Genomic DNA, 72,089 nt, shown 5'->3' with positions numbered 1-72,089 from the left:
TCTATTTCCATTTCCATTCAAAATACTTTGTTCTAGAGACTTTAGCCAGTATAATAGGATAAGACAAGGAACAGGCAAGATTGGAGTAGAAGAAATAAAATTTCATTATTATATATATGATTATGTCTGTAGAAAATTCAAAGTGATTACAACTATTCATAGATGATTCAAAATTGTATGGATATTAATTATATCTTTGATCTCTATATTCAATGCTAACCCAATCAAAATTCAAAGACCATTGTAAAATTTTCTAAGATTATTCTAAAATGTATATAGAATACCAAGTACCATTAATTCTGAGACACTCTTGAAGAAAAAATTGTCAACAAAAAAGAGTCAAACTCCATAAAATATTTAAAGGGTTTTATTCTGAGCCAGATGTGAGTAATCAAGGGCCTGAGGCACAGGCTCAAGACATCCTGAGAATAAGTGCTCAAGGTGATTGAGTTACAACTTGGTTTTACACATTTTAGGAGCACATAAAAAAATCAATCAGTACATTTGGGGTCTATGTTGGTTCAGTCAGGAAAGGTGGAACAACTCAAAGTGGGGCCTTCCAGGTCAAAGGTAGATTCAAAGATTTTCTTACTGGCAATGGTTGAAAAAGTTATTACTATTTAAATACCTAGAATCAATAGAAAGGAGTGTCTGGATTAAAATAAGGGATTACAGAGAACAAGGTTCTTATTATGTAGATGAAGTCTCATAGGTGGTCACCCTTACAAGCAATAGGTGGGAAGTGTATTGTATTCAGACCTTTAAAAGGTACTGGACTCTCAGCTAAACTCTTCAGGATCAGAAAAAGACCTGGAAAGGAAAGGCAATTCTCTACAGAATGTAAATTTCCCCCACAAGAAGCAGTTTTGCAGGGACATACTCTCCTCCCTTTGGAATTCAGGTACAACTTGCCAGCATTATTAACTTTAAAACAGAGATCTTAAGACTGACAAAACAGACTCTTTATACCAATAACATACCAAATTGCAACCTGACTCTAGTATAGCATCACATGATAGATAGCAGGTCCTGAAAGAAATCAAAGTATTTTACCCCAAAATAGATTTCTTTGACACATTTTGGAATGCCTTTGCAAAGCTGTTGAAGTGGCATCATTGTATGGGGTAAATACCCAGGCTTCATTGTCTTGCACTAAGAAGATTAAAGACACGGACACATGTGGGTGAGTTAAGGATCAGAGAGTTTAACAGGCAGAAGAAAGGAGAGAGGCAAGCAGCTCTTTCTCTCTCTGTCTCATGAGAAAGAGGCTTTGGAAAGGGGAAAAACTGGCTTGTGGCAGACTATAGCATATTTTATAGGCAAGCTTGAGGTGGAGCTGGTGTCTGATTTACATAGGGCCCACAGATTGGTTCTATCAGGTGTGATATTTACATAGCCCACAGGGAAGGCTGGTTGACCCACCTTAATCTTATGCAAATGGGCTTTCCACTTGGCCAGCACCATCTTGTCTCCTCCTTATTCTACACGTGGCTGACAAAGAGAAGAGAAGATGGAGCCACCATTTTGATCATGCTTAATCCTAGGTAGCCTTTTTCTGTTAGCACAACTGCCAGCATTCACCAATGCAAACTTCCCGCTTGCTTGTCTATGTCTGCAGCTAGGTTCTATACAGCTGCTCTTTGTTAGAAAAACTGTTTTGGGGCTGCTTTTTATTAAAAGGAAAACCTTACCCGGGAAGGATTTCCTTACCCTCACTATCTGCCTATATAATTTCTTTATAACACCTATATTATTGTTGCTTGTGGGGAAAATCTACATTCTGTATAGAATTCCCTACCCTTTCCACATCTTTTCCAGATACAGGAGAGATTTAACTAATAGTCTGGCACTTTTTATGATCTCATAAGAGACATTTACCACCTATTCTCTCTGAAGCCTGATACCTGGAGACTTCATTTACATAATAAGAACCTTGGCTTCCACAACTCCCTTTATCTTAAACCCAAGCATTTCTGCTGACTTCAACTTTTTTTTTTTTTAAATAAAAACGTTATTTTAGGTTCAGGGGTACGTGTGAAGGTTTGTTACAGAAGGTAAACTGTGTCACAGGGGTTTGTTGTACAAATTATTTCATCACCCATGTATTATGCTCAGTATCCAGTAGTTATCTTTTTCCCCTCCTCCCCCTCTCCCACCTTCCACCCTCAAGAAAATCTGTTTCTGTTGTTTCCTTCTTTGTGTTTATGAGTTCTCGTCATTTAGTTCTCACTTATAAGTGAGAACATGTGGTATTTGTTTATCTGTTCCTGCATTAGTTAATTAAGGATAATGGCCTCTAGCTCCATGCTCCCATAGAATACATGATCTTGTTCTTTTTTTATGTGTATACCACATTTTCTTTATCTAATTTGTTGTTGATGGGCATTTAGGTCAATTCCATGTCTTGCTTTTCTGAATAGTGCTGCAATGAACATTTACCTGCACATGTGCTATATCCTTTTTTTTTTTTGAAACAGGATGCTACTCTCTTGCCCAGGCTGCAGTGCAGTGGGTGGCACAGTCATGGCTCACTGCAGCCTTGACCTCCCCAGTCTCAGGTGATCCTCCTGTCTCAGCTTCCCTGGTAGCTGGGACCACAGGCATGCAGCACCACACTCGGCCAATTTTTGTATTTTTGGTAGAAATGCGGTTTGGTCATGTTGCCCAGGCTGGTCTCAAAGTGCTTGGATTATAGCTGTGAGCCGCTGCACCTGGCCAAATGTGTCTTTATGGTAAAATGATTTCTATTCTTCTGGGTATATACCCAGTAATGGGATTGCTGGATTGAATGGTAGTTTTGCTTTTAGCTGTTTGAGGAATAGCCATACTGTTTTCCACACTGGCTTAACTAATTTATACTCCCATCAACAGTGTATAAGTATTCCCTTTTCTCTGCAACCTTGCCAGCATCTGTTATTTTTTGACATTTTAATAATAGCCATTCTGACTGGTGTGAGATGGTATCTCATTCTGGATTTGATTTGCATTTCTCTGATGACCAGTGATATTGAGCTTTTTTTTTTTTTTCATATGCTTATTGGCCATTCTGGATTTAATTTGCATTTCTCTGATGACCAGTGATATTGAGCTTTTTTTTTTCATATGCTTATTGGCCACATGTATGTGTTCTCTGGAAAAGTGTCTGTTCATGTCCTTCACCCACTTTTTGATGGGGTTGTTTTTCTCTCGTAAATTTGTTTAAGGTCCTTATAGAAGCTGGATATTAGCTAGTTATCCCAGCATGTTTGATGGAATAGGGAGTCTTTTCCCCTTTGTTTTTGTCAGCTTTGTTGAAGATCAACTGGTCATAGGTGTGCATTCTTATTTCTAGTCTCTCTATTCTGTTCCATTGGTCTATGTGCTTGTTTTCATACCAGTACAATACTGTTTGGTTACTGTAGTCCTGTAGTGTAGTTTAAAGTTGGGTGATACCTCTAGCTTAGTTCTTTTTGCTTTGGATTGCCTTGGCTATTCGGGCTCTGTTTGGTTCCATATGAAATTTAAAATAGATTTTCCTAGTTCTGCAAAGAATGTCATTGGTATTTTGATAGGAATAGCACTGAATATGTAAATTGCTTTGGGTAGTATGGCCATTTTAATAATATTGATTCTTCCTATCCACAAGCATGGGATGTTATTCCATTTGTTTGTGTCTTCTCTGATTTCTTTAAGCAGTGTTTTGTAATTCTCATTGTGGAGATCTTTCACCTACCTGGTTAGCTGTATCCCTAAGTATTCTATCCTTTTTGTGGCAATTGTAATTCCCAAATTAGAAAGGGATTGCTGTTCTAAGTTGGCTCTTGGCTTGGCTGTTGCTGTATAGTAATGCTAGTGATTTTTGTATATGGATTTGTATTCTGAAACGTTGCTGAAGTTGTTTATCAGCTGAAGGAGCTTTTAGGCTGAGGCAGTGGGTTTTCTAGATTTAGTATCATGTGGTCTGCAAACAGAGATAGTTTGACTTTCTTTCTTCCTATTTACGTGCCATTTTTTTCTTTCGCTTGCCTGATTATTCTGGATAGGAACAATTCCTTTATATATATATATTTTAAGTTCTGAGATACATGTGTAGACGTGGAGGTTTGTTACATAGGTACACACGTGCCATGGTGATTGATGCACCCATCAACCCATCATCTACATTAGGTATTTCTCCTAATGCTATCCCTTCCCTGGTTCCCCACCCCCTAAAAGACCCCAGTGTGTGATGTTCCCCTCCCTGTGTCCATATGTTCTCATTTTTCAACTCCCAGTTATGAGTGAGGACATGCAGTGTTTGGTTTTCTGTTCCTGTGTTAGTTTGCTGAAAATGATGATTTCCAGCTTCATCCATGTCCCTCCAAAGGACATGAACTCATCCTTTATTATGGCTGCATAGTATTCCATGGGGTATATACGCCACATTTTCTTTATCCAGTCTATCATTGATGGGCATTTGGGTTGGTTCCAAGTCTTTGCTATTGTAAACAGTGCTGCAATAAACATACGTGTACTTGTGTCTTTATAGCAGAATGATTTATAATCCTTTGGGTATATACCCAGTAATGGGAATGCTGGGTCAAATGGTATTGCTGGTTCTAGATCCTTGAGGAATTGCCACACTGTCTTCTACAATGGTCGAACTAATTTTCACCCCCCAAAACAGTGTAAAAGTGTTCCTATTTCTCCACATCCTCTCCAGTATCTGTAGTTTCCTAACTGTTTAATGATCGCCATTCTAACTGGCATGAGATGGTATCTCATTGTGGTTTTGATTTGCATTTCTCTACTGACCAGTGATGATGAGCTTTTTTTCATGTTTGTTGGCCACATATATGTCTTCTTCTGAGAAGTGTCTGTTCATATCCTTCACCTACTTTTTGATGGTTTTTTTTTTGTTGTTGTTGTTGTAAATTTGTTTAAGTTCCTTGTAGATTCTGGATGTTGGCCCTTTGTCAGATGGATAGATTGCAAAAATTTTCTCACATTCTGTAGGTTACCTTTTCACTCTGTTGATAGTTTCTTTTGCTGTGCAGAAGCTCTTTACTTTAATTAGATCCCATTTGTCTATTTTGGCTTTTGTTGCCATTGCTTTTGGTGTTTTAGTCATGAAGTCTTTGCCCATCCTGATGGTATTGCCTAGGTTTTCCTCTAGGGTTTTTATGTTTTTAGGCCTTACAGTTAAGCCTTTAATTCATTTTGAGTTAGTTTTTGTATAAGGTGTAAGGAAGGGGTCCAGTTTCAGTTTTTTGCATATGGGCAGCCAGTTTTTTCCATACCATTTATTAAACAGGGGATCCTTTCCCCATTGCTTGTTTGTTGTTAGGTTTGTCAAAGATCAAATGGTAGTAGATGTGTGGCATTATTTTTGAGGCCTCTGTTTTGTTCCATTGGTCTATATATCTGTTTTGGTACCAGTACCATGCTGTTTTGGCTACTGTACCCTTGCAGTATAGTTTGAAGTCAGGTAGTGTGATGCCTCCAGCTTTGTTCTTTTTGCTTAGGATTGTCCTGGCTATACAGGCTCTTTTTTCATTCCATATGAAATTTAAAGGAGGTTTTTCTAATTCTGTGAAGAAAGTCAATGGTAGCTTGGTGGGGAAAGCATTGAATCTATAAATTACTTTGGGCAGTATGGCCCTTTTCACTATATTGATTCTTTCTATCCATAATCATGGAATGTTTGTCCATTTGTTTGTGTCCTCTGTTATTTCCTTGAGAAGTGGTTTGTAGTTGCGCTTGAGGAGAGGTCCTTCACATCCCTTGTAAGTTGTATTCCTAGGTATTTTATTCTCTTTGTAGCAATTGTGAATGGGAGTTCATTCATGATTTGGCTTTGTGTTTGTCTATTTTTGGAGTATAGAAAATGCCTGTGATTTTTGCATGTTGATTATGTATCCTGAGACCTTGCTGAAGTTGCTTATCAGCTTAAGGAGATTTTGGGCTGAGGTGACGGGGTTTTCTAAATATACAATCATATACAATCATGTCATCTGCAAACAGATACAATTTGACTTCCTCTCTTCCTAATTGAATATGCTTTATTTCTTTCTCTTGCCTGATTGCCCTGGCCAGAACTTCCAATACTATGTTGAATAGGAGTTGTGAGAGAGGGCATCCTTGTTTCCTGCCGGTTTTCAAAGGGAATGTTTCCAGCTTTTGCCCATTCAGTATGATATTAGCTATGAGTTTGTCATAAATACCTCTTACTATTTTTAGATATGTTCCATCAATACCTAGTTTATTGAGTGTTTTTAGAATCAAGAAAAGTTGAACTTTATCAAAAGCCTTTTCTGCAGCTATTGAATGCTCTGTTCTTCCCCTGTCCCTAGACAAAATCTTCTATGCCACTTTTCCAAGGCCAGTGCTCTAGCCAAGAGTGGTAGCTTTTACTTTTCTTTGCTTGCCTCCCCCAGTGTTGGACCTCTGTTTACAAGTGAGCTAGGGCAAGGGCGATAACAGTTCCAGTATTCTTGGCTTAACATGCTTGGCGTAGGGTATCTACCTTATATGTGGAGTGCAGGAAGGTAGCCCCAGTCTTTTATTTAGATCTCTGGGAATGTAGCCTTGATAACTCAGAAGTGAAAGTGATAAGAAATGCTGGCATTCTGCCCCTCCCAGTGAGATACTATATTCCATGACTGGGAGCTGAGGGGAAAGGGATCCTTTTCTTCTTGGCCACACCTGTCCAGAGTGGAGCTTCCATCACACTGAACTGGGTAGGAAAGCAGGCTGTGGCTCAAGTGCCTTAGACTCTTGCTCTTCTTACTGAGATTTAATAGATTATCTTGAATAACTATTACTTCATTTGTTGTTTTCTCTTAAGACAATTTTCAGAGACTTGGAATTGAAAAAATTCTATCAGTCATGGTTGTTTTACAGGGCAGTGAGCCACACCACCATTATGGAAGTGCCATTATAATTTATGAACATTTCTTTAAAAATCACAACTGATTAAAAGTATTTATAAATCAGAATGTGAACATGTTATTATTTTTCAGATATTATCAAAACAAAATTTGAGAAAAAGGACATATCATAAATTTTAATAGAAAATTCAGTGATGGATAAACCATGTGGTTCGATAGGACCCAAATGAAACCATTAATACACATAGTAGAAAAATATTCCTTTTCTTAATAAAAATAGCTTTTTGACTTTTTATTTCCCCCAAATTAAAAAAGTTTCTACAAAAATGGGCAAATATCCTAAAAGACATTTTGGAAAAAAAGAAATAAACACGTGAAAATAATTTCAATCCTATTCTAATTAGTATGTTGAAATCGAAAAGTTGAGGCATCTTTTCTTCCTGAAATGGCTTATATTTAAGTGATTGTTAAGAACCACCAATGTTGCAAATGTTTAGAAAATGGTCAGTTTCATAATCTGTATGGAGAAGTATAAATTCTTTTTGGAAGATAATTTGCTGTTATCTTTCACAATAAAAATGTACATAATAATATTTTGAACTAACTTTCATTAATTTCACTTCTAGGAATTTATTCTGCATGTATCCTAAAATATTTGCAAAACATTATTTTAATGTAAAAAGTTGGAAACAGCACACATGATCATCAAGAAGGAGTTTGTTAACGGAATATTATATACATTTAACATAATTGCACAAGTTTGCATATACTCATATAGAAACAGGGTCAAGATATATTCGTAATTAAAAGTGGCAGAGCGTTGAATATATTGCGTTTCATTTGTATGATATAATGCAGCAAAATTTGCCTTATAGCGACATTATTGGTTTTTGCAGGGTGATGTGCCTCATGATAGAAGAGTTACATATTTAGTTTTCATTTAATACTATAATAGACATATTCTCTATATATGTAACAAAATTTGAATTATTCAAAATAACTTAAAATTTGAAAATAATTAAACAATTTATTTGTATTCTCTTACTTAGGTTTGACAAACAACATAGTAAAGGAAATATCTTTTTATATAATTCCCAAAGCATTAATGTGATTAAAGGATGTGTATTTTATCATATACAGTGTCTACCATTGTCTGAGGTACTTTAATTCTACAACTTAAAGCTTTCCAGTTGCTGCAGTTTCTGACTGCACAATATTATAATCACAAAATTAAAATTAATACCAAATGATTTTCTTATAATATGTCAAACAATTTGGTGAGTTAAAAATAGATGTGCTTTAAAAAAGTAAAATAAAAAATGATTTTTGAAAAATATGCATTTTGATTTTGGATCCCTATCTTAGTCAAATAAAAAAAAAACCTATTAGAATCTCTACTAGACTGATGCACTCTGTGGCTTAGTTTGTGTAAGTTCTACTACTACCTATTTACTGCTAAACTCAGTTTCTCACTAATGGTTTGCTCATAAATTTTTTCTTCTAACAACAAAGTATCAGTTCAAATAAAAAGATTAGAAGTTTTCTTTTCTCAAATGTTTGGTTATTCTTGAAAGCAGACAATTATTTACTATAAATTACTTTCAAGGTCTTTGATTTCCTATATTTTTACTACATTTCTCCTCAGCTCCCAAATTAAATGAAGATACAACTTGACATCTATTTTTCTGAAGCCTCATTTGCCTTATGGCTTTTATATTCTAAAGGTGTGAGAAAGGAAAAATGGAAGCACACATTGAGGTTAGATTGTGCTTCTATCTGTTGTTATCCTTGTTTCAGGCAGTTCATTCCTACTTTCTGAGAAATTGATGAGTTGTTGTGTTTGCCCTTGCTATCTATCCTGGATAACTGGGGAAAATTCTCAAGGATTCTGAATAACAGACTCGTATTTGAGGTTTAAAGTCAAAGGAGGAGCACGACAGATTTTCACGTAAGCAGTTATTTACCAGAGGGAAGGGCAAGGCCCAAGGGATCTCATTATGAAGTGAATAGAATTACTGGCATGGATGATCTCACTTTCTTCCTATCCCAAAATATTCTGTCACTTTAGATTTTAACTTCTCCCAATGCTATTTGAAGCAGTTAAAAAGTTTCAGATAAATTTCATGTAGTTCGTAGAGCAAAATTACTTTTAGAGTTTTTTCTCTTCAAGGAAATAGACAATAAAATAATTAATGGTTCAGAATGAAAGTGAACTAGCTAAAACTCAACCCATGTCTTTCATTTTCAGACACTAGGAATTCATCAAAGCAACCAGATCACCAGGGACTAGCAACAGTATCTAATAACCCCCTTCTTCAGTGATGATTAGCTAGTTGAGTGCCTGGAATGTCTCTCTAGATGAGACTTGAGGGAAAAAGCTTGAATATTATGTTGCTTCATTGTCAGATCTATTTTTAAAGGGATTATTCTACCTCTCAGATGAGAAGATCTGGATCTGAAAACTGGCTTAATATGGAAACTGGGTAAAAAGCTATGAATTCCTATTATATTGTTTCAAGTTATGTTTCTGTCTCCACACCTAGAATTTTTTTTCTGCTAATATACTCCAGCTAACATCTTAGTAGGTATCTTAGTCCATTTGAGTTGCTATAACAAAATACCATAAACTGGGTAGCTAATAAACAAAAGAAATTTACTTCTCATAGTTCTAGAATTTAGGAAGTCTGACATTAAAAAAAGTGAGCAAGTGATTTTCCAATGGGGGAAAAAGCCAAATAAAAAAAATTTAACAGGTTTTAAAAAAATTGTTAAGCTGATTTAAAAATTCATACAGAAATGCAAAGAACAAACATTGGTTAAAGCAAACTTGATGAATCAAATCTAAGCTGGAGGACTTGTACTACAAGATATCAGACTTATTTGAAGATATATTAAGATCATATGGTATTGGTGCCAGGAGAGAAAAACTGAGTAGAGACTTGAGAGTCAGACCCATAAGTATATGGGAAAAATGTATGTGATTTATGATAAGGGTACACAGAAGTTAAGTAAGGAAAGGATATTTTCAATAAATGATGTTGGGTGAATTGGATAGTGAGTAGAAAACATGAATATTGACCCCTATCCCACATAATACATAAACATCAATTACTAGCAGGTTATACATCCAAGTGTGAAGGTCACATAATAATAGTTCTAGTACAAAATAGAGAAATATATCTTCATAGCCTTAAGGTAGAGAGGGATTTCAATAATCAGACAAAGAAAGCACCAATCAAAAAGGAAAATTTTGACAAATTGGACTTTCAGAACTCCTTTTCAAAAAAAATACAATTAATAAAAACACAGTTGGGTACTTGATGATATAAAGAATTATCTTTTTTGTATTGCTAAATGATGCTTTTTATAAAGAATCACTATATTTTAGAGATGAATACTGAAATATATGGATGAAATAATTGATAGTTGAGACTTATTTCAAAATAACAATTGGGGAGTAATAGGGAATGTAAATTAGGCAAAATGGGCCACATATTCATTATTGTTGGATGGATATATCAGGTATATTGCACTATTCTCTATATATTTGTATATTTTTAAAAAATGTCCATTAAAGGTAATGACATTATTAAAAAGAGTAAAACAATAAGCCAAAGCATAAAAGATACTTGGGGTGCATATATTTTATAAATACTCATGTCCAGAATATATAAAAATCTCTCAGAAGTTAATAAGACAAAACAAAAAGCTCATAGAAAAAGTGGACAAAACACTTGAGCATTCATTTTTTCAAGATAGACTTGAAAAGTTGTCTATCCTCAAAGTCATCAAGAAAATATATTGAGATACCTCTTATATATCAAACAGAAAGTATATATATATTTTTTAAGTTGGCATTGCCAAGGGAACAGGCTGTAGTGGAAATGAATGCTCATACATGCTGGTCGGAGTATAAATCATTTCAACCCCTTTGGAAACATGTTGGCAGTTTCTACTAAAACGGAATATACCCTATACTTTTAAACTAGAAATTTTAACTTGTAGTTATAGGCCCAAAAAATTCATACATTTCTTCACTGAAAGGCATGTTACAAGAATGTACACATAAACACTAGTTGTAATAGCCTCCCACTGAAATTATCCAAATGTAAGAATAACAAATTGTGATATATTCATAAATGTAGAAGTATATGAGAAAAATGGCACATGCAAAAACGTAGATGAATCTCAAAGGCATAACATTTAGCAAAAGAAACCAAATACAAACTTATACATATATATATATATGATAAATTCAGTTATGAAAATTTCAAAAACAGGTAAATATAATTTATGTTTTCAGTAGTGTTTGAGGGTATGGTGATTGGGAGGAGGCACAAGGAGTAGTTTATGATCTGGGTGATATATTCTCTCTTTGTGTGTTGTTTACAGGGTTCCATCCACTTAAAAAATTCATTGAACTCTATAGTTTTTACATTTTGGTGTATATGTTATACTTCAGTGGAAAACACATATTAAGCAAAATTGAACCATAAATGATAGCCACAAAAATCATATTTATAATTGGCAAATTACGGTAAAGGGCCAACTCCCTAAAAGAGTTTTCAGATATCCAAAGAAAAGATTTATAAGCCAAGATTAAAGGGAGCAATGGTGTCTTCAAATATGGGCAGATATTTCATAAATAGGCAAATGGCATTGAAACATACAAAAAAGAATATAAACCTCATTTATGATAACCTAAATACAAAATACAGTGACACTGACATCATTTCTCAACTATGAGGTTTGATAAAATTTCCCAAAATTTAACAGTGTACTACATTGATGAAGCACTGGGAAAAAACCTAAATGATCTAATTCATATTAAGCTCTAATAAAAGATCCTTAGCACAAAGTAAATCTATTCATTTTAAGATTCATGAGTTGGGTATATTTCTATCAAAAAGGACTATGGATTCAAAACTCAATCCAGAGAGTGTACATTTTGCCCACAATTCTCACTAAGCCCTGAAAGAAATACTGATTTATCAGAAAGACATTTCAATAAATAGAGATTAAGAGCATTCTGAATGGGTTTGGAATTTTCCATGAAGCCATAAATTGGTTTCAGTATCTAATTATAAATAATAGAGGCAGAAAATAACCTAGAGAAGAAACAGATCTGAAATTCAGGATTTATTCTATAGGAAGGAAAGCTGAATGGAATAATTGTATAGAATCCATTCATGTTGTAAGCAATTTAAGATGCTATTTTTTATATTTTTCCCTGTGGCCAAAGTTCCTATTTCTGAGTTCTGCTTAATTGCAACTGGGAGATTGGCTCCCCAAGGTAAAAATTTCTAGCATATTCTATTCTAAGGTGGATCTATTCTCTGAGGAGTAAAGGAGAAAAATATTCTAGGATCCCTGCATTCTTTTAAATATAGCACAAAAGATGAGTAGTCAATATTGTGATGAGATTTAGACGGAAAGAAGATGAGACCTAGGAAGAACTACAGAGCATGAATCATTACCTTAGAAGTAGAAAAACTTAGCAAAACTAAGAGGTAAGGGGCACAACAGAACCTCGAAAACACTTCTTACAGGGGACAAGGAACTCTTGTTCTAAAAGAGGTAAAATTACTCTAACTTTTTATGCTTTTCTATATCTTAGAGACAGAAACTTTTGCTTAGAGGATTGTCATTTTGACAAAAAAGGAGTTTGTCTTACAGAGGGTGAGACTATAGGTGACTAGGAGAGAAAGATGTTATCATGGTATGTGATTTAAAAATGAATTAATCAAAAATAAAATTTGTTTACAGTAAAATAAAAAAGAATACTCATGTTTAAATTTAAGATATTGAATTTAGGTAATTTTTCTTTCCTAATTTCTAGGATTGTTGATTATGGGATAGATAACTGGCAGACAAGGAAAATTATTCTGGGTAGTTCTTCTAAAGCTGAGCCAATTTTTTTCCCTAACACAAATGTAGATTTGGTTTTAAAAATTGGCTTATTGATTTGGGAAGTGACATAAATAATAAAGTGGATGAGTCCCTACTTACTGTGGAGTCACATTTCTGCACATATATAATTTGAAAATGATTACCAATGGTTTTAAAAGTACTATAAATTCATTTTGGCAGCACCACACAAGAGTATAGAAAGTTTGCTGTCATGCACTGTGCAAATGAGTTTGCTGTTTTACCAGTTAGGTAGCATACACAGTACAAAGAGATATACTTTCCAAAAGCAATTTGATCATGCATTTTGCTCACAATGATGTCATCTTGTATTGAAAAGAAGAAAAAAGATGTTTTATACTACTAAAGAAAACATGAGAAAAACATCTTAAATTATTGTTGTGAGATATGTTTAGATGAAGTAGGATGTAAAAATATTTTATGAATACTCCTTCTGCTTAGACTATGTGATGACAAATCTTTGAAATCTGCCCTTGTATAATAAGAGCTATTCCTATAGTTTTTTTTTTCAGATAACAAAATTAAGATTAGGATGCTTCTCTCTTTCTTTATTTCTATTCCTCTGAAATCAGTAGTGAATGATATCCTTTAAAGTGGTAGAAGTTACATCTGGCCATTAACAACATGGTGAAATCTGGTTTTTGTTATTTCATTTCTGTTTTCATTGCCTTGCTCCCTTTGATGCTTTCTCTGGTCTGAAGTTCTTCTACACTGTCCAAATGACCACCTATGAATCAAAGTTTTCATATACTGTAGAATGATCTATTCTTTCCATAAGAAAATTCTCATATTTATATCAAACACATCTCAATATGAATGGTCAATGATATATGTAAGAGAACAGTACAAATTTTAACAAGATAATACATAAACCCAAAGGAATTAAACTTTCACTTTTTTCTTGCCATCTGTCAAATGATTCTACATATTTGTACTATGAATATGATTAACTGTAAATATATAGATGGCTAAACTAAAATAGTATTAGCCATCAGAGAAAGATAATTACTACAACAAAGCAACCATTTAGCATCGAAATTTTTTTTTGTCCAATTATGTGCTGTTTTACATCAACTTATTGAATCCCTATAACAACCTCCATGTGACAGTTACTTGAGTCAGTTGCCCAAGGGCATAAAACTGATATGAAATAAATGGAATATATGCAGGCGCCAGTCTCAGTAACTGCCTGTTGGAATGATTTAATCGTGTCTGGAAAGGGAAGATTTCAAGCACAAGAGCAAATATAATGTATGGGAATGGAAACACTATAACAAGAACTCAGTAGTAAGAAATCTAATGCTTGGAGAAGGTGCCATGTTCAATAACATCTATTATATACAGTAATTCCTCCTTATCCATACTTTCACTTCATGTGGTTTCAGTTACCCACCATCAACCATGGTCTGAAAATAGGTGAGTAGAGTGCAATAAGGTATTTTGAGGGAGGGAGGGAAAGAGAGGGAGAGCACATTCACATAATTTTTATTATAGTTTACTTTTATAATTGTTTTATTTTATTGTTAGTTATTGTTGTTAATATCTTACTGCGCCTAATTTATAAATTAAACGTTATCAAAGTATGCATGTACAGTATAGGGAAAAACAGGGTTTGGTACTATATGTGGTTTCAGGTATCCACTAGGAGACTTGGAAAGTATCCCCTGAGGATAAGGGGGAACTACTATATTAGCTAATTATAAAAAATAATGTCTAATTACTGAATAAAGTTTGGAAAAGTAGACTACAGTTATATAATGAAAATTAGTAATAATGTCAAACCCAGAGATAATCCCAATGATCATTTTTGTTGTATTTGCTCATGCTTTTATAAGCTTATATTTACATAAATTTCAACAATATTTTTAAAACTTCATATTTTATATTATGCCTATTTCATGTACGAAGATATTGTGAGAATCATGAAAAGGCACTACATATTTAAAATTAGTTTTATTGATAAGCAAAACATATTCAACAATTCTCTATTCTAAAATATTGATTATTTTATGTAATTTTTCAATAATGTGAATATACTAATTATGCATATCCTAGCATGTAAATATTTATATGCATCAGATTACATATCTAGAATATTTTCTTTAGAAGAAATTTCTAGGTAAAATATTATCATTCTAAAATAGTATTCTTTTATTTTTAAACTCTTGGTGGTGTTTAACATTTTCTATTTTGAATTATTTGTATAGTAATCTTTTTGGTGTTGTGACTTTAGTAACTTCATTTTATGAACTTCGTAGAATTTTTAAATAATTGGATCTCAGGATAGTAATTATTCATAAATTATGTTGAAATGTTTCATTCTTCCAGCAATTTTACTTTCTATTTAGTTTTATTATGTAATTGTGCTGGCTTGTAAACCAGGTTACTTTCTTTTCCCCCAGGGCACAGTCCCGCTCTGCCTCATGTGCTTTGTCATCTCTAAGTTGAGACAGAAGAGTGGCCTTAATTTCTGGCTTGCAGATAACTGGAGATGACAGATTTTTATGTTTACCAGATAATATCTAATGTCATAAAGAAAACATTTTACTGAGTGAATGCTTAACTATTCACATGCCACAGGCTTGTTCATTAATCCTGGTGGCTACATGCAATAATAGTTAAAAGCATAGAGTTTATTCTGAGGTATACCAGGAGTCTGAGGCCTGTTCTGCCATTTACTACCTCTGTGATTGGAGGCAAACTATTTTTTTTTTTTTTTTTTTTGAGACGGAGTCTCGCTCTGTCGCCCAGGCTGGAGTGCAATGGTGCGATCTCCACTCACTGCAAGCTCCGCCTCCCGGGTTCACGCCCTTCTCCTGCCTCAGCCTCTTGTGTGGCTGGGACTACAGGCGCCCGCCACTGCGCCCAGCTAATTTTTGTGTTTTTAGTAGAGTCGGGGTTTCACCGTGTTAGCCAGGATGGTCTCGATCTCCTGACCCTGTGATCCACCCGTCTCGGCCTCCCAAAGTGCTGGGATTACAGGCGTGAGCCACCGCGCCCAGCTGCTATTTAAACTTTCTAAAACTCAGTGTCCTTGTCCGTAAAATGGATATGATTAGTTAATTTGTGAGAATTAAATGAAGTAAATCAGGCATTAAAAGACAAGTTCTGCATAATCTCACTCATAGGTAGAAGCTAAAAAGTTGATCTCATAGAATGGTAGTTACCAGGGGCTGGTGGGTGGCAAGGGGAACCTGAGGGATGTTGGTCAATGAATACAAAATTTCAGTTAAACAGGAGGAATAAGTTAAAGAGATCTATTGTATAACATGGTGACTATAGTTAATAGCAATATAACGTATTTTTGAAAAATGCTGACAGAATGGATGCTAAGTGTTGTCAACACAAGAATGGTAACCATGTAAGGTAATGCATATGTTTATTAGCTAGATTTAGTCATTCCACAATGTATACATACTTCAAAATATCATGTTTTTCATAAATGCATACAATTTTATCTATCAGTTTAAAAATAGTAAAAACCTGAATGAATTCACTTAAAACTGTTCAAAAATTTTGCAATAAAAGGTGCATAAAAATAATTACAACTTTATATTGAAAATAAAATTATTTAAAAATGAAATGCTATATGCAAATTGCTTATAAAAGCCCTTCACTGAGAATCATTTTATGAATGATAATTATTACTACTTTAATAGTAATACTTATATTTATGTGATACATTGTACATAGTTCAAAGCTTCAATAAAACGTTCTCACTTAAATTATATATGTTTTACACGTAATGAAAATGAAGCATGCAGATAATGTGTGTATATTGATATGTATGTGTATGTGTGCATGATCATATATTTGATAATTACCACATCTAAGACAAACACCACAGATTTTCTTAGGTACGCTTCACAGTTTTTTCCACTTTGCTATGTAACATCCATTGTGTAGGCATATTTTCCCAGAAAACAGAAGATTATGTGATACCGAAGATTATAGGAAAGCCTGTTTTGATACTTTTTCTTCATGGATATGTGGCTAAATAAGAAATAGTGAGAGCATCCGTAGAAACCACAAACATTTTTGTAGTTCATGTTGACATAAATGATATGGCAGGGAAGTACTGGGTAGAGAAAGGCAGGGCTCCACCCCCATGGACCTAGGAGAGGACAGACGCTCCTGCTTTCGTCCTCAAATGTTGCATTTTCCAAGACCACCCTGGCCCACCATGCCCCATCCTGGGTCTATAAAAACCTGAGACCCTAGCGGCCACACACACAGGGAGCCACACGTCAGAGGAGCACATCAGCGGAAGAAGGCACAAGCTGCTGGATGGCGAGGATAGCGGGTAAGCAACTGGGAGTCGAGAGGACGCCGAGCGGAGACGCTGGCGTACCGACCGACGCCAGCAGATCAGCGGGATGAGGCGGAGTTTGGCCAGGGCAGCCAGAGGAGATCAGGCCGCTGAGCAGCCCAACTCCAGGGGAAGACCATCTCCCTTCCGGCTCCATTTGCTGAGAGCTACTTCCTCTCAATAAAATTTTACTCTCCTTCTCCAAGCCCACGTGTGATCCGATTCTTCCGGTACACCAAGGCAAGAACCTGGGATACAGAAAGCCCTCTGTCCTTGCCTCAAGATAGAGCGTCTAATTGAGGTGACTAACGCAAGCTGCCTATAGATGGCAAACTGAAAGAGCACCCTGTAACACAGGTCCACTGGGGTTTCAGCTTAAACATTCGCTCCGAGACACTGCCCTCGGGTTGGAGCCCCACAGCCTGCCCATCTGTAAGCTCCCCTAGAAGTTTGAGCAGCAGGGCATTGAAGAAGCGAGCCACACTCTGTGAGGGGGACAAGGAACATTTCCCATTTCATAAGTATACATTATTTAATATAAATGTAAATGTTTTTGACATAAGCAAAATAAATGAATATTTTGTGTGTTGTTAGTCCTAGTCATGTTAACTCTTACTAATCTCTTGACTAAATATAATACTAAATTAATTTAATGAGTGTATTGCCTTCAGTCCTTGGAGTTTTATTCATATTAACTTAATTACAATAAGCAGAAAGGAGAATTTACCTTCCCCAACCAATAGTATCTTTCATCTGGCAATTTCCATATTCTATAATAGAAATGCACTAAAAAGCAGCAAGAAGATAAATTAAATTGAATGGTTAAGAAACATATTGAGTAAATTAGAGATTTAATGGAGCTCCAATGAAGTCTCCATTTTCCTTAATCTTCCTAGATCCAATACCTTTTTATAACAAACATTTTGTAATAAGTCTTTACTATCTGTATTCTTGAAAACCTCTTTACTTAGTAAACTCTTAGCAAACTCCTAAGTAAAACTTAGTAAACTCTGAGTTTACTAAGTTAAAATTGTGGATTAAAATATGATTACTAAAATATAGATTATATAATTGTTAAAAATTCATTTTTCTTACTGAGGTAATAAGAGCAAACACACTAATGAATTTGTTTTCTTTTATGCAGTTTCTCTATTGCATGCAGATTTATGAGCCAATATTTAGTTCTAAGCACAAGATAATCAGGCTTCTAAAATTCTGGCTTTGGTATTACCAGCATATAGTATCACAGCAATGAGAAGATTCAATAACACCTTTTATTACAACAATGGCTTTATTCTGGTGGGCTTCTCTGAATGGCCCAGACTAGAAATGGCTCTTTTTGTGGCCATCTCCATCTTCTACATAATGACCCTTGTTGGGAATTCAGCCATCATTATCTTATCCTGCCTCGATCCCATACTCCATACACCCATGTATTTCTTTCTGGCCAATCTCTCCTTTTTGGACCTCTGCTATACAACTTCCACTGTTCCCCAGATGCTGATAAATATACGGAGCCACCAGAGAGACATTAGCTTCATAGGATGTGTAGCTCAACTCTTCATCTTCCTTGGTCTAGGATCCACTGAATGTGTACTTCTCTCAGTAATGGCCTTTGATCGTTATATAGCAATTTGCCAGCCACTCCATTACATGGTTATCATGCATTCTCGGCTATGCCAGCAATTGGCAGCAGTGGCTTGGGTAACAGGTTTCAGCAACTCCTTGGTGCAAACAGTGCTGACTTTCTTGTTATCTCGCTGTGGTCAATACCAAGTGGAGAATTTCTTCTGTGAGGTACCTGCCATGCTTCAGTTATCATGTGTTGATACATGGATCAATGAAGTGGAGATGTATGCAGCTGTGGTGGTCATAAAGGTCATCCCAGTTGGATTAATTCTGTTCTCTTACATCAACATTGTCAAAGCAGTAGTAAGCATCCAATCTTTTGAGGGTTGCAAGAAGGCCTTCAATACATGTGGGTCTCATCTGCTGGTGGTTATTATGTTCTATGGCTCTGCCATTAGTGGTTATGCATATATGGCACCTAAGAGCAACACAGCCAAATTGAGGGGCAAGCTTCTTGCACTTTTCTATGGACTCATAACTCCAATGCTCAATCCCCTCATCTATACCTTGAGAAATAAGGATGTTAAGGGAGCAGTGAAGAAGCTACTAGGAAGAGAACAAGAGCAAGGTCAGAACATGGCTTAGGAGAATGCAGTCCTCTTACAATTCAAATTCCACACTCCCAGAATGCCAATTGTCAACTGTCAACTGCCAACTGCAATGTTCCATTATTCCTCCCATCCCCAAATAACAGTGGCTGATTGTGACTATTGTTATCTATGTATTTCATAGCAAGAAAATTATTTATTATCCTTCCCCAGAAATAATGAAACAGAGCTCTAAAAATAATGAATACCCATAGATTTTAACAAAATGTTACATTTTTATTAATATATGTTGTTTTTCCTAATGAATTTTAAAATTAACCAAAATGAATTTTTTTTATCACCTAGCATGTTAAAACTAATGATTAAGAAAATAATCATAAGACTTGTTTAGAAAGAAAGAAAATGACTCTTTGAAATGACTAAATCACGCCACAAAATTAGAATGCACCCATAAATAATCAAGAGAAACTTCATTTTCTCCTTGCATATTCTTTCTTTTGGATATTGTAAGCATAGTTGTCTTATCTAATTTTATTTTATCTAATTTTATTTTAGTCAGTGTTAGGATGGTATATTCTCAGTGAGCCAAATGCATGCTGTAGTCATCTACACTGTTTGGCAGAAAAAGGAGTGCAAATATAGAAAGTTCTGTGCAATGACTGTGCCTACTTATTCTCTTAGATAATCCTAACCATCCCTTTTAGTGTATTCCTTTATATCTACACCTCATTCTACAGAAGTTTTTCTTAATGGCTAACATATGGAGGACGCATATGTCTCTCAGTAATGGACTTTGATTTAAAAACATATTGCTGCCCAATCAGTATGCATTTTATTGTTCGTGCTCAATAATCTTAATCAGCATTATGATAGCTATTCCCAGCAGGCCAAATGGAAAATAGCAATTCTTTTCAAACTGAAAGACAAGAAATCCAGTAGTTTCTGACCTTCTTCCTGTATATAGGATATGTATCCCCAATACCCTATTTCAGAGACTCTACATCATTATGTAATGGTTGGTGGATGAAAGGCCTATAACTCATTTAAAGTGTCTGGTTTTGACATTATAAAAAACTCTTGGCCTGTCATGGTGGCTCAGGCCTGTAATTCCAATTACTTTGGGAGGCCAAGGCAGGAGGATTGCTTAAAGCCAGGAGTTTGAGACCAGTTTGGGTAACATAGTGGGACCCTCATGTCTACAAAAAATAAAAAATTAGCAGGCATTGTGGTGCATGCCTGTAGTCCCAGTTACTTGGGAGGCTGAGGCAGGAGGATCCCTTAAGCCCAAGTGGTTGAGGCTGCAGTTAACCATGATCATGCCACTGCACCCCAGCCTGGGTGAGAGAGAAAGACCTTGTCTTTAAAAAAAATCTGAAAGAACATTTCTCCTAGCAATATATCTCATTATATTTTTATCATTTATTATCATCTCGTGGAGATTATGATGTTCATCATTCCGAATAGAAAAGAAAAAAACAGATGGGACATTCATTTGTGTGAATTTACAGTAGAAAAACGTCAAAAAGCACCCACCCTCAAAGATTGTAATGCAATGGTCATTTTATTAATAGTGACATATGTTTGCCCTTTACAGATATTTGGGCAGTGGATACATAGTTCACTTCTTCCCACAGAGCACGGAAAATGAAGAGCTTACAGATGTGATAAAGTGTCTACCATCTTTAAAGAATATATATATAAAATACATTATACATATATGCAATATATATACAATTGACTCTTCCTCTTCTATTATGAACTGCACACATTTTAACACTATGAAAATACAAATATCCTTGTTTTGTGTGTATATATATACACACATATATAACATATGTAAATATATAAATACATTTATGTGTGTCTAGTATTTCAGAAGGATATATAGGAGTTGGAAAATTAGGTTTCAAATAATATAAATATCATAGTCACAACTATGATAGAAGAGTAGTTGTGACTATTGGAAGAGTTAATATTGTTAAAATGTCCATACTACCCAAAGCAGTCTACAGATTTAATGCAATCTCTATCAAAATACCAAGGACATTCTTCACAGAAATAGAAAATATAATTCTAAAATGTATGTGGAACCACAAAAGGCCCAGAATAGCCAAAGCTATCCTAAGGAAAAAGATCAAAACTGAAGGAATCACATTACCTGAAACTGACTTCAAATTATACTACAGAGCTATAGTAACCAAAACAGCAGGGAACTGGCGTAAAACAGATACATAGACCAAGGGAATAGAATAGAGAAACTAGAAACAAATCCATACACCTACCGTGAACTCATTTTCAACAAAAGTTCCAAGAACATACACTGAGAAAAAGACAGTCTCTTCAATAAATGCTGCTGGGAAAACTAGATATGTATATATAGGCAGAAGAATGAAACTATACCCCTGTCTCTCACCATATAAAAAAAATCAAAACAAAATGGATTAAAGACTTAAATCTAAGACTACAAATTGTGAAACTACTATAAGAAAACTTTGGGGAAAATCTCTAGGACATAGGTATGGGCAAAAATTTCTAGAGCAATGCCCCGACAAGCACAGGAAACCAAAGCAAAAATGGACCACTGGGATCACATAAAGTTAAAAGGCTTCTGCACAGCAAGGGATACAATCAACAAAGTGAAGAGACAACCCACAGAATGGGAGAAAATATTTGCAAACTCTCCATCTGACAAATGATTAATAATGAGCGTATATAAGGAGCTCAAACAACTCTACTGGAAAAAATCTAATAATCTAATAAAAAATGGGAAAAAGATCAAATGACAAACAGATAAATGGAAAGGTGCCCAATATCATTGATAATTACAGAAATGCAAATCAAAACTACAATGAGATATCATCTCACTCCAGTTAAAATAGCTTATATCTGAAAGACAGGCAATAACAAATGCTGGTGAGGATGTGGAGAAAGGGAACCTTTTGTACACTGTTGGTAGGAATGTAAATTAGTACAAGCACTATGGAAAATGGTTTGGAGGTTTCCGAAAAAAACTAAAAATTGAGCTACCATATGATCCAGCAATACCACTGCTGGGTACATACCCCAAAGAAAGGAAATCGGTATAGTAAAGAGATATCTGCACTCCCACGTTTGTTGCAGCACTGTTTGCAATAGCAAAGATTTGGAAACAAATGAAATGTCCATCAACAGATGAATGGATAAAGAAAATGTGGTACATGTACACAATGGAGTTCTATACAGACCTAAAAAGAATGAAATCCAGTTATTTGCAACAACATAGATGGAACTGGAGATCACAATGTTAAGTGAAATAAGCCAGGCACAGAAAGACAAACATTGCATGTTCTCACTTATTTGTGGGATCTAAAAATCCAAACAATAGAACTCATGAACATAGAGAATAGAAGGATAGTTACCAGAGGTTCGGAAGTGCCAGGGGATGGTGGAGGAACTAGGAGTGGTTAATGAGTACAAAAGAATAGAAAGAATGAATAAGACCTACTATTTTATAGCACAACAGGGTGGCTATGGTCAATAATAACTTAATTGTATATTTTTAAATAACTTGAAGAGTGTAATTGGATTGTTTGTAACTCAAAGGATAAATGCTTGAGGGAATAGATATCCCATTCTCCATGATGTGATTATTTCACATCGCATGACTGTATGAAAACATCTCATGTACCCCATAAATATACACACCTACTATGTACCCACAAAGATTGAAAAAATAAATGAAATAAAATGAAACAAATAAAATTAGAAATCATGAGGTAATTCCCAGGAGAACTTGAAACTTATGTTGGGAAGTAGCAGAGACTGACTGCACAGCTTATAAAAATGGTTGTATCCTTTGCATTCCAGGAAAGGAATGACAAAGAGTCTTCATCTCCTTTGCCAAATGGGGAGGATTCTGAAGGAATGTCCCACTTCAACACCAGTGCTGGGATTGACTAACTATGTCTGCTGTGAACATAGGATAGAGTGTTAGCATGTGTGCCAGGTATTTCTTCCTTCTCAGTGGCATGTTCCAAGAGACCATGAAGTTATAGAGCTTTACAAGTTTTCACATTAGCTTTGGCAGCAAAATAAATTTAATAGAATATCAAAATTTCTAAAGGACTTAAAACCAGCTCTAGTGAATTAATAGTATTTTATGCTTTTGAACAGCAGAAGCTGTACCTGTATACTTGTCCACAAATGCTTACCCAGTAGATATTACCATGCTCCAATTAGGCCCATTTTCTTCAAAAGGCTGCAATAAAACAAAGGTTATAAAAAAATTAAAATAAACAAAAAAAATTAAGTCCAAACTAGCAATGCCACAAAATAAATACATACTGGTTAGTTAGTAATATATTTGCTCTTTTCTAAAATAACAAATATAATGCTTTTCATTTAATTTAAAAATTATCCTATTATTATAAATATTTTAATATATTATCGTGTTGAATAAATGTTAATGAACTCTATTGTTAATTGGCTCTACAATCAACAGAGACAACCTACAGAATGGGAGAAAATATTTACAAACTACCCACTGGACAAGGGGTCAATAAAACATACAACACCTGATTGTACTGATCGATAAAGGCACCAGAGTATTTTAGAAGAAAAAAGGCAACGATAGCACTTCTTTTAGCCAGGCATCTCTTAATTACACAACTTTGTACAATGCACCAACTGCACAAACATATCTAGTAGCTATGAAAACTTATCTTTATTTTCCTCTCTCATACTTCTGCTTTCAATCTTTTCTTCATCAACAAAAATTTCCATTATTAATTCAACTTGCTACTGGCCTTTAGTATTCCTTCAGTGCTTGAGTAAATTATTTAATTTTATGCAAATTAATGGATGTGTTTTACCATGTCCCAGCAAGTACCTGTGCTCTTTGGTGCTGACTGAAAGGGAGAACTAACTTTCTTAGTCAAGAATAGAGAGTATGCACAATTGCAGTAGCTTTTCTCAACTTAATGGAATCATCTGCTTGAGAGGTTATTCCTGAATCTGTAAGGGTTAGCCTCTGGAGCACATAACGAAAATCCTAAAATACCAGTACCTTTCTAAAAAAATAGAAGTTTATATCTCTCACCCAAAAAAGTTCAGTTTGTCTGGAATTCAGCCTCCTTCTATCTTTCCGTTCCAACATCCTTTAGCTTTGGTACTTGTCCTTCTTGTGCAGGCTAGCACTTCAGGCATCACATTGAGTTCCAGTGGATGGATGGAACTGGCGCTTCAGGCATCACATTGAGTTCCAGTGGATGAGTTTCAGTGTATAGCTGAATGGATGAAGAGTGAAAATAAGGTATGCCCTTTCCCTTTAAGGAGCTCTCCCAACCTACTTCAATTTACATTTTATCAGCCAGAATGATTTGTAGGATGCAACAAGCTGCGACAGAAGCTGAGAAATAGATTATTTCTGAATGCATTTGCCACACTAGGTAAATTCATTATTCTGTTACTAAATAAGTGGAGAACGCTAGAGAAGATAGCTGTCTTGCTTATCCCCATAAACCTAATAAAAATCCCTTGGCTTTATATGTAATCCAGAGAATGATAACTGTAAGAACTACATTTTAATCATTTTCAAGCAACCAGATTCTAGTTCAAAGGTACTAAAAAGAGTAAGCCAGATAATATAAGATTATATTATATTAATATAATAGGGCAATAAAAAAATTCCAAAGAGGACATTGTGCCTATTTTATAAGGGGGTTATACTAAGGGTAATTTCCTACCCAAATGACACTTTCCTCTTCCTTATTCCTTTTCCTTTATATCATTTAAACGATATATATTCACTACCATACTTACTTTTCTTTAAAACTAGGTACCTTACCGAATTCGTTATCTTTCCTAATATATACTTTTGCTTCTCTATTTTGTTATGTTTACTTTTGATAGGAAAAAGCGGATGCTTTGTGAAACTCATTTGTGACTAGAAGATTATGATAACTTATTAGTTTGAATCTTTTCTAATAATCAGTATAAATATTAACTTCATCAACATAATGTGACATGATAGTTGCTTGTGTAGTTTTTTTAACTATTTTTGATGATTATTATGCTTAATTCATATAAAAGTTAAAATCTGAATATTTTAACAGTTTAGAGTGATCAAAGAATTGGTTGCAATAGCACATTTCACATTAATTCATATTGTACTGTGTGCACAGCCTGTGATAGCAATTAATACAGGTTAGTTTTACTTAACTGTTAATTAATCTGCCTTTTATATTTACTACTTTTGCTTCCCAAGTGAGACAGATCTGTCCATGAAAATCAGGAAGTGGTTGAGAGATTCAGTCAAACTGCTTCCTGATATTCTCCAGTGAGAAGACAATGTAAGTCCCTAGGGAGGAGTGTGGCAGGATAGGGATTCAAAACACAGAGAGAACTGAAGTATGACGTATTCATATCCCATTGCTTTTTAGGAAGAATTATGTAATCCTTATGTAACTAGCACAGCCTCTCTCTCTCTCTTCCTGTGAGTGAGTGTGTGTGTGTGTGCGCGTGTAGCTGAGGGCATTGCTAGAAGGGATGTGGTGCACTCTCACGAGGCACCCAGTCTTCCTGAGATCAGATACTGTCTCTGACTGCAACAAAGTCTTCTCAGCACATTCTCAGGAGTGAAGATGGGGCAGATTTACATCGTCTGAATTTGGGAAGTTATAAGGAGCTGGTGCAGAGAAAATCAGGAAGTGGTTCATCAGAAGCAAAAATCATCTATTTTTTTCTCTCAAATGTTATGATTAAAGGTATGCAACATAGCTGATGCCTTAAGAAAAGAGGGCTGTGGAAGACAGTGAATTAAGGTGTAAAAATGTACAGCCAATACCTAAAGAAATTGTCAGTTCAGGTCATTATTTAAATTAGTTATTTTTTCTTTCTCTGAAGTACAACTCAGCTTCTTAGTACTCCTGTCACAAAATTGCCATAAGTTGTTCTAAATTAATTATTTCATAGGACATTGACATAGCTCTTATTTTTGGGGAATGGACATACGATTATCTTGTACATGGTAATTCTGTCAAAAGATTAAGCAGTTTCTAAGGGGTTAAGATATCACCCAGTTAAACATTAAGTCCTTGATGAAGTGACTATGGGGAAATAGTAGAAAACAATGGGTGGTCCTATCCATAATTTTTAATAACTAATTTACATAAATTATATGCACTTCTAAAGTGTTTAAAAGGATTGTATCATAATTAAGGTTAACATTTATTGTATTTTGTATGCCAGAAAGTGCATTAAATGTTTTAGATACAATATTTAATAGTGTATCACATGTTTTCTTTCTGCTGATAAGAAACAGAGAAACACTTCACCATGAAAACAGATGAACTAAGGGACTGAGCCAGGTAAGGAACACTTCTAAATATGCAGAGCCAACCTAAAATGAATGACTTGTGCTGGATTATTTCCAAAGTATAACTATGGAGAGTGTGTTCATCTTAGATCTGGAGTCTGTGTAAGGTGGCATGAGGATAAGTCATTGACCTATCAAAATTAACTTACGTCCTTCCTCTGTCTTTTTCATAAATCCAACCACTGAAAGTTCATCTTCTTATTGAAACTTTCAGAAACTTTCCAGTGTTTAGTGCCAACTTAAGGTTTTGTAACATTAAATAATAATCTATAAAACATAATTTATCAATGGGTGTGAAACCCCATCTTTTCAGATTATGTCACAGTGCCAATTTGAATGACTTGATTACTGACTCTTAATATAGATTATTTTATAGGTTGATGGTAACAGAATATTCCATGCAATGTCCTATGAGTTCATTAATATGAGGCTTTAAAGGGCAGAAGTTTTGCATTTTAATAGCTATTTCTTACTTTTTATTCATGGTTTGCTTCTACAATGTTTGCATATTTATTTATTTATTTATTTAGAGAGAGGGTCTCACTCTGTTGCCCAGGCTGGAGAGTGGGGGTGAGTTCTTGGCTCACTGCAACCTCTGCCTCCTGAGTTCAAACAATTCTGCCACCTCAGCCTCCTGAGTAGCTGGGACTATAGGCAATCGCCACCGTGCCCGGCTAACTTTTGTGTTTTTTTGTAGAGACAGGGTTTCACTATGTTGGCCAGACTGGTCTCGAACTCTGGACCTCAAGTGATCCACCTGCCTCAGTCTCCCAAAGTACTGAGATTACGGGGATCAGCCACTGTGCCTGGCCTGTTTGCGTTTTTAAATCAAAACAATTCATCAAGAAAACCAGAAAGATAGAATGCTTCATCATTCTATCTTTACAAAGAAACGATAAATCAGAAATTTTAGGTCAAGAAAACGTATCAGATGAGAGACAGAAGCAATATCCACGCCAAATTGTTCTACTACCTACCAACGTTTCTGCAGGCCCCTGACAGTTCTTCTTCCAAAGGTAGTGATGAAAATAAAACATTTTTGGTATGTTTACAAAGCTGACCTCTACTATATAGACCTCAGCGTGCCTAGACTAGGGTCAATAGGTGAGGAGTCCTAAAAAACAGTAGAAAGTGTAATTAAAAGTCAGATTTTACCTAGTTCAGTGCTATTTTGAGTGATAGGAAGGGAGAGGAGAATTTTGCTACATTTGTTTGTATTCTCACTTTCAGTGAGTCCCATACATTTATTTTTATACGATTTGGTATTTATTCCTAGATAGAATACCATGCATTGTCAGTTACCTTGGAAGTACTCACAGACATTCACTATGTCTGATATTGTATACTTTTTAGTTGTTATTACTGAACTTTGTTAGATTTTAAACTGTACTTATCATTGGATGCATGCTTTCATTCATCCTGTGAGTCTTAAAAGTATCAAGCGATTTGCAGAGTGCATCAGCCTTTGTGGTCAGTCTTCACTGTGTCCGACCCACTACTAGGTGCCTCCTGTTCCCCAACACCCACTAACTAACCCTCATCCCCAACACAGACATTTGCATTTGTTGTACACCCTCTAAATGGGACAAGGGTTTTTATGAAAGGAAATCTTCATCTTATCACCAGTTAAGAAACAATCAGACATTCTTCTTTCCTGACTGGATTTTCCTTTTTGTCCTTCCATCAGTGCCACTGAAAAAACTATGGAAATAGTCACTTTGGAAATAAGGAAATACAATGGGTAAGATATATAGCTGCACATTTAACTGACAAGTGAGATGACAAACCTTCTACATACAGAGCTTTCTATGAAACTGCATTATATATTATTGAATAATTAATCAATTTAAGGAAATCTTTTGTGTTCACACACATGCACAGAAAGATAGGTAGGCTATTGTCTCAGTTTTCTTTGGCTCAGCCTGAAGTGAATTGTGTTGCTTCATGAGAAATATAAATATTAAAATTAACTGCAATGCAAGGACAATGTTTATACAGGCTTTACTATGTGTGTGAATGCTTTATAATAGACTACTCAATGTGCAGGCAATTCTTCCAATAGCCATATGTCTTGAGGGTCCATGCAATCATGCAGAGTTGCTGCTTCATATTTAACAGTATTTTGATTAATCCACTTGTTCTTCATCTTTAACTTTTTAGTTAAAAGTTGCTTAGGTGAATAGTACTCAATTTAATAGATTTAAATGATCTATAATATACAACTATTTTTCCCTAAGACATAGCATTCAGGTGGCATGTTTATGTATGTATGTATGTGTGTTTGTATTTCTTGCATTTCTTCTCTCCATGATGGTAGATGAATAGACAAAGATATAAAATAGAGATGAAGATGTTGAATAGAAGGAACAATTAGGAATTGTGTTGTAAAATTTCCCAATAGGTAAAATAGAGGAAGATAAACGTATTGCGACAGTACATATGTGTATATGCACTGCTATACCTGGTACTTACTGAGCACCTAATTACTTTCCTAAGTGATTGTGGGAATTAACTTAATCATCACAGTAATCTCATGAGGAATCCAAACTGCAGTACACCAACTGCAAGGAATATTTTGTCAAGAGTAGATAATTATTAGGTTGAGAGAAAAATAACTGTAACATTTGAGATTCTTGAGGGAGACCAGATTTAATTTCAGAAAATAGAATATGTACCTATGGGCAGAATATATAAGCAGCCATAGTAAAACTTAGCATTAAAAATTTTTTTTCATTACATGAGATCTTAATTGTTAAGGGTGCTAGGTATAATGGCAAGCAAAAATAAATAAATGAAATCCCAGATGCAGTACCTGTGTCTGGGGCTATTGTCAGGAAGAAATTAGCAAGTAATTGTCACCAGAGTGGTAAAAGTGCTATCACAGCTGTTATAGGGTGGTGAAAACACAGCGGGGTTGGAAGGGGGGTCATGTAACTGACTACTATGGGGATGAAGGCGAAGGGGAGTCAGAAAGAGTTTCCAGAAAGAAGACAAAACTATGCTGGAACTTGAATATTGATAGGCGGTTTACTAGGTGGACAATTAGTGAAGCAAATGTCCAGCCCCCATGGGAAAATGAGCACAAACAAAAGAAAGTATGTGTAAGCAAGGCATATACTCAGCATGCAAGTAATTTGATATAACTGTAACATGAGGCCCATTTGGGTAAGGGATGAAATAAAAGTTTCTATCAATTGTCAGTGGCCCAGCCCATAGATTTTCACGAACCTTATTAAGCACTTTGAATTTTCACTTGCAGGCGATGGTAATTTTTATTTAGCAAAGAGCAGTCTGATAGAGAAAGAGTGGCAGACGAGAAATATTAAAAGCAAAAACATTAGTTGCTATGACAAAAATTATCTAAGCAGTACAATATAGACAGGATTTGAATGGCTGTGATGCAACGTTCACATGGTTGTCCCTTCTTGTCTTTCACATCTTAGCTCACGCTCCTCATTCTCAAGAATCCTCTCTGACCACCTAATCTCAATTGGTTGGCCATCAGGACATGCCCTCGTTTTAATTCTCTGTATCATAGCAATTATTTATTGATTGAATAATTAATTTGTTTTACTGTACTAAAGTATAATTTCCATTTGGGGAGAAATGCTTTTTGTTTATTGCTGAATCCCAAGATCGACAACAGTAACTGCAAAATATTCTGGCTCAATACTTGTTGAATGAATGAATGAAGAAAGCAAGTCAGTGTCAAGATAAATGGATAGGTACAAGAGGCCCTTTATTTGGTAGTATTTGACAACTGATTAAAGGAAGGGATGAAGGGAGAATTGAGCTAAAATTAACGTTTTTAAATTTTATGCTTGGTGATTATATTTTGGACAAATCAACTGAGATAGTGAACACAGAATAAGATTTGGTTTGAAAAGGTATGGGGATGAGTGTAATTTTTGAATTTTATAATGCAGGTAAGAAATTCATTTCTCTGATTTACTAAAACTCCTAAAAAGTAATAATGACTTATTTCCCTCATCCAAAGGAATCTTTTTAGTGACTTTGGTGTTTCTCTTTCCCAGGTCATGAGTCTTAATTGTTCCATGTGGCAGGACAACAGCATGTCTGTCAAACACTTTGCGTTTGCCAAATTCTCTGAGGTCACTGAACAGTGTTTCCTTCTATTTACCCTCATCCTACTCATGTTCTTAGCATCACTGACAGGCAATGCTCTCATAGCCCTTGCTATCTGGACCAACCCAGTCCTCCACACCCCCATGTACTTTTTCCTGGCCAACTTGTCTCTCCTGGAGATCGGCTACACTTGCTCAGTCATACCCAAGATGCTGCAGAGCCTGGTGAGCGAGGCCCGAGGAATCTCTCGGGAGGGTTGTGCCACACAGATGTTTTTCTTTACATTGTTTGCTATCAGTGAATGCTGCCTTTTGGCAGCCATGGCGTTTGACCGCTACATGGCCATATGCTCCCCACTGCACTATGCAACACGAATGAATCGTGGAGTGTGTGCCCACTTGGCAATAGTTTCTTGGGGAGTAGGATGCATGGTGGGCCTGGGCCAGACAAACTATATTTTCTCCTTGGACTTCTGTGGCCCCTGTGAAATAGACCACTTCTTCTGTGACCTCCCACCTATCCTGGCACTCGCCTGTGGGGACACATCTTATAATGAAGCTGCAGTCTTTGTCGTGGCAATCCTTTGCATTTCCAGCCCATTTTTACTGATCATTGCTTCCTATGGCAGAATTCTAGCTGCAGTGCTGGTCATGCCCTCACCTGAAGGCCGCCGTAAAGCTCTCTCCACCTGTTCTTCCCACCTGCTTGTAGTAACACTCTTCTACGGCTCAGGATCTGTCACCTACTTGAGGCCCAAGGCTAGCCATTCACCAGGAACAGATAAACTCCTAGCTCTCTTCTACACAGTGGTGACATCCATGCTGAACCCCATCATCTACAGCTTACGGAACAAGGAAGTTAAGGCAGCTCTCCAGAGAACCGTGGCAAGGAAAAACTTTTGACCCATAGTTAGGTACCAGAGGACTTTGAAAATTTGCTTCTTGGAAAAGATGTACAAACAGCCTAAAATTTAACAAACAGACAAAAAGCTGTGTACTCTCCCACATGTCTTGTAAGGAACTTCTTTAGTTACAGTGATGGTAATTTTTGAGTCATCTCTGTAGTTAGAGTATAAAATTACCAGTTTACACCTCAGAAGCCAGGTAAATTTTCTCACACTACACGCTTAGGCATTTTCTAGCCCCTGATGGGCCTATCTGACTTTTGCTTTGGTCACAAGGGGGTGTGTTCTTAAAGGTGCCTGTCCCCTATGATTCTTAATTACCTAATAATTCTAGAAAGTTTATTATTTCTTTCCCTAAAAATGTCTTAAAATTCAACTTTAATTATTGGTACATAGAGTCAAATAATTATTTTTGTGATTTGCATGTAACTATAAAATATGTAAACATTAAAAAAAAGCACCCTCTTAAGTTTCAGAAGCATTTGTTACAGAATATTGAAAGAAAAATATGGGCAATTTTTACTGAGAGTTCTCATGGTAAAATGTTTTTAAAAAGAGAAATAGTATTAAAATGCAAAGATGGAGAAAGAAAATGGAACTAAAATTAATATAAACTTTTAAAAATGTAATTTAAAAATGTATATATGTGCAGATGGATCCTGATGCAATAGATTTGGAGATCATCCAAAAACTTGCTCTTCAGAGGACTGAACATGGTTATAGCACAATTCAGTAGCTCTAGGCACCTACAGAGGCATTGCCTTGGATTTAAACGTCTAGTTCTCAGAAAGGGGCTCTGTTAACATTTGATCTATGAGGAATTAATAACTACTCATATAATAGTTGTAATAGAAGAAACAGTGGAGAATTGTGATACTTCCATGATCTTGCTTAAGGTTATCTGCCAAATAGAGAGATGTAATCTTCTCTCAGAATGTGGTATTTCTACTATTGGGGAATAATGGTAACGCTCACTAATGACCAAGGTGTATGTTTTGCTGGATATCCCAATTTTATGAAAACCTGACTTATTAATGTAAACGTGAAACTGTGGTTTTTATTTATACTGTGTGGATAGTAATTGACAATGTAAATAATCTGAACAGGCAAGAATAACTGACTAGTTAACACAGACTACAATTAAAAACAGAAATTATATTTAGTTATTAGATAATTTGTAAGTATGTTTATAAGTTTAGAAAGAAATGTAAATGTGATTTATTAAGTAATGGAGCATGTTTTAATAATTGTATAGTATGACCTCTTGTTTTTGCAAGAACTTTATATATAAATTTGAGTGGATCCAAATGACATGTCAACAGTAGTTTCTTTAGGCAGTTATATTACCAGTGAATTTTTTTCTTCTCTCTGTTTCTGAAATATCTTCAATAAATATGTATGTCATGTGAATAAAGATATAAAATATTAAATTGTTGACTTCTTTTTAAAAGCCTTTTTCTTTTTTATTTATTTATTTATTTATATTTTCCTTCCCTTTTCTTACAAATTGTTGAGGTTTTTCTTAAAACAAATGTAATACATGCTTTTCAGGACAATTTATAAAATACACAAAAATCTAAAAATTAAAATCTAATTGAGTTATATTCTTGCAACCCAGCAATAATCAATGTAAATATTTGAGTTAATTTTTTTCTTTCTTTCTTTCTTTCTATATTATTATTATAATACTTTAAGTTCTAGGGTACATGTGCATAACGTGCAGGTTTGTTACATATGTATACTTGTGGCATGTTGGTGTTCTGCACCCATCAACTCGTCAGCACCCATCAACTCGTCATTTACATCAGGTATAACTCCCAATGCAATCCCTCCCCCCTGCCCTCCCCATGATAGGCCCCAGTGTGTGATGTTCCCCTTCCTGAGTCCAAGTGATCTCATTGTTCAGTTCCCACCTATGAGTGAGAACATGTGGTGTTTGGTTTTCTGTTCTTGTGATAGTTTGCTAAGAATGATGGTTTCCAGCTGCATCCATGTCCCTACAAAGGACACAAACTCATCCTTTTTTATGGCTGCATAGTATTCCAGGGTGTATATGTGCCACATTTTCTTAATCCAGTCTGTCACTGATGGACATTTGGGTTGATTCCAAGTCTTTGCTATTGTGAATAGTGCTGCAATAAACATACATGTGCATGTGTCTTTATAGCAGCATGATTTATAATCCTTTGGGTATATACCCAGTAATGGGATGGCTGGGTCATATGGTACATCTAGCTCTAGATCCTTGAGGAATCGCCATACTGTTTTCCATAATGGTTGAACTAGTTTACAGTCCCACCAACAGTGTAAAAGTGTTCCTATTTCTCCACATCCTCTCCAGCACCTGTTGTTTCCTGACTTTTTAATGATTGCCATTCTAACTGGTGTGAGATGGTATCTCATTGTGGTTTTGATTTGCATTTCTCTGATGTCCAGTGATGATGAGCATTTTTTCATGTGTCTGTTGGCTGTATGAATGTCTTCTTTTGAGAAATGTCTGTTCATATCCTTTGCCCACTTTTTGATGGGGTTATTTGTTTTTTTCTTATAAATTTGTTTGAGTTCTTTGTAGGTTCTGGATATTAGCCCTTTGTCAGATGAGTAGATTGCAAAAATTTTCTCCCATTCTGTAGGTTGCATGTTCACTCTGATGGTAGTTTCTTTTGCTGTGCAGAAGCTCTTTAGTTTAATTAGATCCCATTTGTCAATTTTGGCTTCTGCTGCCGTTGCTTTTGGTGTTTTAGACATGAAGTTTTTGCCCATGCCTATGTCCTGAATGGTACTACCTAGGTTTTCTTCTAGGATTTTTATGGTATTAGGTCTAACATTTAAGTCTCTAATCCGTCTTGAATTAATTTTCATATAAGGAATAAGGAAAGGATCCAGTTTCAGCTTTCTACTTATGGCTAGCCAATTTTCCCAGCACCATTTATTAAATAGGGAATCCTTTCCCCATTTCTTGTTTTTGTCAGATTTGTCAAAGATCAGATGGCTGTAGATGTGTGGTATTATTTCTGAGGACTCTGTTCTGTTCCATTTGTCTATATCTCTGTTTTGGTACCAGTACCATGCTGTTTTGGTTACTGTAGCCTTGTAGTATAGTTTGAAGTCAGGTAGTGTGATGCCTCCAGCTTTGTTCTTTTGACTTAGGATTGTCTTGGAGATGCAGGCTCTCTTTTGGTTCCATATGAACTTTAAAGCAGTTTTTTCCAATTCTGTGAAGAAACTCATTGGTAGCTTGATGGGGATGGCATTGAATCTATAAATTACCTTGGGCAGTATGGCCATTTTCACGATATTGATTCTTCCTATCCATGAGCATGGTATGTTCTTCCATTTGTTTGTGTCCTCTTTTATTTCACTGAGCAGTGGTTTGTAGTTCTCCTTGAAGAGGTCCTTTACATCCCTTGTAAGTTGGATTCCTAGGTATTTTATTCTCTTTGAAGCAATTGTGAATGGAAGTTCATTCATGATTTGGCTCTCTGTTTGTCTGTTACTGGTGTATAAGAATGCTTGTGATTTTTGCACATTGATTTTGTATCCTGAGACTTTGCTGAAGTTGCTTATCAGCTTAAGGAGATTTTGGGCTGAGACAATAGGGTTTTCTAAATATACAATCATGTCATCTGTAAACAGGGACAATTTGACTTCTTCTTTTCCTAAGTGAATACCCTTGATTTCTTTCTCTTGCCTGATTGTCCTAGCCAGAACTTCCAACACTATGTTGAATAGGAGTGGTGAGAGAGGGCATCCCTGTCTTGTGCCAGTTTTCAAAGGGAATACTTCCAGTTTTTGCCCATTCAGTATGATATTGGCTGTGGGTTTGTCATAAATAGCTCTTATTATTTTGAGATACGTTCCATCAGTACCGAATTTATTGAGTTTTTAGCATGAAGGGCTGTTGAATTTTGTCAAAGGCCTTTTCTTTATCTATTGAGATAATCATGTGGTTTTTGTCTTTGGTTCTGTTTATATGCTGGATTACGTTTATTGATTTGCGAATGTTGAACCAGCCTTGCATCCCAGGGATGAAGCCAACTTGATCATGGTGGATAAGCTTTTTGATGTGCTGCTGGATTCGGTTTGCCAGTATTTTATTAAGGATTTTTGCATCGATGTTCATCAGGGATATTGGTCTAAAATTCTCTTTTTTTGTTGTGTCTCTGCCAGGCTTTGGTATCAGGATGATGTTGGCCTCATAAAATGAGTTAGGGAGGATTCCCTCTTTTTCTATTGATTGGAATAGTTTCAGAAGGAATGGTATCAGCTCCTCCTTGTGCCTCTGGTAGAATTCGGCTGTGAATCCGTCTGGTCCTGGACTTTTTTTGGTTGGTAAGCTATTAATTATTGCCTCAATTTCAGAGCCTGCTATTGGTCTATTCAGGGATTCAACTTCTTCCTGGTTTACTCTTGGGAGCGTGTAAGTGTCCAGGAAATTATCCATTTCTTCTAGGCTTTCTAGTTTATTTGCACTACTGTGGATATATCTTTTCTTCTATTGTATTTTCCAACTGGTTACAGGATGTTTACAAAAATAGAAATCCCATTACCACAAGTGGAAGCATTTTATATGAAATTCAAGAATAAATTAAAAGAATGATATGCCATAGCCAACTGGAATTTATCTGAGAAATTCTTCAAGAGTGTTTCAATAGATTACTGTTCCAAATAATGAGTAAATAACACTGATTAAAATTCAAAATATCTTACCAATTTTTAAAAATGCTTGGTGACATGTGACATTGTAGGGAACAGTAGGAAAATTATTTAATGAGACAAAAATGTTTACTCAAAATTAAATCTACTATCATGTTAATTAGAGAAATACTAGAGAAATCTCATTAATATCAGGGAAAAGTAAAGATTGCCAGCATTTATCACAATTATTTACTCTTTTTAAAAATATTTACTACCTAGTATAATTTTGGAACTGTAACTGGATAAGAATTCTGAGACATGGGCATACATACATTTTAAAAGTCATGTGAAATTAAAACAGAACAACAGTAATAAATGCACTATAAAATTTTCATGAATCAGTACAATCAGTGGATATATTTCTGGGAAACGTATCACTGGAAGAGTCATAAACTTTGCAATAAAAATGCAATTGTCTGAAATAATTTAAAATGTCATAAATCTGGTATTTAAAATCAATGACAAAATAATAAATTACTTAATGGATCAAATGATGACCCACTAAAATAATGATGATATTAGATTACTGACTCAATGATTTAACTAATATATTAAATATTTAAAGGATTAAATATATAAATATTTCACTGCAAACTGTGAATCTTACTTGAAGAATGGGGAGAAAATGTAAATTCTTGCGTAAACTTGGGATTTGGAATTTTTTATAAATCAAATTAAAAGTCATGATGATATGCGATTTTTTACCTAACAGATTATAAGACAAAAATAATCATTGAATTGGAATTGGCAGGGGGGAGGTGGGGAGGCTCTCTTGCACAAGTGTTAAGAGACATAGGTGGATGTTTTAAAATTCTTTTAGATATGACAATGCCATATTTTTGACTCATATATTATTTCTAAGTAAATACATCATAGTATGTGTGCATATTTAATTATAAATCATATATTGAATTATAAAAATATTTTATCACAGCAGTTCTTAATATAAAGTAAAATTATAACAAATTTAGTAACCAATAATATGGCATTTACTCAAGTAATTTGGGACATCCTTGTAATGGAGCATTATTCAGGCACGGACATTATACATAATGGTAACTGATGTTGAAAAATGTTTATATTTGTTAAGAAAAATAACCAGTTATTAAAGAGAAACAAGTCTCATTTACCTGGTGTGTAGCTAGCTTCTAATAGTAAAGACATTGCTTCTTTCCTTTTTCTCCAACCATAGTGATGAACATAAGGATGTATACACTTGAGGGGCCTGAGCATGGGTAAAATAATTTGTCATGATATTGTCTCACTGCAGATACAGCAAATGTCCACTTGAGAAATGCCTCACTTCATGTTTCTCCCTTGAGAAAGCCCTGCCTGGACACTAAACACTCCAGGCTAATTGGCAATTTGGAGATACAGATCTCCAAGGTGTTGAGAGAACTTATATCCTACATACTTCTAATTTTTTTCTAATCTGATTTTCTCCAGGGACTATTGCCCAAGAAATATTTACTTTCACCAGACTTGTAGGTATTGGGCAGTGATATTCACTTCAGGGGAGAAACTCTAATATGCCTAAGTCATGTCACCAGAGATATTGTCTGCACACTGACAGAGGTGAAAGGGAGAAGGAGAATGATGAGAGAATGTAAGTAACCTGTCTTAATACCTCATGTCACCATTCCTTTCTCCCTCTTGAGTTGCCTCCAATCACATTAGTCAGCTTTGACTGACTTAGCTACTTCTTTTAATGATTCACTTTGTGTCTCCTACAGATTTCCTTTTAGGAGTCATTTCTAAGGTCTGACTTTTATGTATTAATATCAAATGTAGTCATTGTTCATACCACAAAAATAATAAGAAAAATGCACTGGGAAAACAAAGTTCTTGATCTTCTTGCCAAGAGGAAATGGATTTTCCTCTAGATAATTCTTCCTTTCCCAAATAGCACTTAATAGCCTTTCTTCGTCTTTCAGATTTGGAAAGATAGTTTTTCAGAATACTATTTTCTGATTAAAATGTATATATACACATAAGTATTTTATAATTTATATATAAATTTTATAATAATAAAGTAAATAGAAAAATTACATATAAAATGTATAAAATATATAGTTTCTCTTCATATATATGTATGTATATATGTGAGTGTGTGTATATATAATATATATAAAAAACAACTCTCCTTTTCAGATCGTGTTAAGAGACTTTCTTCAAGTCACAAGTCTTAGATTTAAACCATAGAGAAGGCAAATGGCTACACATCTCACCTCCAATTTGTAAGCTGGTTCTCAGTGAATTGGAGAGAGTACGATTTCATATGATCAAGATAGAAAGTTAGTAATAAGTTGAAAGGCCCTTGTAGAACCATTCCTTATAATACAAACATTCAAATAAAATTCAAATATAATAAAAATATATTAGAGGAATAGATGATTTTGATTTCATTGATAATTCTGACATATAAATAGTACAGTCATAAGAATTTAATGTATTAAATAACTGAAATATGATTTTTAGTGACTAGCACTAGAACACATCAATCTAGGATAAATTAGCATTGTATGTTAAGAAGCATTGGGAATAAGCAGAATATGGGAATCTATGCAACATGATTTTCCATTTTTTTAAGTAGAATTCTTTAGTATCCATATAAATTTAAACATTTAGTTTCAGAATTTAAAAATTTAAAACTTTATTTACCCCATTTAAATCACCATTTTACTTTCTGAAATATAAAATTATCTAAACAAAATAATAAATTTAGCCTTCATTATTACTAAAGATAAAAGATTCAGTAAGATTCTATGTGAAGGGCAGACAATTTTGGTGCATAGAGGATAATACCATTAATAAAATAGTAAGTGAAGCATGATGGAGTATATTATAATCCAGACAGTTTTTTTTTTAAATGTAGAACAATGGTGAAATGAGCTGATAAAGACATATTTTGTCTCTTCATAATCATGTGAAATAACACCTTGTCTTTAAATGAGTCAGAGTAGATGAGTTTTTAACTTTATTTTTAAACAAAAACATTTTGTGGCTATCAGTCTGAACAAATGTGTGCACTTCTGAATTTGTGAGTTTGCCTTTTGATGTGCATATGTTACAAATGTTTTATTTTTCAACTATAATAGATAAAGGATTTTGTGGTAGTCATGTAAGTTGTTAAATAAAGACAATAGCTTCCTTCCATATTGAAATTCATCTGTGTCTGACACTGTATCATTCTGATCAGAAAATTAGTTATACAAAATATTATCATAACCAACCTTGTCTATAAGACAGAAAGGACACAAAATATGTTAAACTTATTTTTCTGACCCACTTCCTCACTGTTATGTATTATTTTGCATTACAATTTCTGTTAGAATGATCAATTGTCACTAATAATTGACTACTGGGTATTTATAGTCTCAGTATTCAGATAAGTTTCTTCCTCCAAACAGAATTTCCTACTAACAGAATTGTATAGTCACCTGAACTGGGAGCTTTCTTTCATCTTTGAGTAGATTATAGTTAGTAATAATTTTCAACAAATGGGGAAAAGAGCTGATCATATAAAAAAAGGCTCACACCTGTAATCCCAACACTTTGGGAGGCTGAGGCAGGTGTATCATCTGAGGTCAGGGGTTCAAGATCAGCCTGGCCAACATGGTGAAACCTTGTCTCTACTAAAAATACAAAATTAGCCGGGCATGGTGGTGTGTGCCTGTAATCCAAGCTACTCAGGAGGCTGAGACAGGAGAATCACTTGAACCCAGGAGGCAGAGGTTGCGGTGAAATGAGATGGTGCCATTGCACTCCAGACTGGGCATCAGAGCAAGACTCTCTCTCAATAAATAAATAAATAAATAAATGCATAAATAAATAAAAATAAGGAGGATGGGCCAATGTTTATTGAGTCCAAAAATAATGACCTAAAGAATGTTTTTGTTTTTAAGAATGTCTTTTTAATAATTATTACTTTTTCCTTTTCAGAGAAACCCCTCCAGTTAAAAACCTCAGTTAAGATTTTACTTCAAATATTGTATGTGAGTAGTAACAATATTTCTCTAAATTGAATTCCCTATACCTATTTTTCTCTTTACCTTGGACGACTAATGGAAAGAAACAATCAAACATCTGGGGGAGATTTTATTTTGCTTGGATTCTCAGATCAGCCCCAGTTGGAGGTCATCCTTTTTGTGGTAGTTTTGATATCATATCTTCTAACCCTTGTGGGCAACACAGCCATTATTGTGATCTCCTGCCTGGACTCCAAACTCCACACGCCTATGTATTTTTTTCTCACAAATCTCTCCTTTCTTGACCTTTGCTTCACTACCAGCATTGTTCCCCAGCTATTGTGGAACCTGAAGGGACCAGCCAAGACCATCACACCCACTGGCTGTGCCATACAACTCTATGTGTCCCTCTCCTTGGGTTCCACTGAGTGTGTACTCCTTACTGTCATGGCATTCGACCGCTACGTAGCTGTCTGCAGACCTCTCAATTACACTACTGTCATGGCCCCATCACTTTGCAAGGCCTTAGCAGGAATAGCCTGGCTAAGTGGAGTAGGAAACACTCTCATCCAAGGCACCATCACCCTCCGGCTGCCTCGATGTGGGAATCGCCACCTCCACCACTTCCTGTGTGAGGTGCCTGCCATGATCAAGTTGGCGTGTGTGGACATTCATGCAAATGAAGTCCAGCTTTTTGTGGCCACATTGGTTCTCCTCCTTCTTCCTATGGCATTGATATTAGTCTCCTATGGATTCATTGTGCAAGCAGTGATAAATACTAAGTCAGTCAAGGCTTGGCGCAAGGCCCTAGGGACCTGTGGTTCCCATCTGTTAGTGGTGTCCCTCTTCTTTGGGCCCAGTTCGGCCATATACATTCAACCAAAGAGATCCTATGGCCGCAGCCAGGGCAAGTTCCTCACACTTTTTTATACCGTTGTGACTCCTACCCTCAATCCTCTCATATATACTCTGAGGAACAAGGATGTAAGAGGAGCCCTGAGGAGACTGCTGAGGAGGGAACAAACTTTCTAATGGAAAAATCAGGAAACAGTAACTTTCTGTGCTGGAATTTTAGATAATAAATATGACATGAAATGACTTCCAAGTATGCACATATTACAAATGTCGCTTGTCTCTCTGGCTCTATTTACATACAATATGGCTAACATAGTCTCGAAAAAAGAAGCAAGCATATAAATTCAAATTACCTAGCTCATGGAACCATGTGTGTGTGTGTGTGTGTGTGTGTGTGTGTTTACAAACATTTTAATACTCTCTCTTAATATCTTTGAAGGCTGAAGCATATACCAACATTGGCACATTTCGTAATGACCTACCCACTATATTGTGCCTACATATAGGATTAGGGAATTAAAATAATATTTAAACAGAAAATTTTAAAGTATTGATTACTGTAAGGAGAGAATTGTAGTATTTTCTTTGTAAAAGACTCACAGTGTAATATTATTTAAAACATTAAGTATACATTTTCTTTCAAGAAATACAGTAAAACAAAACTTGAAAATATATGTGTATGTGATTTTCTTTGTAGTAAAGGAACATATCTTTGAATTCACTTAAAATACTGTTAAGAAAAAATGAAATATTTCTTTTTAATACAAATAGAAATAATTGTATTATAAATAATTATTGAATAATTTAATGAAATATCCAATATTTTTAATGTAATTTCAGAGAGATTCAGGGCCTGCTTGAACAAACCTTGCACTTTATCCTATTTGACACTCTCTTGCTTCACTCAGTGTCTTTAAACACACGAACTCTTGGCCAAGGCAGCCTTGGTTTGAAATTTTGTTCCACTAAGTAGCTGGGTATAACCCTCTGCTCTTTACCCAACCTGTATATTTTTCAGTTTAATCACTTTGTAGGTTTGCAGTGAGGGTTAAATAAATTAATCCATGTGACATGCTGAAAAATTAATCACGGCACTGGTAAGTGCTAAATAAATCTTTAGAATTATTAAAATACTTTTCAAAAACTGTTTGGTGTTTAGAAACCTCGAGTCTTCACGTTCTTCCTCTATTATATTAAACATATGCTTGGTTTCTTTGTATTTGTTTTGTGTTTCATATTATATGGCACTTGATATCACTTTTTTTTTACTTGACTGGAAATACCAAGACCAACCAAATTCTCTCGTCACACCTCTTTGTATTAACACCAATTTGCACTTCTTTTTTTCCCAACTTTTATTTTAAGTTCAGGAGTACATTTTAAGACCAAATTTTTAAACTTTTCAAACTGTTCCTTTCATGTCTTATTTTTTTCTCCATGATAACTTTGAATATTCTACAATAATTAACTTTTCTCTATGACTATGCTATTCTAATAGTAAATAAACTCTAACTAAAGTATCGAGCAGTTCATTGAATGTTTATGTTGTTTTTATTACTAGTTTCTGTTTTTATTGTTTACTCAGTTATCTGACAAAAACACTGAAATCTATGATAAATTAATAAAGCTGGGACATTTATATTTATTTATTTTGAGACAGAGTTTCGCTCTTGTTGCTCTTTTTTTCCCAACTTTTATTTTAAGTTCAGGTTTGTTACATGGGTAAACACAATTTGCGCTTCTTATGTGCCCATTTGCACTTTGGAATTTGTGCTCTAAAAAACATGCTTGAGACTCTGAGTCAGAGTGCTGGTGTTCCAAGCCCCATTCGATCAATCTAATTAACTAGGGCAATACTTAAGAACCTCATTGTGCTATGTCAAGTTACAGGTTCCTCACCTGGACAGGAGTGGTAACAGTAGTTCCTAAATTACTTGGCTGTTGTGATCCATAAATCTGATAACCCAGGTAGAGTTTAGCCCAAAACCTGTGTCATGTTAATAGAAACCACCCAATAACTGTTAGCTACCTACACCACTTATGTAATTCTAAACCTAATAACTTAATGGACTTAACCCATTTAATAATCTCCTGTCTATCTTTAATCACTTTTCAGGAATCTAACTCAGCATAAACTCTAAATATGGGTCCTGTGTTACCTTTAGGTCTACCCTGCCCTCACATGCATAGAAAAGTGTTCTCAATACTGTCCCCTCATGTGTCTTAACCAATGTCCTCCATCTCATTCACATGACACTGCCCTTATTCACATCTGCTATCTTGCTTCCAGTGACTGCAAACATGTGGCATAGGCTGAAATGGGTTTATGGGCATGTTAAGTTTGGAAAGCAGAGTTTAATGTAATGACTGTGAGTGCCCTCAGCTGTGTAATACACTCTCTGCCTTACCACAGACCTTCACCCCTGGCCCACGGAGAACATATGGGTCACTCCTAGCCTTGAGGCACTTAAATTGTTGGTACCTATGACCAAATTTTTAAACTTTCCAAACTGTTCTCTTCATGTCTTATTTTTTTCTCCATGATAACTTTGAATGTTCTACAATAATTAACTTTTCTCTATGACTATGCTATTCTAATAGTAAACAACTCCTAGTTACAAATAAATTATAAAATTCCATAAAATCTGTTTCTCTACCATCTTGATTCAATTTATGTCTTATTTTCCTCAGCATGCCCTCAATCACCGTACATTAAGTTTATATTTAAATGCCCAGCAGTTTCTGGATATTTTTTTCTTTTTATCAATCTTATGTGCTTTATGTCATAGACACTGCTTAAAGTCAAACTTAAAATTCATGTAGTGCATAAATATGTCCTATTCACCCAAGCATAATCTCTTTCTCTTCTGCGGTGTCATATTATTTTTCATGACATTAATAACTATGTGGGAAATAGATACCTCCTGAGGGATTTAAGTATTCTATTATAGTTAGAGGAGAGAAAATATAATCAGAAATGATAGGAGATACACTTGGAAGAATAAGATGTACCAAATCCTGGAGGATCTTGTATGCTAAGGAGCTTGGACAGTCCTGTGAGGTTCTAGGAGGCTATCATGTATTATATAAGGTTCTGGACACTAGAATCCCACCAGAATAGGTTTTCACTCCCACAGAAAGTTATTTAACCTCTAGAAGATAAAGTTTCCAAATTTATAGTGACTGAAATAATAGTGCAAATTTTATACATAAGATGATGAGGAGTGAGACAATACATATAACAAGCTTTGCAGAGTGCCCAGCACCTAGTAAAGCTCAATACATATTTACCTGTTAATATGTTCACAATGAGACGAACTCATTAGGTATTATTAAAACAGAAAAAAATTATTTTCCTATTATCTATACTGCCCATGCCATGGTAGCGATTCTTTTCATGTTCCTGGATTACATCTTTAAAATGTCTTGTGACTTTTCTGGTCCCTTTCAAATGATAAAAAAGCCAAACTTTAGTAATAAAATATTCTCATATCAGTAATTAAAATGTCTGCCTTCAGTTCATAACTAATTTGCAACTAAGACCCCTCAAATTTAGACCTGTTCTAGTCTGAGCTCCTATGGGGACGTATGAGGGTTATCCGTGTCTCTAGTTCTCCATCTCGTACATGTTTCTCTCTGCCTTTAGCTTTATAAATGTGGTTTCTGAACCTGCCAGGATAAAACTCTGCAGATGGGGAAAGGGGAAGTTAAGCAGCAGGGTTTACTTTACTATGTATTATAGCTCAACACTGCTTCAATCAGTCTCTCACATTTATGTATTTTCAGACATGTATTATTAAATCTGCCCACTTTGTTCACCAGACAGCCACCAATACCTACAAAATTCTCTAAGTCATTCCACTGAATTCCTCCTACCAGACTTGAGGTGGGGAGCAAGAATGTGCAACACGATCCTCACCAAATCTACCCTTCATCTTATAGGTCACACCTCTAATCTTCCCAGTCCGCGTAGGAATAATCAACTAAAGGCCACCATAGTGGGTGCTCATGATGTTTTCCGTGGATTTTTTCAGCTGCCTTGGCACATATTAAGGGCTGTCCTCTGCAGCTGACAGACAGATACACTCTTTGAAAAACCTGGTGAACCCAATGGCTAGTTCTGATCGGTTAGTTGTGACCAAAAGTAACCCATGTTAATTCCAGACCAGAACATTTAATTGCCAAAACAAAATCCTCCAAGTTGTCTCTCTCTTACAGCTACGAGTAATGTTAAGGATGCTGGCAACTCTGTCAGGCTGTGATCTCGAGAGGGAAGACATGTGTCAGAGTTCCTTGCTAAACTTAACAGACATACGCTGTCAGCGAGAAACAAATATTTATTGTTTTAAACCATGGAATCTTTGAAAGTCCTACCTAAGTTTGTGAGTACCTTCGTTTAGAATTTGGAAATTCTTGCCAACTACTGTTTCCTGTTGACTTTCATGAACTCAGCTGAAACAGAAACTGAATCCTATACAACAAACTTTTATGGTGATATAATTATAATATTGCATGGTAAAGACGAGAAGGCACCTAGGAGAAAGAGCACAATGATAATAATATGAATGAGAGATGGTGATATTCCTAACCAGCATTTCTCTTGCTTTAGAATATAGGAACACCTGAGAATGTGTCCTGTAACACAAGTCTGAAAAATGCTCATTTATAGAATGGTGATTGAGATAAGTAAAGAAAGTGGGAAGTGATTTAAGACTATTAAGAAAGAATACACAGGATTTGCTGATAGGAAGAAATCCAGAATGAACTTTCATTCTATCATGGGAAACAGGTATAAGGTCATTTACTTCACTAAAATGGAAACTACAGCCTTAAGAGCTAGGTCACTTTCATTTCAGTCTACTTTATTTTCACTTTTTCTCTGTGTCTTTACAGCTGTGTTCTACTTCCCATCTTTTCTTGCCTCCATAAGAACCTAAATTCTTCAGATTTGTTCTTTTCTCCTTTCTCTTTTGTCTCAGCTTTTCCTATTTGTGTCTCTCCTCTGATGATATAAAAATACTCAAATATCTTATATACTTAAACTCATACATATTTTTAGTCTTTAGTTGCATTTAGCTACTCTTCTCTGTTTTTCATTTTAGCTACAGACAAAATTTATAAAAGAATAAACTTCATTCCTTGTACCTACTGCATCCATAGACAATCACTACTAAAACCTGGATACTCATAAATTAAACCATAACTGCCAAAGAATCAAAAACTTCTCTGACATATTTGGACAGTAGAATTAAATTTGCATGGAATTTAAAGTCGTAGCCTCCCATGTTTCATAATGCATGCAAAACTGTCATTGATTTCTACAAGGGCACTCTCCTCCTTTATTTTATTGTTATTATAATTTTATTATTTCTTTTCTTGTCTTTATCCCATCAATCACTACATTACACCTACTGTTTTCACTCAAGTGGATTTAAAGTACTTTTCCCAATATAAGTTGTTCCTTGGGAGAATATATAGTGTTACATGAAGTACTTTTTATTATCAAAAAAATTCAATTTACATGTTCTTTAGATAGTATCAGATTTACTAGATAACTAGAACAACCAAATGTGTTTGTAAATTAATAAATATGCATTCATGAATCAAAAAAGAAATCACACGATAAACCAGATGCATTAAAATGATAATAAAAATATAATAATAAAATACTATGCATCATAGCTTATAAGATGCAGAGTGGGAAATATATAACCTTACCTACATGTTATGGAAGAAAGGTAGAAAATCAATATAAAAAGTAGACTCTTAAGAATATGTAATAAGAATGACAAACTAAACTCCCCAAAAATAGAAGAAAGGAAATTACAATCATAATAGAAAGTAAATAAAAAACAGCATACAACTGAGAGAATAAGGTAAAACATACATTTTTGCAAGAAATTAGTACAATTCATAAATTGCTGGTAAAATTGTTCAAAAAAATAAAAAAGAAAGCACAAGAAACCATTGTCAGTAATAAGTTTGACTTTGAGCAGTGTATATGACGTAAAGTACTTAAGGTTGATAGAAAGAAAAAAATATCCAGGAATTGCTGGGCATTTAAATATAAATTTAATGTAGGGTGATTGAGGGCATGCTGAGGAAAATAAGAGATAAACTGAATCAAGATGGTAGAGAAACAGATTTTATGGAATTTTAGAATTTATTTGTAACTAGGAGTCATTTACTATTAGAATATCATAGTAATAGAGAAAAGTTAATTATTGTAGAACATTCAAAGTTATCATGAAGAAAAAAAATAAGACATGAAAAGAACAGTTTGGAAAGTTTAAAAATTTGGTCATAGGTACCAACACTTTAAGTGCCTCAAGGCTAGGAGGTGAACCATATGCTCTAGGTGGGCCAGGTGTGAAGGTCGGTGGTAAGGCAGAGCGTGTATTACACAGCTGAGGGCACTCACAGTCATTACACTAAACTCTTCTTTCCAAACTTAACATGCCCGTAAACCCATTTCAGCCCAAGCCACATGTTTGTAATCCTTATTGGAAGCAAGATAGCAGATATGAATAAGGGCAGTGTCCGTGTGGATGAGATGGAGGGCGTTGGTTAAGACACATGAAGGGACAGTATTGAGAACATTTTCTATGCATGTGAGGGTAGGGTAGACCTGAGTGTATATGTGTTCCCTTTTCTCCACAACCTTGCCAGCATCTGTTACTTTTTGACTTGCATTTCCTAATGATCAGTGGTGATGAGCTTTTTTTCATATGCTTGTTAGTCGCATGTATGTCTTCTTTTGAGAAGTGTCTGTTCATGTCCTTTTCCCACTTTTTTATTGGGTTGTATATTTTTTTGTTTTTTTGTATATTTTTTGTATATTTTGTATATTTTTTGTTTTGTAAATTTGTTGAATTTCCTTATAGATACTGGCTATTAGACCTTTGTCAGATGCATAATTTGCAAATATTTTCTCCCATTCTGTAGGTTGTCTGTTCACTCTGTTGAGTTTCTTTTGCTGTGCAGAAGTTCTTAAGTTTAATTAGATCCCATTTGTCAATTTTATCACAACCCCTGTGATATTTGGAGTAATAGCATTCTCTCCCACTTCTGGATATTAGGAACAATATCACAAAAAGGTTGTACACCCTTTGTAACATTGGAAGTAATATCATCCTCTCTCTCCCTGGATATTAGAAACAATATTACAGGAGGGGTGTACATGTACACTCCCTGCCATATTGAGAGTAATATCATCTTCTACCCCCTCCCCCCAGATATTTAACACAATATCACAGCGAGGGTGTACACCCCTGCAATATTGGGAGTAATATTATCTTTCCCCTTCCCCTGGATATTAGGAGCAATATCACAGAGTGGGTGTATACCCCTGTGATATTAGGAGTAATAACATCCTCTTCCCTTCTGGATGTTAGGAACAATATCACAGTGGGAGTGTGTACTCCCTGCGACATTGGAATAATATCACCCTCTTTCCTTCTGGATATTAGAAACAATATCACAGGTGGGCTGTACACCTCCTGCTATATTGGGAGTAATATCATCCTCTTCCCTTCTTGGGTATTAGGAGTTACATCACAGTGGGGGGGGGGTGTAAAAACACTATGATCTATGATATTCAAAGTAATATCTTCCTCTTTCTCCCTTGATATTAGGAACAACATCATGGGGGAGTGTACACCCCTGCGATATTGGGAGTAACATCATTTTCTCCCCGCCTGGATATTGGAAACGATATCGCCTACACCCCCTGCGATATTGGAAGTAATATAAGTCATATCACCCTCTCCGCACCCCAGATATTAGGAACAATATCACTGGGAAAATTGTACACCCTCTGAGATATTGGGAGTTATATCACTTCCTCCCAACCCAAATAGTAGGAATAATATCACAGCAGGGTGTACTTTCCCTGCAATACTGACAGTAATATCATCCTGTCCTCCCCCGGATGTTAGGAACAATACCCAAGGTGGGGTGTACAATCCCTAGGATTTTGGGAGTAATATCATCCTCTCATCCCCTAAATATTAGTAACAATATCACCGAGAGGGTGTACACCCCCTGCGATATTGGCAGTCATATAATTCTCTGCCCCTCCCCTGTCGTGTACTAGGAACAATATCACAGAGGGAGTGTACACCTCCTGCGATATTGGGAATAATATCATCCTCTCTCCCCCGGATATTGGGAAAAATATCACAGGAGGCGTGTACACCTTCTGCGATATTGAAGGGAATATCATCCTCTTCCTCCCTTTGTATTAGGAACAATATCATGGAGGGGGTGTAAACTTCCCACGATATTGGATGTAATGTTATCCTCTCCCCTCTTGTATATTGAAAATAATATGACAGGGGGTGTGTACACCTGTGCGACATTGCCAGTAATATCATCCTCTTTCCACCTGGATATTAAAAATAATATCACAGTAGGGTGTACACTCCCTGCGATATTGGTAGCAATATTATCCTCTCTTCTCACGTGTATTAGGAAGAATGTTTCAGGGGGAGTGTTCACCCCCTGCGATATTGAGTTTAATACCATTTTCTTTCTCCCTGTGTAATAGAAGCAATGTCATGGGGAGGAGGTGTGAAGCCCATGCGTTGTTGAGAATGATATTATCCTCTCCCCTCCTGGATATTAGAAACAGTATCACAGAGGTATGAACACCCCCTGTGATATTTAAAGTAATATCAACTTCTCCTTCACTGGAAATTAGGAAAAATATCACAGGCGTTGTCTAAACCTGCGATATTGGGAATATCATCTTCCCCCAGATATTAGGAACAATATTATAGGGGGAGTGTACGGGGGTGTACACCCTCTGCGATATTGGGAGTAATATCATCCTCTACCTCCCTGGATATTACAAACAATATCACAGAAAAGTTGTACACCTGCTGCGATATAAGAGTAATATCATCCTCTCTCCTCTGGATATTTGGAAAAATATCACAGTGGGCGTGTACACTCCCTGCGATATTGAGAGTAATATCATCCTCTCCCCTTCTGGATATTAGGAGCAATATCATAGGGGGGTTGTACACTCCCTGCGATGTTGGGTGTAATAACATCCTTTTCTTCCCTGAATATTAGGAATACTATCACACTGTGGGTGTACACCTTCTGCGATATTGAGAGTAATGCCATCCTCTTCCCTCCAGATATTAGAAACAATATCACAAAGGGGGTGTATACCCCTTGAGATATTGGGAGTAATATCATCCTCTCCCAAACTGGATATTAAGAACAATATCACAGGGGCGTTTACACATTACTGAGTCCTTACTGTCCGGTTTACACCAACTGTGACATTGGGAGTAATATCATCCTCTCTTCTCCTGGATATTAGGAACCATTTCACAGGGGGCTGTACAGCCCCTGTGATAGTGGAAGCAATAGCATCCTCTCCCTGCCTTGATATTGGAAACCAAATCACAGGAGGGGTGTATATCCCCTGCAGTTTTAGGAATAAGATCATCCTCTCCCAACCCTGAATATTAAAAACAGTATTACAGAAAAGTTGTGCACCTGCTCCGATATTGGGAGTAATATCATCCTCTCCCCCTCTGGATATTAGCAACAATTTCACAGCAGGGAGAGGATATTATCCCCAGTATTGCAGGGTGTGTACACTCCTTTTGTGATATTGTTTCTAATATCCAGGGGGGAGAGGATGATATTACTCTCAATACCGCAGAGAGTGTACAGCCACCCTGGGATATTTTTTCTGATATCCATGGGGAAGAGGATGATATTACTCCCAATGTTGCAGGGAGTGTCCAGTAATATTGTTTCTAATATCCAGGAGGGGCAACGGAAGTTTATCTCCCTCTTCATACAGTTGTGACCCCAACCGTCAATCCCCTCGTCTACGCACTGTGGAATAAAGACGTGAAAGGAGCACTGAGAAGATTATTTCACAGAGACTTAGGCAAATAAAAAACGAAGCAGAGTACAAAGCACTCAACTTTTTTCACAAAGGAACTTTAAAGATCATCATGTATAATTCTTCACTCCAGAACTTTAACTGTCTCTAAAAGAACAGATGTAATCTTCTTCGTCTGCATTACTGTATTTCACTTGGCCTCAGAACTGTCTATCATCTCCAATCTCTTTCCAGACTTCTTTTGAGCCCATGTAAGGCAATATTCCCCCATACCTTTTAAATCTCCATGAGTCACATCATTTCTGTTTCTCGCTCTCCCTCCCTTCCTGTGCTTTTCTTTAGCCTTCCTTCCTTTCTTGCTTTTTTCCTTCCCTTCCTTCCTTTTCCACCTTTTATTTCTTCTTTTCTTCTCATTTGTATGATGTGTTTTACAGTCATTTTTTCCTGGCGCTTCTACATTACATCCCTTCCCATGAATATTCTAACAATTCCTGAAAACAACTAGCTCTAAAATGTGTTTCTCATTTATCACAATAAAAAGCTTGCATTTACTTCGTGGGGAATAGTGGAGAGATTAGACTAGAGAATTTGGATTTTAACTCTACAACTCCCTTTTTGAGTTTCTGTAAATTTTATTGGATTTTTGGAGCTAATTTTACTTAGGAGTAAAAAAATAATGATCTTGACTATTCTGTTAATTAAACTATTAAAATATAAATAAAGCACCAAGTAATACATGATCAATAAAAATTAACTAATATACTTTTGATCTTCTACTTCTTTAGTCATAGTATTCTTCATATTTTGATCTAATATACGCTTATTGCTTTCAATTGTATCCAATTAAAATTCTCACCTAGTCTATAATCATTTACCGACTTGTGTTTATATACAAATGGAAAACAAATATCTGAAAATATAAGAAAAATAAGTCAAACCCTGTTTTGTCTTTATAATATGGAAAAAAACATGATTTATTTTCTCTACTAAGTTATGGAAGTGTGACACGCTTACCTTTAATGGTGACAGCAGAGTTGAAGGTGTCATTTCCAGAAGTACAGATACTCTAGTGATGTAGTAAAAAAATATTATTTGAACTTGGAGACACCAGAATCTATAGCCTATCTCCACCATTTATATATCAGCTGAATAAGTCTGGTAAATGATTTAATATCTCTCAGCCTCAGTTTCTATAATGAGAACATTTCTAAAATGAGGACAACCTCAAAAATTCATTGTACTTTAGTAGATAATTAGAAGGTAGACAGCAAGGACTCAGTAAATATCAGTTATGATTAATAAACTGTTGATTTTCTCAGTAATAATCATATCAGATTGAGTAGCCTTGATGGCAAACATACAGATGTTTTCCAGTCATACATTGTGTGGATAGTCACTAGTCATTGTTAATACTCCACTAACTTTACTTGCAATAATCAAGCAAGTTCTGCTTTTGACATGTGACCAAATATGTTTAACTGTTTTATGAAAACATGCACTTTTTCATAGACAAGACAATAATAATCAGTCTACTATTATGTAATGATTTTGACTCAACTGTGATCTAATGATTGTCACTCAATTATAGTGTTTGATTCTTGCTTTGATTTCTGTTGTTCCCCATTCCCAGAGTACAAGGGTAGATGTATTCCTCACTTTGACATAAAACTCAATTTCTCAACAAAGATATCCTTATGCAAGCATTATGCAGCACACTTCATGTTTAGTCATCTAGTTTGCCTTCCAGCCTATAAGCTGGATTCATCTATGATAGTCCTGATTGGCAAAGTTCTCTTGAAAGCTGTGCTAGCATGAGCTGTTACTCACCTGTATAATTTATTCATTTTAATGTTTTTTTCTTATGTTTAATATTTATAACCATAAGTCATCTCTTTCCCTCTATTATCTCGTTACCCTTTTTTATTTTTACAACTTACTTGGCTGGGCATGGTGGCTCATGCCTGTAATCCTAGCACTTTGGGAAGCCATGGAGGGCAGATTACCTGAGGTCGGGAGTTCAAGACCAGCCTGGCTAACATGGTGGAACCTCGTCTCTACTAAAAATACAAAACAGTGGCGCGCGCCTATAATCCCAGCTACTCGGGAGACTGAGGCAGGAGAATCGCTGGAACCCAGGAGGTGGAGGTTGCAGGGAGCCGAGATCATGCCACTGCACTCCAGATGGCGCTACACAGCGAGACTCAGTCTCAAAAACAAACAAACACCATTTATAAATTACATAAAAACTCAGTCAATAATAAGTTTATATGACATAAAATGAACTGTGATCTCTACCCTTTAAGAGTTGCCCTTTAAACAGAAATATGCACTAAGAACTGATGTGTCAACTTATAGATGAGATTCATTCAATCAGTAATAGTTTATGTACCACTATAGGTTTATCATTGTGAGTGATTAGAAGATGCTAGCACTGTCCACAAATAATATACAATATTCCTCTAAAAGGTATTTCATGACTTATAAAAGAATTAAAAAGCAATTTAAGGTTTTACTAGATGCAAAATAAAACAAGAAGGCAAGCATATTGAATGTCTATGTGTTTGAGAAATTCACAGTAAAGAATAGATCTGCTACTGACCACTGAGTATTATTTTGAAAGAAGAAATAAAACTGCAAACATATGTGGAGTAAAGAAAACTACATTCCAGATGAAAACATCCTGAACGTGCTAAGGATAAGAGGTCATTATCTCTGGAAGATAGAAATCAGGTCATTGGCTTCCAATGATATCCATCATGAGTAAAAACAATATGATACCTTACATTTTTACAGCTATAACTGTATATATATATATAACTGAGACAGAGTCTCGTTCTGTCTCCCAGGCTGGAGTGCTGCAGCGCAATCTCAGCTCACTGCAACCTCCACCCCCCGGGTTCAAATGATTCTCCTGCCTCTGCCTCCCAAGTAGCTGGGATTACAGGCATGTGCCCCCACGCCTGGGTGATTGTTTTTTCATGCTTAGTAGAGACGGGTTTTGGCCATGTTGGCCTGGCTGGTCTCAAGCTCTTAACCTCTGATGATCCTCCCGTTTCGGCCTCTCAAAGTGCTAAGATCACAGGCATGAGCCACCGTGCCCAGACAACTGTACAAATTTTTAATGAATAAAATGTTAAGGTGCAGTTTTTCAAACTCAGCACAAATTTTTCTCATTATCATAATCAGTAACCTAAATAGTATGACAAATAATAAAGAGTTCTGATTAAGCGTGGTACATGGAACGGAAGTGTTTATTTCCATTCCGTTATAAACACCCTACAAATTATACTAAATAAAAATACTATAAATCTAAAAGAATAAATAGAAGTAGAGAGGAGCTGAAAGCAGAGAAAAGGTCAATAAGCTTTTGTAAGATAGAAAATAGATGAAAGGTAGTAAGTGACTTATGAACAAAAATATGAGACCTAACTGCTTTTAGAGGAATTTGGGGTGGGAGCAGCAGTAAGAATAAAGGGAATTTGTACTGCAGAACCCTGCAGTATCATTGGAGGCTTAAGAAGGATAAACATTGTGTTTCTAATAAGGCAAATGCAGAATGAGGCTAAAATCAGAACAATTAAAAAATGTGCCTAAAAGATGGATACCTGCCCCCTCCATCTAAATGTACTAATTTATGACTTAGCCTGTAAATTCTGCTTCCCAGAAATATATAAAGCAGGGTTGTAACCTTGACACGAGTTACTCAAGGCTTCTTGGGTTTGTGTTTCCCTGTGTCACACAACTACTTATAATGGTTCAGAATTAACGTGTTTGAAAAATTTTATAGAGTTTGGTTTCTCCGCTGACATGCCTTAGAATTTTAACCCACAAGAGGCAGGGATATTTCTTTTATCTACTGATGTGTTCCAAGTGCACAAAGCAGTATCTGACACTCAAAAGTACTGAATTTTTGAAAATGTCAGATTAAGTTAGAAATATTTAAGAAACTGCCAGATAAAAATGCAAAAGCTGAAAGTGCTTATGTGGAGAGGGAGTGGAACACAAGTTGTTGTTTTTTTAAATCCACGTAGAACTATTTGACTTTAAATTACATACATATGTTACTTTGAGAAACAAATTTGTATTTAAAACCATGAAGTTTTAAAAATAGAGGAGTAATGAAGATAATTTGATTAGGTAAAACGTTGGTTTATTTCATTTCAGATTCCAAGCACATTTTTTTCATAATAGAATTAAACTCTACATGCACGCGTCAGGAAACTTCCCAGGAAGGTCATCATAATGCTGTTGTTTTGTGCTCATTATTTTACAAATTCAAAAAATGTAAAAAATATAAGACAAGAAATATACTCAATAAAGATATTTATGGGGCAAACAAATCCCTCTTCCACTCCTTACTCCATCTCACCATTTGCCATTTTTCACTTTTCTGAAGGTATTCTGTACACATATTAGTGTATGTGGGGTAGTTCTGTATGTGTGCATGCATTTTAATAGATACATTTATTTATATATGCATATTGATAGGTTAGTAGATAGATAACATCTTGTGTCATCTTATAAATATGATCCTGTAACTTTTTTCTCCTTAAATATATCAATTGTCTAACTACAGACTTGCCTCGCTATTTTTAATAAATGCGTAATATTACATTATGAAGATGTGTTTAACAACTTCAGGACTGGTAGTCATTTATGAGATGTGTAGCTCTTTACTAATGCAAACAATACTGCAACAAAGGTCTTTATACACCCACTACTGAATGAATATGTGCAAATTTGTGTGGTGTGAATACTTCTATGTATCAAATATATCAATAATTGAAGGCCTTTTAGTGATCTTAGGTATTTTGCCTAATATTTCTACATTTAAATTTTTGTTTTGAAATTAATTTAAAAGTAGGAATTTATTTATTTTTTTCCTGATTTTAAATCAACTGGCGCACATACACTCCATTGAAACGTTCTGCCTTTACCTAACGATATGAAATTACTCCTTTATGATAAAGTAAATCTCTACACACATTTGAATTCATTTCTGAAGCCTGATATGAAATGCTCTCAAAAACTTTGCTTCATATTATTTGAGATCAAGTTGACTTAGTAGTTCTGACAAGTATACTTTTTAAAGTAAAGAAATACAAAGTCTGGTATTTAAGCTTATCTGTCCAAGAAGACTGCTTAAGTATTTATAAACAGTCTTAGCATTTTCATGTCTACTATTTTTCCTACTATTCCAAGAAGATTGTAACAGAAAAAAAAGGCTAATATAATGGAGATAGTGGGTCAGAATATATGTTGAATTACAATTTCAACCTTCACTCTGAGGGGCCTGGATTAGTTATGCCCAATAACTTGGAGGAGGAAAAACTAGATCAAATTGAAAGCATTGGTTTGTGTTCCTAGTCTACCTGTCTGTAATCTTGGGAAACTTTGATGTTCTGAGTTTTGGAATTGTCATCAGCTAAATATGAATAATGAAAATGTATTTTCCTAATTTACATAGTGACAATGTTATCCAATGAATCAATACGTCTTATGTTTGTAAAGTATCATATACAATACATTAAGTGAGAATGAGGAAACACTATAGGAAAAAATAGAAAAAAAATAAAAATCATATTTTAAACTTAGATTATTTTCACGAGTGCATGAAGTTGTCATATCTTTATCAGAATAATAAGTATACGTGAAGGAAAAATTCAGCTATTTCATAATCCATATTTTAAAAAATCATCTTGACATTGGTTCTGTTTAAGTGATGAATTACATTTATTGATTTGTGTGTGTTGAACAAGCCTTGCATCCCAGGGATGAAGTCGATTTGATTACGGTGGATAAGCTTTTTGATGGGCTGCTGGATTCAGTTTGCCAGTATTTTATTGAGGATTTTCACATCAATGTTCATCAGGGATATTGGCCTGAAATTTTCTTTTTTTGTTGTGTCTCTGCCAGGTTTTGATATCATGATGATGCTGGCCTCACAAAATGAGTTAGGGAGGATTCCCTCTTTTTCTATTCTTTGGAATAGTTTCAGAAAGAATAGTACCAGCTCCTTTTTGTACCTCTGGTAGAATTCGACTGTGAATCTGTCTGATCCTGGGCTTCTTTTTGGTTGGTAGGTTATTAATTACTGCCTGAATTTCAGAACTTGTTACTGGTCTATTCAGGGATTAGACTTCTTCCTGGTTTAGTCTTGGGAGGGTGTATGTGCCCAGGAATTTATCAATTTCTTCTAGATTTTCTAGTCTATTTGTGTAGAGGTGTTTATAGTATCCTCTGATGGTAGTTTGCATTTCTGTGAGATCAGTGGTGACATCCCCCTTATCATTTTTTGTTGTGTCTATTTGACTCTTCTCTCTTTTCTTCTTTATTAGTCTGGTTAGTTGTCTATCTTTTTTGTTAACCTTTTCAAAATACCAGCTCCTGGATTCATTGATTTTTTGAAGGGTTTCTTGTGTCTCTATCTCCTTCATTTGTGCTCTGATCTTAGTTATTTCTTGTCTTCTGCTAGCTTTTGAATTTGTTTGATCTTTCTTCTCTAGTTCTTTTAATTGTGATGTCAGGTTGTTTATTTTAAAAGCCTTCAATAAAATTAAACAACTCTTCATGCTAAAAACTCTCAATAAACTAGGTATTGATGGAACATATCTGAAAATAATAAGAGCTATTTGTGATAAACCCACGGCTAATATCATACTGAATGGGCAAAAGCTGGAAGCATTTCCTTTGAAAATCAGCACAAGACAAGAATGCGCTCTCTCACCACTACTATTCAACATAGTATTGAAAGTTCTGGTCAGGGCAATCAGGCAAGAGAAAAAAATAAAGGGTATTCAAATAGGAAGGCAGGAAGTCAAATTGTCTCTGTTTGCAGATGACATGACTGTATATTTAGAAAACCCCGTTGTCTCAGACCCAAATCTCCTTAAGCTGATAAGCAACTTCTGCAAAGTCTTAGGATATAAAATCAATTTGCAAAAATCACAAGCATTCCTATACACCGATAATAGACAAACACAAAACCAAATCATGAGTGAACTCCCATTCATAATTGCTACAAAGAGAATAAAATACCTAGGAATACAACTTACAAGGAATGTGAAGGACCTCTTCAAGGAGAACTACAAACCACAGCTCAAGGAAATAAGAGAGGACACAAACAAATGAAAAAACACCCCATGCTCATGGATAGGAATAATCAGTATCGTGAAAATGGACATACTGCGCAAAGTAATTTGTAGATTCAATGCTATTCCCATCAAGTTAGCATTGACCGTCTTCACAGAATTAGAAAAAAACTACTTTAAATTTCATATGAAACCAAAAAAGAGCCCACATAGCCAAGACAATCATAAGCAAAAATAACAAAGCTGGAGGCATCATGCTACCTGACTTCGAACTATACTATAAGGCTACAGTAACAAAAACAACATGGTACTGATACCAAAACAGCATAGTACTGATACCAAAACAGATATATAGACCAATAGAACAGAACAGAGGCCTTAGAAATAATGCCAAACATCTACAGCCATCTGATCTTTGACAAACCTGACAAAAACAAGCAATGGGGAAATATTTCCTATTTAATAAATGCTGTTGAGAAAACTGGCTAGCCATATGCAGAAAACGGAAACTGGACCCCTTCCTTACACCTTATAAAAAATTAACTCAAGATGGATTAAAGACTTAAACATAAGACCCAATATCACAAAAACTCTAGAGATAACATAGACAATACCATTCATGACACAGGTATGGGCAAAGACGTCATGACTAAAACACCAAAAGCAACATCAACAAAAGCCAAAATGGACAAATGGGATCTAATTAAACTAAAGAACTTCTGCACAACAAAAGAAACTATCATCAGAGTGAACAGTTAACGTACAGAATGGAAGAAAATTTTTGCAATCTATCCATCTGACAAAGGGCTAATATCCAGCATATACAAAGAACTTAAAAAGTTTACAAGAAATAACCCCATTAAAAAGTGGGTGAAGGATATGAACAGACACTTCTCAAAAGAAGGCATTTATGTGGTCAACAAACATATGAAATGAAGTTCATCATCATTGGTCATTAGAGAAATGCAAATCAAAACCACAATGAGATACCACCTCATGCCAGTTAGAATGGTGATCATTAAAAAGTCAGGAAACAAGAGTGGCTGGAGAGGATGTGGAGGAAGAGGAGTGCTTTTACACACTGTTGGTGGGAATGTAAATTAGTTCAACCATTGTGGAAGACAGTGTGGTGATTCCTGAAGGATCTAGAACCAGAAATACCATTTGATCTAGAAATCCCATTACTGGACATATACCCAAAGGATTATAAATCATTCTACGTGCACATGCACACGTATGTTTATTGCAGCACGATTTACAATAGCAGACTTGGAACCCAAATATCCATCAATAATAGACTGCATAAAGAAAATGTGGCCCATATACACCATGGGATACTATGCTGCCATAAAAAAGAATGAGTTCATGTCCTTTGCAGGGACATGGATGAAGCTGGAAACCATCATTCTCAGTAAACTAACGCAGGAACAGCAAACCGAACACTCCTTGTTCTCTCATAAGTGGGAGTTGAACAATGAGAACACAGGGACACAGTGAGGGGAACATCATATATTGGGGCCTGTTAGGGGGTGCGGCACGTTAGAAGAAATACCTAATGTAGATGATGGGTTGATGGGTGCACCAAACCACCACGGCATGTGTGTACCTATGTAACAAACCTGCACGTTCTGCACATGTATCCCAGAACTTAAAGTATAATGAAAAAAAATCATCTTGGCAACCATGAGATTTAGTCTTGCTTGAACTAATTTTCTTTCTTCTTAGATGACTCTCCAAATTCACATGCCCAAAGTTTGTATTTCGTTAGAAACATTTTCTTGGTTTCTTCTGTGGTGTCCTCATTTTCTAGTCCCTCTGGTTATTTTCCCCTGGACATGTTGGCAGCAGTAGAGGCTAATTATTTTGAATCTCGGAGGCTTAAACAGAAGTATGAGAGTGAGGTAGTAATGGCATGAAAGCTCCCTGAAGAGCTTTCATCTATGGATGGCCATAAGTTGAAGTTGGTTTATTGAGGTTGACCCTTCAGTAGGTCAGAGAGAACTGGGTTGATGTTAAAGAGGGCTGAGAAGAAATTCAGACAACAAACTGGTCTGAGGACCATGTTTGGGCCCCAGGTCAGTCTTCCAGGACTCCCCATCTCCAGACAAACTGATGGATTACAACCCAGCATCAGGTAAATGCTGAAGGGATTTGGAGAGGGAACATTAATCAAAGTTGTCATCGCTTCATGGAGTAGGCTAAAGGGAGCACTCAGGAGTAGAACTATAAAAATTTAAAAAAATGTAAAGGGTTTATTCTACAAGCCACATACATTTTTGTTTGAGATAACAATAAGCTTATGAAAAGTATACTGATGTAGGATTCAAAATATTGTATTATTCAAATATTTTCTTCTGAATTTACTAGATCTATAAGCTTGAGCAAGTCCTATAACCTCTTGGTGCCTGAGTTTCCTCTCTTCTATTGTAAAAAAAACATTCTTACTTTAGAGGCATATTATAAGAAGAAAATGAACATACTGGTATGAAAGCAATTATATACTTAAAAATTTAAGTTTATGGATAGAAAATTTGATACGAACTATCCGGTGTTTGCCAATCTTTGTTAAATACTATTTTATTATGAGGAGACTGATGGAAAAATATGTGTTACCAATCACGTTATTTACCTTTGAAACTTTATATTTTCATTTAAATATTTTTAGGTGTACTTTTTAAAACCACTTTTCTGGATTGAAACTGCTATTTCCATTACAAAGATTGTAGATATTAAGGTACTGATTTTTGAGAAAATTTAGCTCTAAAAGGCCTACCACTCAGATAAATCAAAGGTTGTTTAAATTCATTAGCTGGGCATGGTGGTGCACATCTGTAATTCTAGTTGCTCTGGAGGCTGAGACAGGAGAATCGCTTGAACCTGGGAGGTGGAGGTTGCAGTGAGCTGAGATCACATCACTGCACTCCAGCCTGGGTGGCAGAACAAGACTCTGTCTCAAAAACAAAATCAAACCCAAAAACAAACAAACAACAACAGCAACAAAACGTTGTTTAAATCTATGACAATTTGGAACAAGGGAATCTGATAGATAGAGAGCATGGAATTAAACCTATAGCAAAAGTTCTTAAGAAGTATATAAAATAAGTCAGGTAGAATGAAAATCTAAATATTATTTCAGTTTTGTTTATTAACGTATTATATTAGAGCCATGCTTAGAAAGTCAATGAAGAGTGTATTAGGATGTAAACATTTAAAATAATGGGCTTCATGTGTTCTTAAACCATGTGATCAGATACTTCTCTGATCACTCTTCGTTTTTTTGTGCACCCCATTTGCCAGAGATCTATAGATTCTTCTGTCTCCCATCTCCAGGTTTTCACCCTCATGGGGATCATCAGCATGTTTTTAACTTCTGATTTAGGCAAATTAAACTCTCCTATTTCCGTTTTATTCTTATACAGTCAGAAAGGCAAGTACTCCCTGCTGTCCTTTCTAGACATTTAAGCTGAATTACTGAATTTAGTCTTAGATCTTTCATTTTTATTTTCTATTTTTCTTCCATTTCTTTTTGTATTTGTATATTTGACAGTTACTTATGTGACTATTATTATGTATTAGACAAAAATTTACTATCTTTATGTACTTCTTTTTCTGTCTTATTGTTTTTCTTTCCTTTCCATTTTTCTTCTCTCTTAACTCTATGAGTTTATCTACTGCTATTATTTCCTTATTACTCACTTTACCTCTATTTCCTACATATTTTCAATATTTAGGCACAAATGAAGTATATGGAACACCAGGGGAACAGGCTACATATACTTCTTTAATAACTTTACTGTTTTCATTGGGTAAAGTATATAATTAATTTTATTCATAACTTTCCAAACTTATCCCAGAAACTTAATAGCACTTAATAGAAACAAATAGCTGTGCCTACTGGAAGAGAAGCAGTAGGAAAATATAAAGATTGTGAAAATGTTATTACTAATTTTTAAATGTAGGAAAAGAAACACAGCCTTCTTCAGATTTAGAACATTTTCTGAGTTCTAACTAAATGAGATTCTGAAAGAGACTCTAGTAAGAAAACAATCCAGACAGAATGAAGGTAGCATTCTAAAACTGTCTTTTTAGGAATTTAATTGGACAAGGAATTACTTGAATACTGATTAAGAAGCATTCTTCTATAAGAAATCCTACAACACAGAAGAAGTCTTCCTTTGACCATAATAGATAAGGCAAAATTGGATTCAGAAATATATATGTAAAGATAAAATTATTTCTCAGTATTGAATCAAAATTTATTTATATAATAATCTTCTAATCAACTGACAGTGATATGTGTTCCATTTCTTTGGGGATACAATACAAAATGTAATCATATTTTTAAGGCTCTATTCCTAAAGACTCACTGTCCCAGGTAAGAAATGGGAGAAGAAAGGAATTGGATAGCACCAGTTTGAATGAAGAGTGGCATTATAGAGATACAAAATGACAAGGTTTAAAAAAGTGATTTCTAAAATCACTTCTTTTTTTATTTATTTATTTTTTTGGAGACGGAGTCTCTCTCTGTCGCCCAGGCTGGAATGCAGTGGCCGGATCTCAGCTCACTGCAAGCTCCGCCTCCCGGGTTTACGCCATTCTCCTGCCTCAGCCTCCCGAGTAGCTGGGACTACAGGCACCCGCCACCTCGCCCGGCTAGTTTTTTGTATTTTTTTAGTAGAGACGGGGTTTCACCGTGTTAGCCAGGATGGTCTTGATCTCCTGACCTCGTGATCCGCCCGTCTCGGCCTCCCAAAGTGCTGGGATTACAGGCTTGAGCCACCGCGCCCGGCCTCTAAAATCACTTCTATGTAATTTTACCATGTGAGTAGTCCTACTAATATTGCAGCTACTGCTTTTGTATTATATATGGTCTTGTATAGGTTTTTTTTAATTTACAAAGGAAATATACATCTAATTGTCATTGAAGTACTATGGAGTTTATATGCAAGTATTTTAATTCTCTTGATCTGGTTGAACAAAACAGGTCACAAGGGTATGAAGTGACATATTTAAAGTCCATTAGTTTTTAGTAAGTAAAATAAATGTATTTATTTATTGGTTAATCAGTTACATCAATTTGAGAATTAGCAATAAAACCCTAAAACTGCCAATAGGGCATATTTTGACTCTGCTTTGACCTCTTGGGCTCTGAATTAGTAAATGATGTATATGGGTTTGGTTGTGCTGAAATATGAGTGAAACTGATTGAGGTCATAGGTGAAAAATAACGATAAAAATGCTAATGTAATCTAGGAATAACATATCAGAGCACCAAAGGAAAAAGCTTCATGATTGCTGGTTTCAACTAAATTCAAACTGATTAACACATAGTAAATATCTATTATATTTAACATATGCTTTTACTTCTAAAAGTCACATGCTGACTCTTTCAAAAAAGTATGTAATCGATATAGTCAGGAAAACATGTCAAGTACAAAAAAGACAGAAAAAAAATCTCTATCTCTCCCATATAAGGATATATATCTATATATGAGTATATATGTATGAGTATATCATGAAAAAATTATCAAATCATATATACATGATATATATATATGTGTCATATATATAAATGAGTATATCATCAAGAAATTACAAATAAAACATTCTGGATGACCAGTAAGAAAGGAGAGCAGGAAATACTTAAGGACATTTTTGCATTTGAGATGATCCTTACAGGATACAAAACAACAATGGCATTTCACATCAGCCTAAATACAAGGAGTCAAGGGGGACGGTCACAAGTTTGGGTGCATCAGTGAATATGTCTGCATTGGTTCAAGTGCTTGTTATATGAGGCCTGAGTCCAAGGGTGCATTTTAATATAATGTGTCAGAATATGGAGAGCCACTGAAGAATTTTGAACTGAAATGTACATGGCCACATTTTAACAATGGAAAGGCTGTTCTCCAAACCAGCTAGGTTGTTTTGAAGATGAGAGAACAATTGTAAGTAAGAATAATAGTTTGAAACTTAGAGATCAGAGGACACTGAACTATTTTCTATATGTCTGCCTTAATGTTTTCAGATAGATACAGATTTAATGGATAGATTTGAGAGACAATGGTAAAGAAGAAATTAGTCCAGCTGACATCTTACGTGACATGTATGCAATTATAATTCAAAGAGAAGGATGACCTCTGCATACCAAAAGAATTGTTATTCTGTAAGCAAATGAAGAAATTAGAAGTGTTAATGAATGGATACTAAAATCAGTTTTGAATTTAGTGATTCTTACGTTTAGCTGTGAAACAAGTTTTTATCCCCATCATTTCTCACTGTCACTCACATGGTCATTCACATGGTCTAAGTCTATAACTCAGATGACACAATTTGAAAAATAGAGCTGGCCAACTAAGTACATGAACCCTACTAAGTCAGGATCACAAGAAGAATATGACGTAGGGCAAATGAGAGGATCAGAAAAGTAAATAGAGGACCTGAGCTGATTTCAGAGCAGTCACATTTTGTTTACTATCCTCTAATAAATATTTATTATTACAAATATAATTATGAACTGTGTATAAATGCACAAAAATAAAACAATTGTAATATATCTGGGGATTCATAATGAGGTAAGTATATAATAATCATTAATAGTCATTGAATTATTAGTATAAGACAAGAACTGAGCTATGTTTGCAATGTACACTCTATTCCTTAATTTGTACAGCAGTTCTGAGATGGGTATAATTATGCTCATTTGAAAGATGAGAAAATTGAAGCACATGAAGATTAAATGACATCTCCAAAGTCACACAGCTGATGAATGGAATGACTGGGATTTGGAGGAAATCCCAGTCTTTTATAAATGTCTTTTATAAAACAACTAGAGAAAAATATGACAAATTTACTAAAAGATAAGAGTCAAACAAAAACAAGAAATTTGGGATTGTAGGGAATGGAAAAATTTGCAATTGGAGTTATTCTTTAGAAATTATATGATAAAGGAATTGCATAATTTGGATGGGCAAAGAGCAGAATAGAGGCAATTTAAGTGGAAAAAATAGTATCAGTAATTAGAAAATATGTGAATAAAGAAGGGAGAGGGAAAATGATTAAGTTCATATGTGCTGAGAATGATCCTGAGGGACTAGAAATTCATATACATCCTCAAATTTCAAGGATTTAAATATTTAAAACTCTTTCTGGTGATTTCTTCCAGAGATTAAAGTTTCATCAGATTTATCCAGATACTTTTAAAGTTGCATTTTCACAGCAAACAAATTTCTAAGGACTGATTGTTTGTGTGTGTGTGTAATTTTGTTTGATTTTTCTGGCTGTTTTCTCCCTATTTTTAAATTTTCTGAGTAAGACTAGCATTAAAACTTGAAAGGGGTAAAACGAGTCCTGACACTCCATCCTTTTATCATGCAGACCTTATGAAGTGCTGCAGTTCTTACGGTGTTTTCTGACCATGATCTGTACAAAGCGGATGAACATGCCAAGATGCCTTTGCTCTCCCTGGCTGCAGATCCTCCTGTAGCCTTCATGCTGGCCTTCGTTTGACCTGTTTGTGGGAAGTTCTGCCTTTTCCTTCTGTTTTAATCTACACTCTGTCGCCACCATTAAATATCCATGAATGTAGAGTTGATGATGGTACTAATAAAACTGTTTAGAAGAGAAAATATGAAAACTCAAATGAAGTGAGTAGCTAACCAGAAGACATACATTAAAGAAGCAAAATTCCCAACTATGTTGCTGGTGTGGTATTTATTCTTTTCTTAGTAATCTTTCAATATTACATTGATGATGTTGTCTCCACAATTTATCATAATCAGGATATAGAGGCAAATGACATTTTACTGTCATGAAGATACAGATGCAGATTAGAGCAAAAATGAAAATTTAATCTCAGCGTCTCTGATCTCTAATTTTCAGTGGTTTCCTCTTACTGTTGATGTATATCCCTAACTGTGGGTATTTAAAGGTCTCACCTGGAATTTCACCTACCAGTGCTGACATGTGGATCAACAATCAAAGCTCGCTACATGATTTTATCCTATTGGGATTTTCTGACCGTCCCTGGCTAGAGACACCCTTCTTTGTAATCTTTCTGGTGGCCTACATCTTTTCCCTATTTGGAAACATCTCCATTATCCTAGTTTCCTGCCTGGATCCCCAGCTTGACAGTCCCATGTACTTTTTTGTCTCCAATCTATCCTTTCTGGACCTCTGCTATACCACCAGCACTGTCCCAGAGATGCTGGTCAACCTCCGGGGAGCAGAAAAGATCATTAGCTATGGGGGTTGTGTTGCCCAACTCTATATATTTTTGGCCCTGGGTTCTACTGAATCCATACTTCTAGCCATCATGGCCTTTGACCGTTACGCTGCCATTTGCAAGCCCCTTCGCTACCCAGTCATCATGAACCAGAGACGCTGTATCCACATGGCTGCTGGCACTTGGATCAGTGGTTTTGCTAACTCCGTTGTCCAGTCCACTCTCACAGTGGTGGCCCCAAGATGTGGACAGAGGGTGTTGGACCACTTCTTCTGTGAAGTTCCAGCCCTTTTGAAACTAGCCTGTATTGATACTGGTGTGAATGAAACTGAGCTCAATGTACTAGGCGCTTCGCTTCTCCTGGTGCCACTCACCCTCATCCTGGGCACTTATGTGTTCATTGCTCAGGCAGTAATGAGAATCCGCTCTGCTGAAAGTCGCTGGAAGGCTTTCAATACCTGTGCCTCACATTTGCTGGTGGTCTCCCTCTTCTACTTCACAGCCATCAGTATGTATGTACAGGCTCCCTCTAGCTATTCTCGTGACCGGGGAAAGGTCATGGCTCTCTTCTATGGCATTGTCACACCCACCCTCAACCCATTCATCTACACATTGAGAAACAAGGATGTGAAAGCTGCCCTGAGAAGATCACTGACTAAAGAGTTTTGGATTAAGACAAGATGATCTCTGAAAAGAAGTCCTAAGAATCAAGGATAGATATGTTTGACTTTCAAAAAGATGTCAGACATGGAATTGATGAAGGAATAGTATCAAGTGACACAAAGTTCACAAGTGGAACAAGACTAAGAAAAAAACAGTTAACTCTTGGTAAAATCTACGTAGCATTTTTTCACTTATGAGAATACCTGCTTTACAATATTGAATTCCATCAAGTCAGTCTTTTTTTTTCCCTTTTCCTAATGACCAGTTAGTCTAGTTAGAGTAGGGGAAAATGGTATAATATCCAGAGAAAAAGATATTTAGAAAGTTTAGGAAATATATTTAGCATAAATTGTTTATAAATGAATCCCAATTAAATTAGAAATGATCCCAACTCCTAGAAAAACATGTCAGTACTATCGTGAGTTAATTTTGATCAACATGTATTGCCACCATCTAGCCATCTTCTAACATTCAGTGTCCAATTATATCACCCTCAAATGCTTTTTTAAGGTCTCAGTGGCAAGTAGAATCAAGAGACAATTAGTTCAAAAACATTAAGATGAAATTATGGAACGTGAAATTAATGAACAAATTTAGAGGTGACGATTTTAAATATAATTTTTTTGCCATGAATTCTTTTAAAATTCTTTTTTGCCATAAATGTTTTGCCTTAGTCAGTCTTATGCTCTCGTGGTACACAACAACGAGGCCTAGGTCAATACACATAGAACTTACTCTGGGGGGAAAGATGAACAGTGAGATGCTTTGGACAGTGATCAGCAGGGGAAAAACCTGAGATGGAAAAAAATTCTAATTTAGGGACACAAACTCAGTGGGAATTTACATGTTTTGACAAGGAAACTTTCTTCATCACCTGACTGGGCAAGTTAGTCCTATTTCAGTGTGGGGGTTTGAGAATACCATGTGGAATTCAAAACTTTGGTTGATCTATTATCTTTATTTAGAAAAAAAAAAACTTTTATAGCCTATTGCTATAAACTGCCTCACAAACCTATGAGCCAAAGATACCACGACAAAATAGAGTGAGTTCACCAAAAAATCCACGTCATTAAAAGAACAGTGCAAAGCTCTATTTCCTGTACCGTGAGCATGTCCACTTTCTGTGGTTCCCAGTGTTAAGACAGATGAGAAGCTGGAACACAGAGAAAAGGTTTTTGGGAACACTTTCGAAGGCCCGTGGCTATATAAGAGAAAGTGAGTTCATTTCCTTAATTCTAGTATAATCTGGAATAGGATCCTAGACATTATGAATTTTTTGGATCACAGTATTTTTCCCAACCCATGACTCATTTTTACATGGAGTCTGCTATTGGCATGAAATAAAATACATCCTAATATGTATTATGAAAAAAATGCTTATTGTATTTATTTATTTATTCTATTAAAGGAGTATGTTTCTCAGAGGTTAAATGTTGTGGGGTTTTTGGGGTCACTTAATAAAAATGTTAACATATTCTTGTTTTTGTTTGTTTAACTTAGAAGTATAAATAGAACTCAAAATAATTGAACATTGAAACTACTATTCTGCATTGGAATAAATATGGATATATTATGTTGAGAAAATCGCATGTATTTTTAAATAGAAATACGGGTGCTTGGAGAAATGTTTTGCTGATGTGGGTGGCTGCTCAAGATATGTCCCCAAAGCTCTCGAAATACATTTTGATTCACTTTCATTATTACAGCTATGCCAGAGAAAAATTTTATCTTTAAATAATTTAAAATTTTTGACTTTATAAAGGTATAATGTTTCTGCATGTATGCTGCCTGAGATTTTGGAAGGCTATATATTTAAATATATCATTAAATAAATTATAGTACCTGTACTATCAGGCAAGCAAATCAAAACAAGGCAATGTTGAACATATTTAATAAGGAAATAGTTTAAGTATTCCTGAAAGTATTACCAAAACATTAAAGTTATTAAATATTAAAAGTTATCAAATATTACATCAATTATGCAAATATCTAGCAAGCCATTAAATAGAAACATGCCCTGTGCTGTAGGAACAGTAGGAAAACATATTCAATAAGGTAAAAATATTTATATCAGAACCAAGTCTACTATCATATTTATTCTAGGAGCAGTGGATAATTCCCAATACTTTTAGAAACAATAGAAATTTTCTGACTCTCATCACAGTTACATATTGTTGATTTGGATTAACTACCCAATACAACTTAAAAATAATATTAGTAAATTATTAAATAAAAACATTTGGTATATGTTATAAAACAACAAAAACAGCATCTTTTAAATGAGCTGTTGCTATGATTAAGTTTATCTTATGATGAAAATGTTTATTCCTTTATTTGGTAAATATTTTCTGATGGCAACTATGTACAAGTTGCTGAAATAAAATTAGATATTCACCTTTATATCAAGGAGTACAACTTTTGAACAAAACAGAAATAAAAGAGACAGAACTGAGCGACCAGACTAAGGCAGAATTTGTCATAAAAAGCGTCAGAAAAGATAATGCTAAACATAGAAAAATCTTTCACGACTTGCAGAATGATATGATTTGGCTCGGTGTCCCCATCCAAATCTCATCTCAATTGTAATCCCCATATGTTGAGGGAGGGAGGTGATTGGATCATGGGGGCGGTTTCTCCTATTCTGGTCTCGTGACAGTGAGTGAGTTTTCATGAGATCTGATGGTTTTATAAGCGTCTGGCATTTTCCCTGCTTGCACTTCTCTTTCCTGCCACCACGTGAAGAAGGTCATTGCTTCCTCTTGACCTTCCACCATGATTGTAAGTTTCTTGAGGCCTCCCCAGCCATGTGGAACTGTGAGTCAGTTAAACCTCTTTCCTTTATAAATTACCCAGTCTTGGGTATTTCCTTATAGCAGTATGAAAAAGGACTAATACACAGAGAGAGGGCCCTGCTTGAGTTTAGCTGAGCGCTGATCTGCATATGTGTGTGAGGAAGCTATCCAAGAATGAGGAAAGAACTACTTAATGGATTAAGGTAAATAATGCCCAATGCTTATGCAAAGGCTGGGAATTTTGTGGGTTCTCAAGCTATTTATGTGCCAGAATGAAAACCTAAGAATTCCTGAGGCATTGAGTTTAGCAATCAAAAGTGTCTTGCTTCAAGAGTTTCAATAATTAGCTCTAAACTAAACACTGTTCTGGTTGCACCTAACAAATCTTCGAAAGAAGTAACTAAAGTTTCAAACTGTATCCAAGTAATTTAGTAGCACTACTCCAGAAGAAATTCAAGGATATTTCTAGGATTACAAATATACCCGGTAAAAGAAAATTTTCCAATGAAAATTTACTGAGCATGAAAAAAAGCAGGAAAATATGATGTAAGGGAAAAAATCAACAAATCAAACCTGACTCAGAACTGACACATATGTTAGAATGATTCAAGTTATGGCATTAAAACAATTATACTGTTTACCATATGTTCAGAAATTTATAGATGTGGAAGATACTTTAAAAAATCCAACTTCTAGAGACGAAAACCACAACGTTTAAATATACGTAGTACCTAAAAGCACTGGATGTAATCCATAGTGCATTCAACATTGGGAAGCTCCGTGACTGCAGTTGGCATGCTGGAGTTCCTGGGCCTCGGGAGGAGGCTCTGCGCAGGCCTCCCAGGGCCAGTCCCCTGGGGTCCGCCAGGCGTTTGGGTTACCTCGGAGCCTGCCACTCCCTACAGCCAGGGCCTGCGTTCTACTCTATCCAGGGCGCCCCTGAAAGCCCCTACCTACTAGGCACAGCTGCAGCCGCCAAAGTCGGTGCAGCATATCCGGGTCTCCTGTGCGCTGGGGGCAGGCAGGAGCCCTGCCCATCCTGGGCGCGGCTGCAGCCACCGACGTCAGGGTTGTAGACTTGGGCCTCCGTGTGCTCTTGAGGGCTGGGAGCAGGCAGGAGCCCCACACCCCCGGGCACAGTTGCAGCTGTCCAAATCCGGACGGTAGACCTGGGCCTCTGTGTGCTCTTGAGAGCCCGGAAGGCCCCCTTTGCTACTGCAGGCTCGGAAGTGCCTGCTCCTACTGCCTGGTCTCTCTCCACTCTGTGCACCTGATCCAACCTAGGAGTAGGTGGAGCTGAGCCCAGGCACCGTCATAACCCTGCCAGGTATACGCATGATCGAGCCCTGCCACCTCAGCCCCCTCTGGATGTTGGGCCAGACAAGAGTGGATGAGGGGGAAGCGTTGGCCTGCAGGTGCCCCTTGGCACAAGCAGCCTGTGCACCATGGAAGGCGTCAGGAGGCAGACGGGCTCCTCGGTGGAAGGGAGCGGGTCCCTGTAAGGCTCCATCCTCAGGCCAGGAAGAGTCTGAAGGCTGGGGGTCAGGCTGCCACACCGGTGGACTGGAGTGGGGTCTTGTGGTGCCTTTTTCTGCCCACCCATGGCCACGGATGGACCAATCCACATGCACTTCCTCCCCTCTGAGGTCAATGAAAGTCCCAGGATCAGCAATAGCATGGTAGAGGACAACTGAGAGATGATGGGATGACCAGCTGCAGAGAGTAGTTATCCTCTCTGCTGAGAGTTGGGAAGTCAACGGGGACCTGCCTGCAGAGAGGAGCCACCTCTGCAAACACACCCAGAATGATGTTCGACCAAATACAGGCCTACCTCATTTTATTATGCTTCACTTTATTGCACCTGAAGGTTTGTGACAACCTTGCAATGAGCAAATCTATCAATACCATTTTTCCAATGCCATGTGCCCCCTTCATATCTCTATGTGACATTTTGGTAATTCTCGCAATATTTCAAATTTTTCATTATTATGTATCTGTTACGATGATGTGTGATCAGTGATCTTTGATGTTACTATTGTAATTGTTTTAGGGAACCACAAACTGCCCATATAAGTCAGTGACCTTAATTGATAAATGATGTACGTTTTGATTGCTCCACCCACTCATCTCTCCCTCTCTTCAGGCCTTTCTATTTTGTAAGACACAACAATATTGAAATGAGACCAATTGATAATCCTACAATGGCCTTTAAGTATTCAAGTGAAAGGAAGAGTCACATGTCTCTTATTTAAATCAAAAGCTACGAATGATTAAGCTTAGTGAAGAAGGCCTGTCAAAACCAAGACAGGCCAGAATCTCGG

The 72,089-nt window shown here is 35.8% G+C and overlaps 3 protein-coding genes across 3 annotated transcripts; all 3 read left to right on the top strand.

The window, feature by feature from the left end:
- Nucleotides 1-30,653: 30,653 nt before the first annotated feature.
- Nucleotides 30,654-31,604, top strand: LOC107129581 (olfactory receptor 10C1-like). Its single transcript, XM_015449690.3, has one exon. It carries the CDS (start codon nucleotides 30,654-30,656, stop codon nucleotides 31,602-31,604), a length of 951 nt encoding a protein of 316 aa, XP_015305176.3.
- Nucleotides 31,605-40,368: 8,764 nt separating this feature from the next.
- On the top strand, nucleotides 40,369-41,304 carry LOC102131244 (olfactory receptor 2G3-like). Its single transcript, XM_005553702.4, has one exon. The coding sequence runs from the start codon at nucleotides 40,369-40,371 to the stop codon at nucleotides 41,302-41,304; it is 936 nt and encodes a 311-aa protein (XP_005553759.3).
- A 24,748-nt stretch (nucleotides 41,305-66,052) lies between these two features.
- On the top strand, nucleotides 66,053-66,997 carry LOC123573094 (olfactory receptor 2B6-like). Its single transcript, XM_045391795.2, has one exon. The coding sequence runs from the start codon at nucleotides 66,053-66,055 to the stop codon at nucleotides 66,995-66,997; it is 945 nt and encodes a 314-aa protein (XP_045247730.2).
- The last annotated feature ends 5,092 nt before the right edge of the window (nucleotides 66,998-72,089 follow it).

This window comes from Macaca fascicularis, chromosome 4 (assembly GCF_037993035.2).
Source record: "Macaca fascicularis isolate 582-1 chromosome 4, T2T-MFA8v1.1".
NCBI classification, from domain to species: domain Eukaryota; kingdom Metazoa; phylum Chordata; class Mammalia; order Primates; family Cercopithecidae; genus Macaca; species Macaca fascicularis.
This window is presented reverse-complemented; position numbering and strand designations above follow the sequence as displayed.

Coding starts and splice junctions, on each gene's coding strand:
- LOC107129581 (XM_015449690.3), top strand. CDS start 30,654: ATGAGTCTTAATTGTTCCATGTGGCAGGACAACAGCATGTCTGTCAAA.
- LOC102131244 (XM_005553702.4), top strand. CDS start 40,369: ATGGAAAGAAACAATCAAACATCTGGGGGAGATTTTATTTTGCTTGGA.
- LOC123573094 (XM_045391795.2), top strand. CDS start 66,053: ATGTGGATCAACAATCAAAGCTCGCTACATGATTTTATCCTATTGGGA.